Source organism: Canis lupus, chromosome 21 (assembly GCF_003254725.2).
Source record: "Canis lupus dingo isolate Sandy chromosome 21, ASM325472v2, whole genome shotgun sequence".
Classification (NCBI taxonomy): domain Eukaryota; kingdom Metazoa; phylum Chordata; class Mammalia; order Carnivora; family Canidae; genus Canis; species Canis lupus.
In genome coordinates, this window is record NC_064263.1 from 29,928,253 (window position 1) to 29,998,091 (window position 69,839).

Below are 69,839 nucleotides of genomic sequence, written 5' to 3' on the forward strand. Positions count from 1 at the left end.
ATGTGAGAATGAGGAGAACCAAGTATTTAAAGGACCAAAAATGAGACATTGTTAAAATACTTAAACTGTATAAATGTGTGTGATAAATGCCTATTGCTTTAAATCTACACCACAGAAAAACTCTGGAAGAGGTGGGAAGTCTGATGGTAATTTCTCTCCTTATATCTTCTATTAATAAAATTAATTATTTTAAAATATAGTTTTATGTATGTCTTTAACATTACTTTCATAACTAGAAGAGGAAACAAATTATATGATTTGATGCCAGAAATTAAAATTTTGCTGAATCTTTCTCATTTATTAGTGTTTTCAATATATAATTCTTATGTAGACAAATCCTTCAACCTCTGTATCCTTATATGTAAATAACTCCTGGTGGATGAAGATTAAATGACATGAATTTTGCCAGAAATCATTCGTCAACTACAGGCACTGTGTAAAAGAAAAATGTGATCAGGGTTCTTCCTGTGGCTGCTTGGTCTCCTCCAGAAGATTCCAACAATGGAGAAAACACCTCTGCCCTCTTAACTTTGAGTTCTTTATAATGTACAAATCTTCTGCTTTGTGTCTGTATCCCCTCCAACCCCCTCCCTGCCCCCCCCCCCACACACACAAATCTACCCAGAATTTACAGAAAACAAAGCCAGTAAATCATCACTTTTATTCTGCTAAAATCTTTATCTTAGAATCTATTTTGGCTCTTCTATTATTGCTCTTATCCAAACTTTTTTCAACAGTCCAGACGAGTTGAGGATACATTATGTTTAAAAGGACTTATTGAGTTATTATTGATGAATTTTCTACCTCTACACAAATTTTGAGCCTCTTCTGAGCTTACCACAGCCTATTCTTATTTCTCTTTAATTCACAGGTAGATCCGAGAAGAAGACATCCCTGAGTATGATGATATGGATATCACCCTGGGTATAACCAATAGCTCCAGGCTTCAAGTACCTGAATTCATCCTCCTGGGGCTCCCAGGCATTCATGAGTGGCAGCACTGGCTCTCTCTGCCCCTGGCTCTGCTCTACATCTTAGCTCTTTGTGCCAACATCCTCATCTTAATCACCATCCAACATGAGCCTTCCCTGCACCAGCCCATGTATTGGTTCCTTGGTGTCTTGGCTATAGTGGACATTGGCCTGGCTACCACTATCATACCCAAGATCCTGGCCATTCTCTGGTTTGATGCCAAGGCCATCAGCCTCCCTGAGTGCTTTGCTCAGATCTATGCCATCCACTCTTTTATGGGCATGGAGTCAGGCATCTTCCTCTGCATGGCTATCGATAGATATGTAGCCATTTCCTACCCCCTTCGGTACCCCTCCATACTCACTGAGGCTTTTGTGATCAAAGTCACACTGTCCATGGTGCTCAGGAATGGCCTGTTGACCCTCCCAGTGCCTGTATTGGCTGCCCAGAGACACTATTGCTCCAGGAACGAAATTGACCACTGTCTATGCTCTAATTTGGGGGTCACTAGTCTGGCCTGTGATGACATCACTATTAACAGATTTTACCAGTTGGCCTTGGCATGGGTTATGTTTGGGGGTGACATGGGTCTGGTCTTTGCTTCCTATGCTTTGATTATTCGCTCAGTGCTGAGGCTGAACTCTGCTAAAGCAACATCAAAGGCCCTGAGTACCTGCAGCTCCCATCTCATCCTCATTCTCTTTTTCTACACGGCTGTTATTGTGGTGTCTGTCACCCAGCTAGCAGGAAGAAAGTTCCCCCTTATCCCTGCTCTCTTCAATGTGCTGCACAGTATCATGCCCCCAGCCTTTAACCCCATGGTTTATGCCCTCCGGACCCAGGAGCTGAGAGTGGGCTTCCAGAGGGTGCTTGGTTTGGATGACAATGTGTCCAGGAAGTGAGCCAGCTTTAAATGGCTGGCTTTTATAACTGGTATTACAGAAAGAGCACAGGCTTTGGAGGGCAACAGCCCTGAGTTAAAATTCCATGTCTCCCAATTGCTAGGAACATCAATTCAAATTACTTTACTTGTTTTATACAGCATATACTATATGCCAGGTACTGTAAACATTTCACAAATATTAACTCACATAATTGCATAACAACGCTATGAAGCAAGTACAATTGCTATTTATATATTTTGCAGATGAGGCAAGAAAGTTGAGAAACTTGCCCAAGGTCAAATGGGAAGGAAATTGCAGAGTGAGATTTAAACAGTCAGGTTCCAGAGTCCCTGTTCTTAACACTTTCTCTCTATTCAACCTTGCTACTAACATTTAAAACAGGAATTAAGATGACCAAAAATAAAGGAATGATATCTAAATTAAATGAAATTATATTATCACTTCTCAATTAATAAAAGAAAATTCCATTTAAAAGTTGGCAGCAATTTTCCTGTCTGATAGAAAATACAGAACATTTTAAATGCTCTAGAATCACTCTAGAGAACCCCACTAATTCTATATAAGTCAAGAATTTGACAGGAATCATTTTGCCACTTCATAAACTCTTTGACAGTGCTTGAGTTCATTTGATTAAGCACTAAGAAGACTATCCCACCCACCCTCCCAATGCTGCAATTTAGTGGCAGTATAAAGGTCAGCAAAGTTCTCTAAAGTAGAACTTGCCCTATAAGGGAAATGATACAAGTTTCTGGAGAGAGAAAAGAAAAATAATTTGGTAAAATTATTTTTTAGTTATTTTAATGTCAGAATATAGACCAGCAAGGGTGGGTTTTGGGCTCCAAAGTGACATATGACTAAGTTTAGGAAATTCCCCTGACCTAATTACATGGCATAATGGCAGACTTTCACCCAGCAGCATGTCTGAGAATTCAACTCAATTCTAACAGGATCTACTGGGAAACAGCGTCAGATTCCACAGGTTAAGGGTTTAGTCCTACAAGACTGTCCTCCATCCCCTGCTTCAGTGCCAGCACTTCTTTCTCTGGTTCCATTAATTTGCTAGAGCAGCTCACAGAACTCAGAGAAACATTTTACTTACTAGATTATCAGTTTATTATAAAAAAGATATGTCAGGAACAGCCAGATGGATGAGATGCAGAGGGCAAGGTATGCATTAAGTGATATGGAGAACAAAGGCAAAAGAATAAAAAAATTAAACATCCTTATAACTTACAACCCATTGGCAAGTATTTGGGACGGGCAGGGTGACCTTACTCCAGGAACTTAGCTGCCTCCATATTAACACTTGGCTAGAAGTAAAAGGCAACCTTAGCTTGACATTAGCTAGACTTCCAGAATCCTGTAAGTCTTATTTAACACACAAAAATCCCTTTGGAAACTTCCTTTATCTCTACCCACCAAGATGTATGTTAGCAATCATCCTCCAAGCATATGGCCCACTGATATAATCTGAAGGGGTTCATGACTAAATTTTATTAGACAGTAGTAAATGATCTTTTCCTAACAATAGCTAGCTCCTCAAGGTCCTGGAAACCTTACTTCCAAATTCCTTATGCAATCCCCAAACCCGTTCCAACTCAAAAGTATATAATCAGCCACTCCTCACAACTCCAATGCAGCTCTTTCTGCTCACAGGTCCTGTCCTTGTGCTTTAATAAAACTACCCTTTTCGCACCAAAGACCTCTCAATAATTTATTCTTGATCTTTCATTCCTGAAACTCAACATTTCACATCATTAAGGGCACAGAGCTTCCATGCCCTCTCCAGGTACAACATCCCCACATCTCTATCTGTTCATCAACTGGAAAGAGATCTGAATCCAGTCCTTTTTTATGGGGATTTCATTATATTGTCATGTTTGACTAAGTCATTGGCCATTTGTTGACTCAGCCTCCAGGCACTCTTCCCTCCCCAGAAGTAGGGGAGCAAGGGCTGAAAGTTCCAACCCTCTAATCACAAGGTTCCTTCTCCAGGGAAACAGCCCCCACCCTTAAATTACAGAAGAGCTTTCCCAAAATTGCCTAATTAACATAAAAAAGAGGCCTTTATCTCCCTTATCACAGGAAATTCCAAGGGTTTTAGGAGCTAAGAGCCAGGAACTAAGGCTGAAGGTCAAATACATAGGAAAATATATTACTAATCACAAAATCACAGAGCCCAAGACTGAGAAACTTAAGCCATTAAAACTCAAGGAACTGGAGCACCTGGGTGGCTCCATCAGCAAAGTGTCTGCCTTTGGCTCGGGTCATGGTCCCAGGGTCCTGGGATCTAGCCCCCAACCCCAACCCCTACCATCCCCCCAACCCCCAACTCTGCCAGCCCCAGCTAGCAAACCCCCAACCACCCTCCCACCTCCCCACCCCCCCCCCACATTGGGTTCTCTGCTCAGCAGGGAGTCTGCCTTTCTCTCCCCATCTGCCTCTCCCCCAGCTCATTCTCTCTCTCTGCCTGTCTCTCTCTCTCTCTCTCTCTCTCCCTCTCAAATAAAAAATCTAAAAAGAAAAAACTCAAGGAATTATCTTTCTTTTAACAAAGTGAATTAGATAGCAGGGACTTTACTATATCCATAAACAAGACAGAATTGGACCATGTGCTTTTACCCGTTTTTAACAGTGATCTTTGGGGTGCCTGGGTGGCTCAGTCAGTTAAGCCTCTGCCTTGAGCTCAGGTCATGGGATGGAGCCCTGGATCAGGCTCTCTGTTCAGCAGGGAGTCTACTTCTCCCTCTACCTCTGTGCATGCACACTCTATCTTTCTCTCTCTCTCTCTCTCTCTTTCTCTCTCTCTCTCTCTCTCTCTGGTGCTCAATTTCTCAAATAAATCTTAAAAAAAAAAAAAACAAAAAACAGTGATCTTTGTAGAGGCTGCTCTTAGGCAGTGTTGAGCTATGGAATGCAGAAAGGGCTACAGTGACCACCTGGCTGAATGCACACAGGCCCATCCGGTGACCCACCTCAAAATACCCAGACCCTTAACTGACCAATGGGCTATTTACAACCAAGCACAGTTACCTAAAAGGGGAGAATTCCTTTTGTCACCATACCTCCTCATCTAACCCCTTTATTTATGTTTTGATTTTTATTTTCCGTTTTATTTTTTTTATTTAAATTCAATTTATTTGAATTCAATTCAACATATAGTATAACACCCAGTGCTCATCTCATCATGTGCCCTCCTTAATGCCCATCACCCAGTTACCCTTTCCCCCCACCAACCTCCCCTTCAGCAACCCTTTGTTTGCTTCCCAGAGTTAGGAGTCTCTCATGGTTTGTCTTCCTCTTTACTTTTTCTCTACTTGTCCCCCCCCCCCCCCCCCCCGCCATATAACCCCTTTAAAAATAGCTCCCATCCACTGCCTCCTTACAAACAGCTCTTTTTCTGCTGTCTTGTCCACTGCTCCCTTGCAGTGTATTCAGTAAACTTTGATCTACTTTGATCAGCCTCAGGTGAATTTTTTAACCACCATGCCACAGGCTTCCTCCCAATTGTCACCTGACATTTGGGGGCCCCCTTTCAATAGGGATAATCACCTCATTTAGACACCACAATCTTGATGAGAGATGGAAGTAGAAAAATGTTCACCTTTAGACTCGAAGTCTGGATAGTCCTTATAGGGATTAAATACGTGCTATTTGCTGCATTCTTAATGGGTCTCATGACTGCCTATACATTAACTGATAGTAATAACCAACTGAGTGATAAGCACCAGAGAAATCTTGTGGAAGTAGTTTTAAAGTAGAAATTCAAAGAAACATTTGTAATCTAATATACCTTACATGTTCCCTCCCTCTTGAGCTAAGCATATAACTACCAGCTTTATACAGCAGAAAGTGCAGCTCTTCTGCCCAAAGGACTTGTCCCCATACTACTCAGATAAACTGATTTATTTGCACCATACAAAGTCTTAAGAATTTTTTCTTGACCTTTGCAGTTGACTTCCCCACAACAATCCCATATATCAACAGAAGCACTGACTGCTGATAAATAGTGGTGCACTAGTAGATGGGTTAAATTGCCTGTTACTCTTTCTGCATAGTGTTTGGACTAACTCCCTGAGATCCTTTGACATTTCAAGGAGATAAAAATAAGTCCCAATAGAATTTCTTCTATTCTGGCCTTCCGAAAGATTGGATTTCCACTTCCACTAATGGGTGATAGGACAATTCAGACAAAGACTCATTGTGAGAACAAGTAGAAATGATGGACAAAACATCTTTAAATGGGTATAGGGAGATTGGAAAACTAACGAGTTAGTAAAAATTGTGTGAGACTTCCTTTCAGCTCCAATTTATTAAAAAAAAAAAAAAAAAGTTTAGAAGTGTCACTCCCATTCTTACATCAAGAAAAAGCTGGAAAACCAACCACTTTTCCCAGATCCATCAGAGAACCAAGGTCACAAGGCTAACTGACTTCCTGGAGCTAGAGGAATACCTTTCCTCTAGGTAGGATATGGCTCTAATAATATCTCTTCTCCTGGGGATGAGACCTTTATCATGGAGAATACTCTGGGATTATTTTACAATGTTAATTTTTCCCTTCCCCCTGCCAGAGCCAGGGAACCACTCTTGGATCTTTATTGTGAGAATCTGCCAGCATTGCTGGATATAAAGTGTGCCCCCCCCAAGACTGCAACCCCCATAATCATGCTTTAGACCACACTCATACTCCAGGATATGTCAAAGTTACCTTTGAAGTACCTACCAGTCTATGTCTTCAGCACTTTGGGCTTCAACTAGCCAGATTCTTTGTATTCACCTGTCTCTTCAAATTTGGGGGTGGCAGTTGCCCTGTAATGTCACTTCTTTGATGGGTCTATGAAAAGTCATTGAATTTCCTTTTTTTCAGCCTTTTTCATTTTAAGGACAGGTGTGATGGTTCAAAGATCTTTACATGTCAGAAGCTCTCATATTAGTTATAACTGAGGCACAAAATAAGTATCCCTGAGTCCATACTCATATAAATAAATGATCTAATAATTAAGTATATAGGGGAGAATAAGCAAGTCTCTTATGCAGAAAATTTGCAAATAATCTATGTAGCTACACCACCCTCAAGTAGGTAAAGCATAAGTCCTCACTTCTTTTTTTTTTTTAATTAAAAAAAAAATTTTTTTTATTTATTTATGACAGTAACACACACACACACAGAGAGAGAGAGAGAGGCAGAGACACAGGCAGAGGGAGAAGCAGGCTCCATGCACTGGGAACCTGACGTGGGATTTGATCCCGGGTCTCCAGGATCATGCCCTGGGCCAAAGGCAGGTGCCAAACCGCTGAGCCACCCAGGGATCCCAAGTCCTCACTTCTTAAGCACATAGTGACTTCTTTCCAAAAACCTGTATTGGCTTTAAGTAGGAAAAGGGGGAAAAATTTTTTTTAACCACCAAAACATGTATTTTTAATGCCCACGTTATAGATTTGTATACCTTCTTCCTCAGTATGCTCTTTCAATTACTAACTGTTAACAATTTCTTATTACAAATAAGATTTTTTTTTCTTTTTCACATTAACTGCTCAGATTAAGACAGTGCATACTGTGGAGAGTGAGTAAAAAGTAAACAGAGAGCAGGAGTCATGACCATGGACTAGCCAGCCCGCACAATGGCACAAAACATCAGAAATGGAAAACATGCTTCCTTACTCTTAGTACAAAAGCTGTCAATTAGGATTGTGTTTAACTGTATATAATGGACAGCAGAGTATAGTGAGTAGGCAAAAAGAGTTTATCTCATGACATATATGTGCACATGCATGCAAACACACACACACAAGGAATCAGGCAGTTTGGAGGTATTAATATGGTTCTACTGTGCCATCAAGTGACCAGCCTCTTTCTACTTTCTGCTCTGACATTCTAAACTATGCTACTATACTCCACATTCAACTCCATATTTCAGAAAAGAAGAAAGAAATTTAAAAGGAAGTCTCAATAGACTTTTACTCACATCTGATTGATCAGAAATGAGATTGATGTTCATTTCTAGTTCCAAGAAAGACTCAAAAATCAAGTCTTTTAGATTTCCAGCCTCTATGATAGTGGAAAGTTATACAAAGGTAGGTTTGAATGGGTACTGGGTATACTAACTCCCAGTAAAAACATAATATACATTACATTCTTTCATGCAATATTTTCAAAAATTGATAAAACATTGGACCACAAAAAAAGTTTCAAAACTTCCAAAGAGTGAATAAGTTCTAGAGATCTCTGAATCAACGTGACAAACTCAACACACCACAGGTTCCTACTCCCACTATAAAACCTAGCAATCACTAAGAATATGCAATAACATATCAATAAATAACATCAACTAATAACACAAAACAAATGGAGAGCTACTGATGAAAGACACACACACACACACACACACACACACACACACACACACAAATAGGAAAACTCCAAAGATGAAAGGCAATTATGATGGAATTGTCGAAAAATGAAAGCCCAAACAGTGCATGGTAGATTCAGACTGAGAAATGTCTAAGAAAAGCAGGGGACCATGAGAAAATCAACCCAGTGATAAATGAGTAGCACAGTAGAAGTAGCCAGACAAGTCTCTCCTGCTGCACTCCTGAACCAAGAAATAGACCAAAATTCAAGAAACAGTGGTGGATGTTCCAGAACATTAGACATTGGGTCATAAAACATAGCAGTGACCCACATAGTTATAAAGGACCATACCCCATGAAGCATGGGGATAACCTGAAGAATAAATCAAGATATTAGCAAACCTCATATCTCTCTTAAAACAGGTTCCATGAAACAAAGATAGCAACATCCCAAGATTGCCTACTAGAGAGAAAACCAACCAACCAGAATCAAAAATGGCTTGGTACAAACTTGACAAAGGTTTCTTCCTGAATGTAAGCCCCTTGTCTCCCTTTTCTTAGGGCATTTGCTTCAGAAAACTTGTAATTGTAAATTCTTTCTTTGCCCCTTTGCAGTGTACATGTCTACTCCTAACCTCTTGCCAATTTTGCAACCTAGGAAATGTCTTTCTCAAGAACATGTGAACTATCTCCTGAGATGTAAACATTGAAAGAGATAGCACCCCATCGCCCAGTCTCTGTAGAGGGTACCAGCCTAATTTCTAATGGTGCCAATTAGCAAACACAGATGGCCTAATTACAGACAAAATCATTGGCAACCTCAGGAATAATTCAATGTACTTGACACATCCCATTGATCAACCTCCCACTGAAGTCCTCCAGTACATTTCCAAGTGCTCATTCCAGGGCTTAAACTCATTCCACCTGACACATTATCCCAGCTCAACCCTATCTTTTTATTAACAGAACTGGGTATTCAGATTTGATCTGTGCTCTCTTCCCCATTGTTGGCAATAGTATAAGAATAATATCAATTTCCACTTGCTCATCATATTCAGTGCAATTTTATTGAACATTAAATACAACCAGATATTTGAGCAAAATCAACGTGAAATAAAAGTCAATAAGCAAAACTCACACCTAAAGAGAGAGGAAATTAAGAATCAGAAAAGCTCCTCTCAAGGTAAATTTCTCTGTGCCAACTCTCTACTTCAGGATTCTAAGGACCCATGCCTTCACATCTAGGGATGATCACAAGCACTGTTACTAGCCCTAGGTAACTACACTACCACTTAGGATCACTAAGTGATCCTAAGTAGTAGTGTCACTACTAGTGACATCCTTATACTAGTCTCTTTATAAGTAAAGCCTTCTCAAATTATTCCAATTCAATGAATTTGAATTATTATATTCAAATTGTTCTAATTTGAGAAATAATTAGCATTGGCAAGAATGTGGAGAAAGAGAAACACTTGTGCACTGCTGGTGGGAATGTAAATTGGTACAGCCACTAATGAAAACAGTATGGAGGTTCCTCAAAAAATTAAAAATAGAACTACTATATAATTCATCAATTCCATTTCTTGGTATTTACCCAAAGAAAATGAAAACACTATTTTAAAAACATGTATGCACCAACATGTTCATCTCAGCATTATTTGCAATAGCAAAGATATAGAAACAAGTTAAATGTCCATCAGTGGATGCATGGATAAAGAAGATACAACACACACACACACACACACACACACACACAAATACTATTCAGCCAAAAAAACTGAAATCTTGCAATTTACAACATGATGGACATTAAGGGCATTATGCTAAGTGAAATTAAGTCAGATAGAGAAAGACAAATACAGTGTGATCTCACTTATACATAGAAATTTTTAAAAAAAAGTTTATTGATACAGTTAACAGGCAGAGGAAGTGGTTACCAGAGGCAGGGATGGGGTGGCAAAATGTGAGAAGGGAGTCAAAATTACAAACTTGTAGGTATAAAATAAGTAAGTCCTGGGAATGTGATGGACAGCATGGTAACTATAGTTAATAATACTGTACTGCATATTTGAAAGTTCCTAAGAGAGAATAATTTTTGAAAGCCCTCCTCACAAGAAAAAAAAAGTCTGTAGCTATATATAGTGATGGATGGTAACTAGATTTATTTTGGAGATCATTTCCTAATATATACACATGCCGAATCATTATGCTGTACACCTGAAAGTAATATAATGTTATACGTCAATTATACTTCAATTAAAAAGTTTTTTAAATTATTCTAATTTGAGTGGGCCATCTGTTCCCTATTAGTACTCTATCCACTGCAATGCTCATTCAATTAGGCAATATGGAAGTCATTAGCAAAAGCAGTTTCAATATACCAATAGGACAGATTTTTATGGTCATAGATTATAAAGGTGAGGAAGTGAGAGCAATATACAAAGATGATTCTTACAAGAGGCTGAATCAGTGAAAGAAAGACCCTGGTGATGCAGGGTATGACTGGGAAGTGCCATGGAAACACTTAGGCATAAGTGTGTGCAATACAGATTTTTTTTTTTAATTTTCAGTCTTTGGAATCTTCAACTATTGAGTTGAAAGATTCAGGAAAGTAGAAGACAATTGACACAGGAAAAAAGGACAGTCCTTGCTGCTGTATCACTTGGTTTGAATATACAAACGTGCTCTGACACCAGTGATAAGCTATGAAACAATTTGAAGATAACTGAATTTCACCTTTGCCTTTGTGAAATCCAAACAGAAAACTGCCTCAAGCTGAGAATAAGTGTCCTAAGATACACACACACACACACACACACACTCCTAACAGTTATCAGCTACCTTCCTTCATTTCACAACTTTGAGTTTAGACAAAACTTTTTATCACTTCACCATAGCTCACAAGCTGTAACCCTTCCTCCTACTTCCACAAGCAAACCTCATGTCCTTTTCAAAGTGTTGTATTCATTGCAGTATTTGTATTTCTTTAACCATTTAGCATGTCAAACTCTGCTAAGTTTTGTCCTAGTTTTCTTTTTTATGTGTCACTGATATTTTTTTTAAGATTTATTCACTTATTTTGAGAGAGTATGGATAGGAGAGGGGCAGCAGGAAAAAAGAGAGAATCTCAAGCAGACTCCCCACTGAGCATGGAGCCCAAGGTGAGGCTCTATTTTTCATGACCCAGGAAATCATGACCCGAGCCAAAATTGGTCAGACACTCAACTAACTGAACCACGCAGGCATCCCACTAATGTTTTGAGTACTATGCTCCTAATTCCATTTTTTCCATAAATTCTGTGATTTCTCATGGGGCTTTGCATAGCCCAGTGATTCTGAAGACCTCCTCTATCCCATTACAACAGAATGGACTATTTGCTAGAGTCAGTGGAGAGGAAACCAAGCCTAGACAAGAAAGGCAAACACACAATTTAACCTGGCAGAGCTGGCCATCTGCTGGGCCCATGCCCTGGGACTAGGTTTGTTCTCAGAGTGGCTGAGGCAGGCATCCAAAATCACTTGGGCCCTTCCTGCTGGAGTGAGACAACCTGCTCCAGGAGCAGTTGGGTGACACTGAGGAGTGCTATGTTGCAGGCATGGGGCAGGGCGGGAGGGGGCAGTCACATCAAGACCAGGTGATTTCAGAGCTGTGATTTACATCCAAAACCCCAGGAGTGGTAGGAGAGGGACACATCTGCTCTGAGCAACAAAAGGCCCAGAATAGGCAGCAACAGCCAGGAGAGGGGAAGCAGCCCAGAAGTTAAGAACCAGCCCAGGGGCATCTTTATGGAATCTCTTGCAGGAGTAAGTAAATCAGCCACCATCACAGACACTGGGATGGGACTCAATGGAGGTAGTTCCCCTCTGAGGATTCTGTCCCTGTCTATGAATCTGGCTCACTGTCCTTGGATTTCTCAACTTGCCTTTCCTTACCTTCCATCAGTCTCTTCACCTGGGCAGGGGTTAAGAACTGTATGTGGGGATGAGGGCAAAGAGTTGCTGCTGAGCTCTGATGTGACCATATTGCAGACAATGGGGCTCTTGAGCCAGGGGAATGTGCAAAGAAAACCCCTTGGCTGCCATAGTATCAGGCACACAGGGGGCATTTAGTAAAACTTTGGTGAGTAAATGACCAAGCTAAGTAATTTTTGAATAATAAATTATAAAGCAAAGATTCTCAAAATAAAAGGATTTTATGAATCATGAGTCTCAAATCTTCAATGACTTGGAAATTTTGCAGTATATAAAATGCATTCTTAACTGGTTTTATTTGTAAAAGAAAAAAGCCAACACCACTATCAATGTAAAATATTTTGTTAAATCAGCCAAAAGGGGAAAGTGAGATTGGCTGCTATCACTATTGTTTTATGTTGTTCTGATTAAAATAAAGCAAAAAAATATAAATGAGAGCTATATTTGGAAAGGAGAGCTCCAAATTATCATTTTTATACCACTAATGAGGTCTTACTAGAAAATCAAAGAGAAAAAAACTGAACTAGAAAGTATTTATGGTGGACAATAAAATAGTGAAGTTAATCTAAAGCAAAATAACAGAAATTGACAAATTTCCTATATACTAGCAACAGTTAATTTGAAAATAAACTCTAGAGGGGCAACTGGGTGGCTCAGTCAGTTGAGAGTCTGACTCTAGATTTCAGCTCAGGTCATGATCTCAGGGTCTTCAGATTAAGCCCCATGTGGAGTTCACAGTCAGTGCAGACTGTGCTTGAGATTCTCTCTCTCCCTCTCCCTCTGCCCATCTTGCTGCTCACTTTCTCTCTCTCTCTCTCTCGTCTCAAATAAATAAATAAATTCTTAAAAAAAAGAAAAGAAACTCTAGAAAAAATTCCATTAAAAACACTTCAAATACAGTATTTTATAAAGTTTGAAATGTTGAGGTATATAAATAATACCTTTTAGTGAAAGATGTAAAAGAAAATTTAAGTAAAATAAGCGATAAATCAAATTGCTGAATAAAAAGGAAAAAGAATTTAAATTAAAAATAGTCCTACCATATGATTCATCAATTCCATTTTGGATACTTATCCAAGAAAATGAAAACACTAACTCAAAAACATATATGTACCCCTATATTTATTTCAGCATTATTTACAATAGCCAAGTTATGGAATGTGTTAATTTTTATAAATTAGTTTTCATATTTCATAGGATCCAAATTAAATTTGGACATTCTTGAAATCAACAAAAGAATTTAAGGTGCTGCTGGCAGTCTAAACATAAGAGTTTTAAATTTTCAATGTAAAATATTAAGTGGAAAAGAAATCTATATGTCAGATTGATGTGGGGAGCAAAAGCAAAAAAAAAAAATTTTAATTTCCTTACAACTTATAGGTCATTGACAAGTCCTTGAGATAGAGTGATGTCTAGGAACTAACCACCTTGATGTTAACACTTTGCTACGGGCAAAAGAGAATCTTAGCTTAACATCATCCCAACAACCAGGATCCTTTAAGTCTACTATTACATATTAAAATTCCCTTGGACTTGTGTCTTTTGGCTTGGAGAAGGTGAAGGTACAATTGTCTTTGGTCCTCTCAAATCCAAGTTTATCAGACACCATCCACCTCCACCATGCCACCCTAGGTTTGACCCCAATGAGATTAAAGTCATATACCTGGAGTGCAATAGTGGCAAAGTTGGTGCCACATCTGCCCTGGCCCTCAAGATTGGCCTTCTGGGTCTGTCTTCAAAAACGGTTGGTGATGACATTGCCAAGGCAACTGAGGATTAGAAGGGTTTGAGGATTACAGTGAAACTGACCATTCAGAATAGAGAGGCCCAAATAAGAGTGATGCCTTCTGCCTCTGTCCTGATTATCACAGCCCTCAAGGAGTCACCAACAGACAGAATGAAGTGGAAAAACATTTAGCACTGTGGAAATATAACTGTTGATGAGTTTGTCAATATTGCCCAACAGATGTGGCACTGATTTTTAGCCACAGAATTTTCTGGAACCATTAAAGAAATCTTAGAGACTGCCCAGTCTGTGGGCTCTAATGTTGATGGCTACCACCTTGTAACATCATAGATCACATCAATAGTGGTACAGTGGAATGCCCAGCTAGTTAAGAATTATAAAGGAAAATATTTCAATAAAAGATCACTTGACAATTAAAAAAAAATTCCTTTGGAAACATATTTTCTCTCTACCCGCCCCCCCCATATGTGTTAGCAATCATCTTCCAAGCATATGGCCCACAAATATACAACTGAAGGGTCTCATGACTAAGGTTTGATTAGACAGTCATAAATGACCTTTTCCTAACAACAGCTAGCCCCTCAAAGTCCTGGAAACCTGGATTCTAAAATTTGGAGACGTATGCTATCCCTAACCTCCTCTAAGTATATAATCTGCCACCCCTCATAACCCTAATGCAGCTCTTCCTGCCCGCAGGTCCTGTCTCTGTGCTTTAATAAAACCACCTTTTGCACCAAAGATGTCTCAAGAATTCTTTCATGATGGTTCGTTCCAAACCCCAGCATTTCCACATAAAAATCTCTTCTAAATCTAGAGAAGTTTTGCTCACTATAGTAATCTCATCACAATTCACAAATAGAAAAATGGAACAGAATAAATAGACCTAGTACATATAAAAACTTACTGCACAGAAAAGGAGGCATCAGTAGCTAATGGGAAAAGAAACTAAAACTACTGTTTTGATATCTGGAGAAAAATAAAACAATACAAATATATTCTTCCTCCTGTAGTTCAAAATCTATTCATAATAAACGAATTATTTTTTTGTAATGAACCATTAAAAACAGTTTTAAAAAAGGTAATGAAAATAATAATCAAAATTCTGAATTGAAGATGATTTTCTAATTCACTCAAGATATACTGCCTATTTTCCCTTGCTATTAAAATAACTTGAAAATGTTCTATAGTCATGCAATAAAGACCTCACAAATGAGGAGGTATTGTTAGGAAAAGTTATATGGTGTTATATGGTGTTTTATGGTTCACCATAAAACTTATATGGTGAAACCAATGTTTCACTTAAGTATAAATATCCAAATATTTAAATGTCAAAATAACTATGGTAATTATAGTAATTAAATCTAGTATATGTTAAAATTCATTTAAGGAAATATATGGTATTATGTATTTTAAAAATAATACTCTAGCCTACTAAAACCTGAAAGTTGGAGGAAAGTTGTTAGTGGTTTAATTATCTTACATATCTCAGTATTTAAAAACAATAAATTGAAAAATATAGGTTTCAATATGTTTTCAATTTAACTTTTGTAATCAAAAAGGAAAAAAAGGTTATACTTTAAAAGAACCATTTTTGTCTATGCTATCCAGAGGAATCTACACATTCAACCCCTATCAAAATACCATTGACATTTTTCACAGAGCTGGAACAAATAATCCTAAAATTTGTATGGAACCAGAAAAGACCCCAAATAGCCAGAGGAATGTTGAATAATCCTAAAATTTGTATGGAACCAGAAAAGACCCCAAATAGCCAGAGGAATGTTGATAAAGAAAACCAAAGCTGCAGGCATCAAAATGCCAGACTTCAAGCTATATTACAAAGCTGTGAGCATCAAGACAGTGTGGTACTGGCACAAAAACAGACAGATCAAGAAAACAAACTAGAGAACCCAGAAATGGACCCTTAACTCTATTGTCAACTAATCTTCAACAAAACAGGAAAGAATATCCAATGGAAGAAGGACAGTCTCTTCAATAAATGGTGCTGGGAAAATTGGACATCCACATGCAGAAGAATGAAACGAGACCATTCTCTTACACCATACACAAAGATAAGCTCAAAGTGGATGAAAGACTTAAATGTGAGACAGGAATCCATCAAAATCCTAGAGGAGAACACAGGCAGCAACGTCTTCGACCTCAGCCACAGCAATTCTTGCAAGACATGACTCCAAAGGCAAAGGAAACAAAGGCAAAAATGAACTTTAAAAAAGCTTAAAAGCTTCTGCACAACAAAGGAAACAGTCAACAAAACTTAAAGGCAACCTATGGAATGGGAGAAGATATTTCCAAAAGACATATCAAGTTCAAAAAGAGTGTTGCCTGTGTTCTCCTCCAGGATTTTGATGGAATCTTGTCTCACATTAAGATCTCTCATCCATTTTGAGTTTATCTTTGTGTATGGTGCAAGAGAGTGGTCTAGTTTCATTCTTCTGCATGTGGATGTACAATTTTCCCAGCACCATTTATTGAAGAGACTGTCTTTTTTCCAGTGGATAGTCTTTCCTGCTTTGTCGAATATTAGTTGACCATAGAATTGAGTGCCCATTTCTGGGTTCTCTATTCTGTTCCATTGATCTATGTGTCTGTTTTTGTGCCAATACCACACTGTCTTGATGACCACAGCTTTGTAGTACAACGTGAAATCTGGCATTGTGATGCCCCCAGCTATGGTTTTCTTTTTTAACATTCCCCTGGCTATTTGGGGTCTTTTCTGATTCCACACAAATCTTAAGATGATTTGTTCCAACTCTCTGAAGAAAGTCCATGGTATTTTGATAGGGATTGCATTAAACGTATAAATTGCCCTGGGTAACATTGACATTTTCACAATATTAATTCTTCCAATCCATGAGCATGGAATATTTTTCCATCTCTTTGTGTCTTCCTCAATTTCTTTCAGAAGTGTTCTGTAGTTTTTAGGGTATAGATCCTTTACTTCTTTGGTTAGGTTTATTCCTAGGTATCTTATGCTTTTGGGTGCAATTGTAAATGGGATTGACTTCTTAATTTCTCTTTTTGAACTTGGCCACAGTAACTTCTTGCAAGATACATCCATGAGTCGGAGGGGCTCGGGCAGAGGAAGAGGCTCCGTGCGGAGGGGGCTGCGCGGTTCCAGGAGCAGCTCGGAGGGGCTCGGGCGGCGGCTCCACGGAGGGGGCTGCGCGGCCCGGGAGCGCGAATCCACCAGCGCAGGCTCCGGAGCACAGGGCGCCGGGACACAGCCCAGGATCCCGCCTCCCCCGGGACAGGCAGAGGCCGGGAGGGCCCAGGACAGCAAGGACGCTCCTGCCCCAGCTGAGCACATCAGCGGCCCCGCCCGGAGCCTCCAGGCCCTGCAGACGGAGTTCCTGCCGGAGCTGAATCCAGGTTTCCAGAGCTGCCCCGCCACTGGGGCTGTTCCTCCTGCGGCCTCACGGGGTAAACAACCCCCACCGAGCCCTGCACCAGGCAGGGGCACAGCAGCTCCCCCAACTGCTAACACCTGAAAATCAGCACAACAGGCCCCTCCCCCAGAACACCAGCTAGACGGACAACTTCCAGGAGAAGCCAAGGGACTTAAAGTACACAGAATCAGAAGATACTCCCCGGTGGTTCTTTTTTTGTTTGTTTGTTTTTGTTTTTGTTTTTGTTTTGTTTTGCTTTTTGATTTGTTTCCTTCCCCCACCCCCTTTTTTTCTCCTTTCTTTTTCTTTCTCTTTTTCTTCTTTTTTTTTTTTTCGTTTTTTTTTTCTTTTTCTTCCCTTTTTTTTTCTCTTTCTCTTTTCTTTCCTTCTTTCTCTCCTCTCTTTTTCTCTTTTTCCCAATACAACTTGCTTTTGGCCACTCTGCACTGAGCAAAATGACTAGAAGGAAAACCTCACCTCAAAAGAAAGAATCAGAAACAGTCCTCTCTCCCACAGAGTTACAAAATCTGGATTACAATTCAATGTCAGAAAGCCAATTCAGAAGCACTATTATACAGCTACTGGTGGCTCTACAAAAAAACATAAAGGACTCAAGAGACTTCATGACTGCAGAATTTAGATCCAATCAGGCAGAAATTAAAAATCAATTGAATGAGATGCAATCCAAACTAGAAGTCCTAACGACGAGGGTTAACGAGGTGGAAGAACGAGTCAGTGACCTAGAAGACAGGTTGATAGCAAAGAGGGAAACTGAGGAAAAAAGAGACAAACAATTAAAAGACCATGAAGATAGATTAAGGGAAATAAACGACAGCCTGAGGAAGAAAAACCTACGTTTAATTGGGGTTCCCGAGGGCGCCGAAAGGGCCAGAGGGCCAGAATATGTATTTGAACAAATCCTAGCTGAAAACTTTCCTAATCTGGGAAGGGAAACAGGCATTCAGATCCAGGAAATAGAGAGATCCCCCCCTAAAATCAATAAAAACCGTTCAACACCTCGACATTTAATTGTGAAGCTTGCAAATTCCAAAGATAAGGAGAAGATCCTTAAAGCAGCAAGAGACAAGAAATCCCTGACTTTTATGGGGAGGAGTATTAGGGTAACAGCAGACCTCTCCACAGAGACCTGGCAGGCCAGAAAGGGCTGGCAGGATATATTCAGGGTCCTAAATGAGAAGAACATGCAACCAAGAATACTTTATCCAGCAAGGCTCTCATTCAAAATGGAAGGAGAGATAAAGAGCTTCCAAGACAGGCAGCAACTAAAAGAATATGTGACCTCCAAACCAGCTCTGCAAGAAATTTTAAGGGGGCCTCTTAAAATTCCCCTTTAAGAAGAAGTTCAGTGGAACAGTCCACAAAAACAAAGACTGAATAGATATCATGATGACACTAAACTCATATCTCTCAATAGTAACTCTGAATGTGAACGGGCTTAATGACCCCATCAAAAGGCGCAGGGTTTCAGACTGGATAAAAAAGCAGGACCCATCTATTTGCTGTCTACAAGAGACTCATTTTAGACAGAAGGACACCTACAGCCTGAAAATAAAAGGTTGGAGAACCATTTACCATTCGAATGGTCCTCAAAAGAAAGCAGGGGTAGCCATCCTTATATCAGATAAACTAAAATTTACCCCAAAGACTGTAGTGAGAGATGAAGAGGGACACTATATCATACTTAAAGGATCTATTCAACAAGAGGACTTAACAATCCTCAATATATATGCTCCGAATGTGGGAGCTGCCAAATATATAAATCAATTATTAACCAAAGTGAAGAAATACTTAGATAATAATACACTTATACTTGGTGACTTCAATCTAGCTCTTTCTATACTCGATAGGTCTTCTAAGCAAAACATCTCCAAAGAAACGAGAGCTTTAAATGATACACTGGACCAGATGGATTTCACAGATATCTACAGAACTTTACATCCAAACTCAACTGAATACACATTCTTCTCAAGCGCACATGGAACTTTCTCCAGAATAGACCACATATTGGGTCACAAATCGGGTCTGAACCGATACCAAAAGATTGGGATTGTCCCCTGCATATTCTCGGACCATAATGCCTTGAAATTAGAACTAAATCACAACAAGAAGTTTGGAAGGACCTCAAACACGTGGAGGTTAAGGACCATCCTGCTAAAAGATAAAAGGGTCAACCAGGAAATTAAGGAAGAATTAAAAAGATTCATGGAAACTAATGAGAATGAAGATACAACCGTTCAAAATCTTTGGGATGCAGCAAAAGCAGTCCTAAGGGGGAAATACATCGCAATACAAGCATCCATTCAAAAACTGGAAAGAACTCAAATACAAAAGCTAACCTTACACATAAAGGAGCTAGAGAAAAAACAGCAAATAGATCCTACACCCAAGAGAAGAAGGGAGTTAATTAAGATTCGAGCAGAACTCAACGAAATCGAGACCAGAAGAACTGTGGAACAGATCAACAGAACCAGGAGTTGGTTCTTTGAAAGAATTAATAAGATAGATAAACCATTAGCCAGCCTTATTAAAAAGAAGAGAGAGAAGACTCAAATTAATAAAATCATGAATGAGAAAGGAGAGATCACTACCAACACCAAGGAAATACAAACGATTTTAAAAACATATTATGAACAGCTATACGCCAATAAATTAGGCAATCTAGAAGAAATGGACGCATTCCTGGAAAGCCACAAACTACCAAAACTGGAACAGGAAGAAATAGAAAACCTGAACAGGCCAATAACCAGGGAGGAAATTGAAGCAGTCATCAAAAACCTCCCAAGACACAAGAGTCCAGGGCCAGATGGCTTCCCAGGAGAATTTTATCAAACGTTTAAAGAAGAAATCATACCTATTCTCCTAAAGCTGTTTGGAAAGATAGAAAGAGATGGAGTACTTCCAAATTCGTTCTATGAAGCCAGCATCACCTTAATTCCAAAGCCAGACAAAGACCCCGCCAAAAAGGAGAATTACAGACCAATATCCCTGATGAACATGGATGCAAAAATTCTCAACAAGATACTGGCCAATAGGATCCAACAGTACATTAAGAAAATTATTCACCATGACCAAGTAGGATTTATCCCCGGGACACAAGGCTGGTTCAACACCCGTAAAACAATCAATGTGATTCATCATATCAGCAAGAGAAAAACCAAGAACCATATGATCTCATTGGATGCAGAGAAAGCATTTGACAAAATACAGCATCCATTCTTGATTAAAACTCTTCAGAGTGTAGGGATAGAGGGAACATTCCTCGACATCTTAAAAGCCATCTACGAAAAGCCCACAGCAAATATCATTCTCAATGGGGAAGCACTGGGAGCCTTTCCCCTAAGATCAGGAACAAGACAGGGATGTCCACTCTCACCACTGCTATTCAACATAGTACTGGAAGTCCTAGCCTCAGCAATCAGACAACAAAAAGACATTAAAGGCATTCAAATTGGCAAAGAAGAAGTCAAACTCTCTCTCTTCGCTGATGACATGATACTCTACATAGAAAACCCAAAAGTCTCCACCCCAAGATTGCTAGAACTCATACAGCAATTCGGTAGCGTGGCAGGATACAAAATCAATGCCCAGAAATCAGTGGCATTTCTATACACTAACAATGAGACTGAAGAAAGAGAAATTAAGGAGTCAATCCCATTTACAATTGCACCCAAAAGCATAAGATACCTAGGAATAAACCTCACCAAAGATGTAAAGGATCTATACCCTCAAAACTATAGAACACTTCTGAAAGAAATTGAGGAAGACACAAAGAGATGGAAAAATATTCCATGCTCATGGATTGGCAGAATTAATATTGTGAAAATGTCAATGTTACCCAGGGCAATATACACGTTTAATGCAATCCCTATCAAAATACCATGGACTTTCTTCAGAGAGTTAGAACAAATTATTTTAAGATTTGTGTGGAATCAGAAAAGACCCCGAATAGCCAGGGGAATTTTAAAAAAGAAAACCATATCTGGGGGCATCACAATGCCAGATTTCAGGTTGTACTACAAAGCTGTGTTCATCAAGACAGTGTGGTACTGGCACAAAAACAGACACATAGATCAGTGGAACAGAATAGAGAATCCAGAAGTGGACCCTGAACTTTATGGGCAACTAATATTCGATAAAGGAGGAAAGACTATCCATTGGAAGAAAGACAGTCTCTTCAATAAATGGTGCTGGGAAAATTGGACATCCACATGCAGAAGAATGAAACTAGACCACTCTCTTTCACCATACACAAAGATAAACTCAAAATGGATGAAAGATCTAAATGTGAGACAAGATTCCATCAAAATCCTAGAGAAGAACACAGGCAACACCCTTTTTGAACTCGGCCATAGTAACTTCTTGCAAGATACATCCACAAAGGCAAAAGAAACAAAAGCAAAAATGAACTATTGGGACTTCATCAAGATAAGAAGCTTTTGCACAGCAAAGGATACAGTCAACAAAACTCAAAGACAACCTACAGAATGGGAGAAGATATTTGCAAATGACATATCAGATAAAGGGCTAGTTTCCAAGATCTATAAAGAACTTATTAAACTCAACAGCAAAGAAACAAACAATCCAATCATGAAATGGGCAAAAGACATGAACAGAAATCTCACAGAGGAAGACATAGACATGGCCAACATGCATATGAGAAAATGCTCTGCATCACTTGCCATCAGGGAAATACAAATCAAAACTACAATGAGATACCACCTCACACCAGTGAGAATGGGGAAAATTAACAAGGCAGGAAACAACAAATGTTGGAGAGGATGCGGAGAAAAGGGAACCCTCTTACACTGTTGGTGGGAATGTGAACTGGTGCAGCCACTCTGGAAAACTGTGTGGAGGTTCCTCAAACAGTTAAAAATATACCTGCCCTACGACCCAGCAATTGCACTGTTGGGGATTTACCCCAAAGATACAAATGCAATGAAACGCCGGGACACCTGCACCCCGATGTTTCTAGCAGCAATGGCCACTATAGCCAAACTGTGGAAGGAGCCTCGGTGTCCAACGAAAGATGAATGGATAAAGAAGATGTGGTTTATGTATACAATGGAATATTACTCAGCTATTAGAAATGACAAATACCCACCATTTGCTTTGACGTGGATGGAACTGGAGGGTATTATGCTGAGTGAAGTAAGTCAGTCGGAGAAGGACAAACATTATATGTTCTCATTCATTTGGGGAATATAAATAATAGTGAAAGGGAAAATAAGGGAAGGGAGAAGAAATGTGTGGGAAATATCAGAAAGGGAGACAGAACGTAAAGACTGCTAACTCTGGGAAACGAACTAGGGGTGGTAGAAGGGGAGGAGGGCGGGGGGTGGGAGTGAATGGGTGACGGGCACTGGGTGTTATTCTGTATGTTAGTAAATTGAACACCAATAAAAAAAAAAAAAAAGATACATCCATGAAGGCAAGAGAAACAAAAGCAAAAATGAACTATTGGGACTTCATCAAGATAAGAAGGTTTTGCACAGCAAAAGAAACAGTCAACAAAACTAAAAGACAACCTGCAGAATGCGAGAAGATATTTGCAAATGACATATCAGATAAAGGGCTAGTTTCCAAGATCTATAAAGAACTTATTAAACTCAACAGCAAAAAAACAAACAATCCAATCATGAAATGGGCAAAAGACATGAAGAGAAATCTCACAGAGGAAGACATAGACCTGGCCAACAAGCACATGAGAAAATGCTCTGCATCACTGGCCATCAGGGAAATACAAATCAAAAAACAATGAGATACCACCTCACACCAATGAGAATGGGGGAAATTAACAAGGCAGGAAGCAACAAATGTTGGAGAGGATGTGGAGAAAGAGGAACCCTCTTGCACTGTTGGTAAAAATGTGAACTGTACAGCCACTCTGGAAAACTGTGTGGAGGTTCCTCAGAGCATTAAAAATAGACCTGCCCTATGACCCAGCAATTGCACTGTTGGGGATTTACCCCAAAGATACAGATGATGTGAAACGCTGGGACACCTGCACCCCGATGTTTGTAGCAGTAATGTCCACAATAGTCAAACTGTGGAAGGAGCCTCAGTGTCCATGAAAGATGAATGGATAAAGAAGATGTGGTATACTTATACAATGGAATATTACTCAGCCATTAGAAATGACAAATACCCACCATTTGTTTCGAGTGGATAGTATTGGAGGGTACTATGCTGAGTGAAATAAGTCAATCAGAGAAGGACAAACATTATATGGTCTCATTCATTTGGGGAATATAAAAAATAATGAAAGGGAATATAGGGGAAAGGAGACAAAATGAGTGGGAAATATCAGAAAGGGAGACAGAACACGAGAGACTCCTAACTCTGGGAAATGAACAAGGGGTGGTAGAAAGGGAGGTGGGTGGGGGGGTTGGGGTGACTGGGTGATGGGCACTGAGGGGGCACTTGATGGGATGAGCACTGGGTGTTATGCTATATGTTGGCAAATTGAACACCAATAAAAAATAAATTAATTAAAAAAAAAGACATATCAGATAAAAGGCAAGTATCCAAGATCTACAAAGAACTTATCGAGCCCAACACCCAAAAAACAAATAATCCAGTCAAGAAATGGGCAGAAGACATGAACAGACATTTCTCCAAAGAAGACATACAAATGGCCAATAGACAAAAAAAAAAAAAAATTGGCCAACAGACATATGAAAAAATGCTCAACATCACTTGTCATCAGGAAAATGCAAATCAAAACCACAATAAGATATTACTTTACACCAGTTAGAATGGCTAAAATTAACTAGATGGGAAAAAACAAATGTTGGCAAGGATGTGGAGAAAGGGGGACCCTCTTACACTCTTGGTAGGAATGATACATTCTACTGATACAAAGCTGATACATTCCATACTCTGGAAAACAGCATGGAGGTTCCTTGAGAGGTTAAAAATAGAGGTACTCTATGACCCAGCAATTTCACTACTAGGTATTTACCTCAAAGATACAGATGTATTGAAATGAACGGGCACCTGCACCCCACTGTTCATAGAAGCAATATCCACAATAGCCAAACTGTGGAAGGAGCCAAGATGTCCTTTGACAGATAAATGGAAAAAGAAGATGTGATATAAATCAATTGGAGAAAGACAATTATATGGTTTCACTCATATGCAGAATATAAGAGATAGTGTAGAGGATCATAAGGGAAATAGAGGACACTGAATGGGGAAAAAAATAGACAGGGAGATAAACCATGAGACACTCTTAACTCTGGGAAACAAACAGGGTTGCTGAAGAGGAAGTGGGGAAGGAGGTGAGGTAACTGGGTGATGGGCATTATGGAGAGCACATGACGTGGTGAACACTGGATGTTAAACACAATTGATGAATTATTGAAAACTACATCTGAAACTAATGATGTACTATATATATTGGCTAATTGAATTTAAAAATTAAAATAACCATTTTTATTAAGCCATCAGCAATAGTTTAACAAAATGTGCATGGCAGCTAAATACAGAATGCTAAGATTTTAGCTCCAGTGTGTTTATCATTTAAAACTGGAGCAGCCCCAGTAGCTCAGCTGTTTAGCACTGCCTTTGGCCCAGGGCATGATCCTGGAGACCCAGGATTGAGTCCCACGTCGGGCTCCCTGCATGGAACCTGCTTCTCCCCCTGCCTGTGTCTCTGCCTCTCTCTCTCTCTCTCTCTCTTTGTGTCTCTCTCTCTCTCTCTCTCTCAAATCACTTAATTTCTATGAACTTCAATTTCCTCAAATTTGGAAAAGGCCTCTTTCAAAGGAGTTTTTGTACAAACATCTAAAACCTATCCAAAACAAAACCATTATGGTAATTTCTGTTTTGATTTCTTCTTCTTCCTTGGAAGACCTCTATTCTAGCCTTAATTTTTACCTCCTGAGAAATCAGAATATTCAGGACTGAATACTCTCCTACTTTGTCTACATCAAAAATACCTACAAAAATACCACCGAGTGACCTGAAGCTGGTAACTAATTTTGTTTCTTCTGTAATCTTCCTTTTAGGACTATTTTGGCCATCTCAGTTACTCTTTTCTGAACATTTTCCAGAGACAAGAGACATGGTGTAATATCATGATGAAAGGGATTATGAGTGAATCTTATATCTTTAAATTAAATCTGAATCACAGCTGAACACTTAACCAAGTTTCCTTCTTATTTCCATCTACAGACAGACGCTACAGTTTCAGATGTCTCAAGATCGGGATATCTCCCAGAATGCACCCAACAGCTCAAGATTTCAAATGTCTAACTTCATCCTGATGGGGCTTCCATGCATTCATGAATGGCAGCTCTGGCTTTCCCTGCCCCTGGCTGTGAGATGTCTTAGCTCTTGGTGCCAACATTCTTATTGTGATCACTGTTCACCATAAGTATAACCTCTAGAGCCCATGTATCAATTCCTTAGTGTCTTGGTTATAGTGGACATTGGCTTGTCAAAAATCATCATGCCCAAGATTTTGGCCATATTCTGGTTTGATGTCAAGGCCATTAGCTTCCCTGAGTGCTTTACTCAAATTTATGCTGTTCATTGTTTTATTAGCATAGAGTCAGTCATCTTCTTCTGCATGGCTGTGGATAGATATGTAGCCATCTGCCACCCCACTTCAATACTCCTCCATAGTTACTGAAGCTTTTGTGGTAAAAGCACAGTGTTCATGGTGCTTAGGAATGTACTGTTGACCATCCCAGTGCCTATAGTGCCCAGAGACACTATTGCTCCCGGAATGAAATTGAGCACTGCATGTGCTCCAACCCAGGGGTTACTGGCTTGGCCCATCATGATATTACCATTAAAATGTTCTATCAATTGGCTTTGGCATGGGTCCTGGGTAGAAGTAGCAAGGTTCTAGTCTTTATTTCCTATGCTCTAATCTTTCAATCTGTGCTGGTGCTGCACTCTACTGAGGCAAATAATCAAGGCTCTGAGCACCTGCCGTTCCCATCTCATCTTCATCTTCTTTTTCTACACAGCCATTGTGATGGTATCTATAGCTCATCTGGCTGGAAAAGCAGTTCCCATCTTCCCTGTTCTTCTAAATGTGCTCAACATTGTCATTTCCCCAGCCCTCAACCCCATGGTATATGCTCTTAGGGCTCAGGGGTTCAGAGTAGGCTTCTGGAGGGTATTTGAGTTAGAAAAGAACGTGTCCCCAAAATGACACAAACTTAAAGAATGTGATATGCCATGTTACAAAAGAGCACAGGTTTTGAAAACCCAGGCTGCAGTCCAATTTCCATCTTTCATTAGGAAATACAATTTGCTAGCCAACAAAAATTCACACTGTCTAGAAATAAAAATGTTGTAAATTAAATAGATATGAGAGGCAGTTCCTGACTAAATGGAACTATATACTTGTTTTTAATGGAATCAATTTACATTTAAAACCTACAAACTTAGGGAAGGGCAAGATGGCTGAAGAGTAGGGTCCCCAAATCACCTGTCCCCACCAAATTACCTAGATAACCTTCAAGTCATCCTGAAAATCTAGGAATTTGGCCTGAGATTTAAAGAGAGACCAGCTGGAATGCTACAGTGAGAAGAGTTCGTGCTTCTATCAAGGTAGGAAGATGGGAGAAAAAGAAATAAAGGAACAAAAGGCCTCCAAGGGGGAGGGGCCCCGCGAGGAGCCGGGCTAAGGCTGGGGCGAGTGTCCCCAGGACAGGAGAGCCCCGTCCCAGAGAAGCAGGAGCTGCACCAACCTTCCTGGGTGGAAAGGCGCCCGCAGGGAGTTAGAGCAGGACCCCAGGAGGGCGGGGATGCCCTCAGGCTCCCGGGGACACTAACAGACACCTGCGCACCCAGGAGAGTGCGCCATACCTCGTGGCCGAGCTCCCTAAAAGACTGAAGCACGCTCCGCTGGACCTGGAGCTGCTCGGAGGGGCTCGGGCGGCGGCTCCGCGGAGGGGGCTGCCCAGCCGGAGCCCAAATCCAACAGCGCAGGCCCCAGAGCACAGGGCGCCGGGACACAGCCCAGGATCCGGCCTCCCCCCCGGGACAGGCAGAGGCCGGGAGGGCCCAGGACCCCAAGGACGCTCCTGCCCCGAGCTGAGCAGATCAGCGGCCCTGCCCCCGAGCATCCAGGCCCCTATAGACAGAGAGCTCCGGAGTTACTGCGGGAGCTGACTCCAGGGCTCCAGAGCTGGCCGTAGCCACTGCGGTTCTTCCTCCTGGGGCCTAACAGGGTAAACAGCCCCCACTGAGCCCTGCACCAGGCAGGGGGCAGAGCAGCTCCCCCAAGTGCTAACACCTGAAAATCAGCACATCAGGCCCCTCCCTGAGAAGACCAGCTAGACGGACAAGTTCCAGGGGAAGTCAAGGGACTTAAAGTATACAGAATCAGAAGATACTCCCCCGTGGTTTTTTAATTTTTTATTATTTTTTATTTTTTTAATTTTTTTTATTTTTTGCTTCTTGATTTGTTTGCTTCCCCCACCCTTTTTTTCCTTTCTTTTTTTTCTTTCTCTTTTTCTTCTCTTTTTTTTCTTTTTTCTTCCTTTTTTCTTTACCTTTTTCACTTTTCTCTCCTTCTTTCTCCTCTTTTTCTCCTTTTCCCAATACAACCTGTTTTCGGCCACTCTGCACTGAGCAAAATGAGTAGAAGGAAAACCTCACCTCAAAAAAAAGAATCAGAAACAGTCCTCTCTCTCACAGAGTTACAAAATCTGGATTATGATTCAATGTCAGAAAGCCAATTCAGAAGCACTATTATACAGCTACTGGTGGCTCTACAAAAAAACATAAAGGACTCAAGAGACTTCATGACTGCAGAATTTAGATCCAATCAGGCAGAAATTAAAAATCAATTGAATGAGATGCAATCCAAACTAGAAGTCCTAACGACGAGGGTTAACGAGGTGGAAGAATGAGTGAGTGACATAGAAGACAAGTTGATGGCAAAGAGGGAAACTGAGGAAAAAAGAGACAATTAAAAGACCATGAGGATAGATTAAGGGAAATAAACGACAGCCTGAGGAAGAAAAACCTACGTTTAATTGGGGTTCCCAAGGGCGCCGAAAGGGCCAGAGGGCCAGAATATGTATTTGAACAAATCCTAGCTGAAAACTTTCCTAATCTGGGAAGGGAAACAGGCATTCAGATCCAGGAAATAGAGAGATCCCCCCCTAAAATCAATAAAAACCAACACCTCGACATCTAATAGTTAAGCTTGCAAATTCCAAAGATAAAGAGAATATCCTTAAAGCAGCAAGAGACAAGAAATCCCTGACTTTTATGGGGAGGAGTATTAGGGTAATAGCAGACCTCTCCACAGAGACCTGGCAGGCCAGAAAGGGCTGGCAGGATATATTCAGGGTCCTAAATGAGAAGAACATGCAACCAAGAATACTTTATCCAGCAAGGCTCTCATTCAAAATGGAAGGAGAGATAAAGAGCTTCCAAGACAGGCAGCAACTAAAAGAATATGTGACCTCCAAACCAGCTCTGCAAGAAATTTTAAGGGGGCCTCTTAAAATTCCCCTTTAAGAAGAAGTTCAGTGGAACAGTCCACAAAAACAAAGACTGAATAGATATCATGATGACACTAAACTCATATCTCTCAATAGTAACTCTGAATGTGAACGGGCTTAATGACCCCATCAAAAGGCGCAGGGTTTCAGACTGGATAAAAAAGCAGGACCCATCTATTTGCTGTCTACAAGAGACTCATTTTAGACAGAAGGACACCTACAGCCTGAAAATAAAAGGTTGGAGAACCATTTACCATTCGAATGGTCCTCAAAAGAAAGCAGGGGTAGCCATCCTTATATCAGATAAACTAAAATTTACCCCAAAGACTGTAGTGAGAGATGAAGAGGGACACTATATCATACTTAAAGGATCTATTCAACAAGAGGACTTAACAATCCTCAATATATATGCTCCGAATGTGGGAGCTGCCAAATATATAAATCAATTATTAACCAAAGTGAAGAAATACTTAGATAATAATACACTTATACTTGGTGACTTCAATCTAGCTCTTTCTATACTCGATAGGTCTTCTAAGCAAAACATCTCCAAAGAAACGAGAGCTTTAAATGATACACTGGACCAGATGGATTTCACAGATATCTACAGAACTTTACATCCAAACTCAACTGAATACACATTCTTCTCAAGCGCACATGGAACTTTCTCCAGAATAGACCACATATTGGGTCACAAATCGGGTCTGAACCGATACCAAAAGATTGGGATTGTCCCCTGCATATTCTCGGACCATAATGCCTTGAAATTAGAACTAAATCACAACAAGAAGTTTGGAAGGACCTCAAACACGTGGAGGTTAAGGACCATCCTGCTAAAAGATAAAAGGGTCAACCAGGAAATTAAGGAAGAATTAAAAAGATTCATGGAAACTAATGAGAATGAAGATACAACCGTTCAAAATCTTTGGGATGCAGCAAAAGCAGTCCTAAGGGGGAAATACATCGCAATACAAGCATCCATTCAAAAACTGGAAAGAACTCAAATACAAAAGCTAACCTTACACATAAAGGAGCTAGAGAAAAAACAGCAAATAGATCCTACACCCAAGAGAAGAAGGGAGTTAATTAAGATTCGAGCAGAACTCAACGAAATCGAGACCAGAAGAACTGTGGAACAGATCAACAGAACCAGGAGTTGGTTCTTTGAAAGAATTAATAAGATAGATAAACCATTAGCCAGCCTTATTAAAAAGAAGAGAGAGAAGACTCAAATTAATAAAATCATGAATGAGAAAGGAGAGATCACTACCAACACCAAGGAAATACAAACGATTTTAAAAACATATTATGAACAGCTATACGCCAATAAATTAGGCAATCTAGAAGAAATGGACGCATTCCTGGAAAGCCACAAACTACCAAAACTGGAACAGGAAGAAATAGAAAACCTGAACAGGCCAATAACCAGGGAGGAAATTGAAGCAGTCATCAAAAACCTCCCAAGACACAAGAGTCCAGGGCCAGATGGCTTCCCAGGAGAATTTTATCAAACGTTTAAAGAAGAAATCATACCTATTCTCCTAAAGCTGTTTGGAAAGATAGAAAGAGATGGAGTACTTCCAAATTCGTTCTATGAAGCCAGCATCACCTTAATTCCAAAGCCAGACAAAGACCCCGCCAAAAAGGAGAATTACAGACCAATATCCCTGATGAACATGGATGCAAAAATTCTCAACAAGATACTGGCCAATAGGATCCAACAGTACATTAAGAAAATTATTCACCATGACCAAGTAGGATTTATCCCCGGGACACAAGGCTGGTTCAACACCCGTAAAACAATCAATGTGATTCATCATATCAGCAAGAGAAAAACCAAGAACCATATGATCTCATTGGATGCAGAGAAAGCATTTGACAAAATACAGCATCCATTCTTGATTAAAACTCTTCAGAGTGTAGGGATAGAGGGAACATTCCTCGACATCTTAAAAGCCATCTACGAAAAGCCCACAGCAAATATCATTCTCAATGGGGAAGCACTGGGAGCCTTTCCCCTAAGATCAGGAACAAGACAGGGATGTCCACTCTCACCACTGCTATTCAACATAGTACTGGAAGTCCTAGCCTCAGCAATCAGACAACAAAAAGACATTAAAGGCATTCAAATTGGCAAAGAAGAAGTCAAACTCTCTCTCTTCGCTGATGACATGATACTCTACATAGAAAACCCAAAAGTCTCCACCCCAAGATTGCTAGAACTCATACAGCAATTCGGTAGCGTGGCAGGATACAAAATCAATGCCCAGAAATCAGTGGCATTTCTATACACTAACAATGAGACTGAAGAAAGAGAAATTAAGGAGTCAATCCCATTTACAATTGCACCCAAAAGCATAAGATACCTAGGAATAAACCTCACCAAAGATGTAAAGGATCTATACCCTCAAAACTATAGAACACTTCTGAAAGAAATTGAGGAAGACACAAAGAGATGGAAAAATATTCCATGCTCATGGATTGGCAGAATTAATATTGTGAAAATGTCAATGTTACCCAGGGCAATATACACGTTTAATGCAATCCCTATCAAAATACCATGGACTTTCTTCAGAGAGTTAGAACAAATTATTTTAAGATTTGTGTGGAATCAGAAAAGACCCCGAATAGCCAGGGGAATTTTAAAAAAGAAAACCATATCTGGGGGCATCACAATGCCAGATTTCAGGTTGTACTACAAAGCTGTGTTCATCAAGACAGTGTGGTACTGGCACAAAAACAGACACATAGATCAGTGGAACAGAATAGAGAATCCAGAAGTGGACCCTGAACTTTATGGGCAACTAATATTCGATAAAGGAGGAAAGACTATCCATTGGAAGAAAGACAGTCTCTTCAATAAATGGTGCTGGGAAAATTGGACATCCACATGCAGAAGAATGAAACTAGACCACTCTCTTTCACCATACACAAAGATAAACTCAAAATGGATGAAAGATCTAAATGTGAGACAAGATTCCATCAAAATCCTAGAGAAGAACACAGGCAACACCCTTTTTGAACTCGGCCATAGTAACTTCTTGCAAGATACATCCACAAAGGCAAAAGAAACAAAAGCAAAAATGAACTATTGGGACTTCATCAAGATAAGAAGCTTTTGCACAGCAAAGGATACAGTCAACAAAACTCAAAGACAACCTACAGAATGGGAGAAGATATTTGCAAATGACATATCAGATAAAGGGCTAGTTTCCAAGATCTATAAAGAACTTCTTAAACTCAACACCAAAGAAACAAACAATCCAATCATGAAATGGGCAAAAGACATGAAGAGAAATCTCACAGAGGAAGACGTAGACATGGCCAACATGCACATGAGAAAATGCTCTGCATCACTGGCCATCAGGGAAATACAAATCCAAACCACAATGAGATACCACCTCACCCCAGTAAGAGTGGGGCAAATTAACAAGGCAGGAAACCACAAATGTTGGAGAGGATGTGGAGAAAAGGGAACCCTCTTACACTGTTGGTGGGAATGTGAACTGGTGCAGCCACTCTGGAAATCTGTGTGGAGATTCCTCAAAGAGTTAAAAATAGACCTGCCCTCAGACCCAGCAATTGCACTGTTGGGGATTTACCCCAAAGATTCAGATGCAGTGAAACTCCGGGACACCTGCACCCCGATGTTTATAGCAGCAATGTCCACAATAGCCCAACTGTGGAAGGAGCCTCAGTGTCCATCCAAAGATGAATGGATAAAGAAGATGTGGTTTATGTATACAGTGGAATATTACTCAGCCATTAGTAATGACAAATACCCACCATTTGCTTTGACGTGGATGGAACTGGAGGGTATTATGCTGAGTGAAGTAAGTCAATCGGAGAAGGACAAACATTGTATGTTCTCATTCATTTGGGGAATATAAATAATAGTGAAAGGGAATATAAGGGAAAGGAGAAGAAATGTGTGGGAAATATCAGAAAGGGAGACAGAACATAAAGACTCCTAACTCTGGGAAACGAACTAGGGGTGATGGAAGGGGAGGAGGGCGGGGGGTGAGGGTGAGTGGGTGACGGGCACTGAGGGGGGCACTTGACGGGATGAGCACTGGGTGTTATTCTGTATATTGGTAAATTGAACACCAATAAAAAATAAATTTATTATTAAAAAAAACCTACAAATTAGAAATAATTCAAACATGCATCAGCTGATGGATGGATAAATAAAATGAGGTATAGCCACCTTTTGGTATATTATCCAACAATAAAAATGAATGAAGTGTTGATACTGCTACAATATGGATGAACCTTTAAAACATCATGTTAATTGAAAGAAGCCAGACATAATATGTCATATATTGTATAATTTTATTTTTGGGAATTGTGTTTAATAAGCAAATCTATAGAGATAGAAGTTGATTGGTGTTTGTCAGGGACTGAGAATGTTGGTTGTAGGAGAAGAGTGATCAATGCTCTTAGATAACATTTCTTTTTGTGGTGATGAAGTTGTTCTGGAATTCTATAATGGTGATAGTTGCACAATTCTATGAATATATTAAAAACCATTGAATTATACACTTCAAAGTGTAAAACAATAGTATGTGCAATACAATTTTATTTTTTAAATTTTGCCAGAAGCTTGTCTAACATTGCAGGCAGCAGACTTTCTTCTAGAGATCAGTATAATAAAAATTAATTATATGTGGCAAGCATATAACATACATTATTTTGTGACTTGACAAAGGCTGATCTTTCTCACTATATACAGAGCCAATTTTTATTTGATCCAAGAAAGCTTTCTGGAAGAGAAGTAATGAGACCACCTGCCCCTATAATCTCTTCATTTTAGATTTTAATATATGCCTTTTCTCAAAGAGTGGATGATGATCCCAACAGAGTCTAGACCTATCTGCATCAAAGATCATAGAAAATTTCTCAAGGGGAAATCTCACCATCAGTTAAGAGAGAGAGTATGTGTTGGGAGGAAGTAGAACTGATGTCCTGGGACCAGTATCAAAATCCAGATGGACAAGGGAGGGTTGCCAGATTTAGCAAATAAAAATACAGAACATAAGTTAAATTTTAATTTCAGAAAAATAGCAAATGTTTTTTAGTAATAGTACATGCCATGCAACATTTGGTATCTACTCATACTTAAAAAAATTATTTATTGTTTATCTAAAATTCAAACTTAACTTGGTGACCTAAATTTTATCTGGACTGCCACCAGGTAGTAGATTGCTCAGAGTCCCCACATGGCTGAGGGTGTGAGACTCTCTCTGACTTAGTCTCTCCAACTCTATAGGAAGACTTTGGGAAGAGTATTTTTCATAAGATGAAGCATGTAAGTACAAGGTAAAGGGCTGTCAACTTGGGAGTCTCAGCATGGAGCATGCTTGGCCAAACATACTGAGGAAATGTATTCATCCTACCACAAAGAAATTTTTAGGAAATAGAAAGTGGTATGACAGTGTGGAGAAGTCATAAATCTTCTTCCTAGGAAACTATAATATTAGAAATAATTATCAGAAATACTCACATCATGGTTCTGGATACCACCCAGTGGAAAAACTACATATTGAGAGACATTTATTGAACAGCTGCCAAATGTTGGGTAGAAGACACAGGACTCTTTTGTTCTTGCATGGAGTGACTCCCATGTAACCTCTTCCAATCCCAGTTGGTCAGTATGACAATTTCACCAGCGAAAGACTGGGTGTAAAATTAGCAGCTTCATTGTCAGAGAGGCTGATTATTTGGAATGAAGAGTGTAAAACCCTTTTCCAGGGTGAAGGGGAAAGCCCTGCAGTCATCCTAGCCAGAGAATGATGCCCTGACTGGGGTTAGCAGCAGACTAGAAGACTGGCCAGATGTTCACAAGGAGATATTAGCAATGAGAGAAGCTTAGAGGCTTTGATTAGCTCTTCACACATGCCCCACTGACTAGAATTTTGTACAGACATTCAAGGGAGAACAAAGAGACCCCAAATTCTCCACACATCCTAAGCTGCCCAGAGGCTAAGTGCAGAAAACACTTGAGAAGACTGATGGAAAATTAAAGCCAGGGCAGACTTAAAAATTGCCTAAACTTTGAATATAAGCACATTCCAAGCTGAACACAAATCCACAGCAGAGGAGACAACTATTACTAAGGTATTTAGACACATCTGATAAATCACTGGTAGCCTACTAAGCTATGCAGACACAAGGAAAGTCATTAAATTCTAGGCTTAATAATAAAATTTTAAATTTAAAACTTTCAAGCAGAGAAGTCAGGTGAGCACTGTGGGAGAGACAGGTTTCACAGATGCCAGGAAAAGTTACTTTAAAAAAACAAAACAGCAACAACACTTGCAGGGGGGTAAAATCAGGAAAAAAATATTTAAAATGCATAGTTTTAAAAAGCTGTTTATTTAAATAAAGTAGGAGACATGTAGAGAAAGAAGATAATAAGACCTATGGTGGGGGGGTGGGGGATGGAGGAGTCATCAAAATGGACTCTCAGTGGACCCAGATATTGCTTTTATCAAAGACAGATTTCAGAGAAGATATTATAAATATGTTAAAAGAATTAAAGGGAACCATACTTAAAGAATTAAAAAAGATAGGAAGACAGTGACTACAAGCAGAGAATCTTGATAAAGAGATAAAAACTATATATATATATATAAATATATATATATATTAATCAAATGGAATTTCTGGAATTGAAAAGTAGGATAACTGAGGGGGAAAAAAACAACAGTGAATTTGCAAGTAAATCGAGAAAAAGAATACAATCTGAAGGACAAAGAGAAAAAAATAGTTAAAGAAAAAGGAACAGAGACTCAGAGATCTGAGATACAACAAAATACCAACATATGTGAAATGCAATTCTCAGAAGGATAAGAGAGACCAAGAATGGGGCTGAAGAAAATACTGAAGAATCAAAAACACTTAATAAAAAAACATTAATCTACATATTGAAGAACATCAGAGTCCCAGCTATGATAAAAACAAAGAAATCTACATCTACACACTGAGAGTCAACCTACTAAAGACTAAGACAAAACAATCTTAAAGGCAACAAGAGAAAAATAATGCATCATAAACACACATTACAATTGATAATGACACTTGGAGGCCAGAAGGCAGTAGAATGACACATCCCAAGTTCTGAAAGTTCTTAGTGTCAACCAAGAATTCTATATCCAGCAAATTATCCCTCAAAAATAAAGGCAAAATAAAACAATCACAAACAGAAAAAAAAAAAAAAGGCTGAGGAAATTCACTGCCAACAGACTTTCCTTATAGGAAATACTACAGAAAATCTTGGAGGAAAGCAAGTAACACCAGACAGTATGTTGAATCCATAGGAAGAAATGAAGAAACTAAAAATGGTAAATATGTGGCAAATATAATGACTGTATAAATAAATATATATATTTTTTTCTCTCAAAACTTCTTTAAAAGACATAAGACTATATAGAGCAATAATAACAAAACTGTGTTGGTGGGTTTGTAACACATAAAGATATAATATTTATGCAACAGTGAGAACAAAGAAGGAGGAGGTAATCTAGATATTCTGGAACAAAGTTCTTATATTTTATCAGAATCAAGTTTTTATTCATGTAAATTGTGATAAAAAGAGGTGCATTCATAAAGCAATATCTAAGAAAATAACCAAAGCACAGTTTAAGAATTAAAGGATTAAAATGGTACAATAAAATTTTTATTTCATACAAAATAAGTAAAATGGTAGTAAAAGCAATAGATGAGCAAAACCTGGAGGAACCTGAGACATACAGAAACAAAAAGCAAAATAGCATATACAAATCCAAACATATAAACAATAACATCAAATATGCAGGGATTAAACACTACCATCAAAAGTACTCAAGGGACGCCTGCGTGGCTCAGTGGTTGAGCATCTGCCTTCAACTCAGGGTGTGATCCTGGAGTCCCTGGATTGAGTCCCACATCAGGTTCCCTGCATGGAGCTGGCTTCTCTCTCTTCCTGGGTCTCTGCCTCTCTCTCTGTGTCTCTTGTGAATAAATAAATAAAATAAAATCAGAAAGAAAGAAAGAAGAAAGAAAGAAAGAAAGAAAGAAAGAAAGAAAGAAAGAAAGAAGAAAGAAGAAAGAAAGAAAAGAAAAACACTCTGAAAGTACAAATAGTTTAAAATTTAAAAAGTAAAAATATAAGCTATACAGATAAAAATCGTAAGTGCTGGACTGACTATATAAATGTCAGATAAAATAGACCTTAAAACAAATATTTCTAGAGTCATTTAATACTGCTAGAACAAATACCTTAAAAAGATATATCATCTATAAATGTGGGCACCTATCAATACAGCCCCAAAATGTTTAAAGCAAATCTTACATAATTTAGAGAAAAAAACAGCTCAACAACAATAGTTAGGGATTTCAATATGCCACCCTCAATAATTAATAGAATAACTAAACAGAATATCAGCAAGAATACAGAACACTTGAACAACATTATTGACCAACTTGATATAGTTGATATTTATATAACACTCCATCCAATGACAGCAGAATACACATCTTTCAGGTACATTTAAATATTCCAGGATAAATCAAATACCACATGATAAAACCAGTCTCAACAAATGTTAAAAAAAGTTTAAAGATTGATACCATATAAAATATTTTCTGATCCCAACAGAACTAAATTAGAAATTCAAAACGAGGGCACCTGGGTGGCTCAGTGGTTGAATGTCTGCTTTTGGCTCAGAGTGTGATCCTGGAGTCCCAGGATTGAGTCCCACATCGGGCTCCCCGCATGGAGCCTACTTTTCCCTCTGCCTGTGTCTCTGCCTCTCTCTCTGTGTCTGTCATGAATAAATAAATAAAATCTTTATAAAAAAAGAAATTCAAAACAAAAATTTCAAAGAATCTCCAGATGCTTAGAAATAAAATTACACACTTCTAAATAAACCATAGGTTAAAAAAATTATAATGGGAATTATAAAATATTTTAAATTACATGAAAATTAAAATGCAACATATGAAAATGTATGGAATGCATCTGAAGCAGACATAAATGGAAAACTATAGCTTTATTCTTTTTTTGAAAACTGTAGCTTTAAATATCTGTATTTAAAAAGAAGAAAAATTTCAAATCTGTAATCTAAGCTTCTGTTTTAAGATATTAGAAGAATTAAAACCAAAGCAAGTAGATGAAATAATAAAAAGAGAACAGAAATCAATGAAATAGAAAATTTAAAAAGAATAAAGAAAATAAATAAAACCATTAATCCATCCTAAATATTTATTTAAAGAAAATAATCTGTAAAAAGGTGTGAATTTTATTAAGAAAAATGTTCATTGTATCATTACTCAAAAAATAAAATGCAGTCCATAAAAAGCATATCTACAAGACTTTATAATTTTAGGGGCACCTGGGTGACTCAGTTGGTTGAGCATCTGACTCTCGGTTTTGGCTCAGGTCCTGATCTCATGGATGGTGACATTGAGCCCTAAGGCGGTCTCCATGCTCAGTAGGAGTCTGCCTGGATATTTTCTCCCTGTCCTTCCTCCTACTCATTCTCACTTTGTCTCTGTCTCCTTCTCTCTCTCGCATAAGTAAATAAATAAATCTTTTTTTTTTTAGTCTTTATAATTACAATGGGAAACTATGAAATAATATTAATTTAAAAAGAAAACTATAAACTATCTTCAATAAGATATCTCTCTCTCTCTTTCCTTCTCTCCCCCTCACCCCCAACATTTACTATTTGATATGCTTTGGTGAAAGAATGATAAAGTTTTTGGAGTGCCTGGCCTGATCTGCCACATAATGGTGGTTGACACCTAGCTTTCAGTATCTACTTTTCTAAGAAATGTCCTCCCTAATCATATGATTGACAAGAAGGCACGCTCCTTCCTCACAATATTTTGGAGGAGGAGTAGGCATTTGACTTCAACTGAGCCTAAAAGACCATTCTCTAAAATTATTAGGCAGTCACTCGCCAGTGAACAAAATTTTTAAATGTAACACTCGGAAACTATATTTCCAGGCTATGGAGAAAACCAACCTATAGTATGATATATAACTACTACACACAGGAAATAGAGATGATAGTTGGACAGGGCTAGTTCCAGCCCTTCCTAAAGTCTAATATCTTTGCCTTTCCTACAGTATAGTTTTTAAATCTTCAAGCTCATAGGTTCCAATTTTGTTTGCAACCTGTGTTCTATTTTGGTTAGCAGCAACCCAAAAGACAGAACAGTGTCCTTCATGACTTACTTAACTTCCCTATTTTTTTCTCATTTGTACTTTGGGAATAGTCCCTGTTTACCTACGTAACTATGATATTGATAAAATTAAAAGATAGGAGAGGACGATGTGCTTTTTTTTTTTTTTTTTGATGTGCCTTGAATGTGCAATCCACATAGAGATATTTAGTTACTTTGCAATAAAATTCAAAACCTGGACAAATGATCCCACATACTCTTTGGGTGGAGACTAGATGATTGTTTTCTGTTTTTGCCTCTCTAGTGAAACTATAAACAAAACAGTATACCTAGCACAGGACTAGCACCCCACAGCTGCCTAACAAAATCTGTGTGTCACAGGTCTATAGTAAATGTAGTCTTTCCCAGTGTATTTTTTTTTTAAATGTTCTGGACCATTCACTGAAGGGAGCCTTCAGGAAGCTTATGGATGAATCCACACTTGGGCATCAGCTGCTTGGAAAACAGATTCTGGATGGATGTGGAGCAATGGTAGGAACCATGAGGTGACCAGCCAGACTGGTCCAATGCAGGGCAGGATATGGAGGCTGAAAACCCACAGCAGAGCCACGAGTAATCAGCCCTTAAACTGGGATGGGTGAACAGGAGAGGCAGCAGTAAGGAGAAAAGCTGCATCCTTTTCCAGCAGGTCAGAGTGATTCTTCCACCAATGAAGTCTTGAGATTAACCCAATATCTTTCATTTGTCCACCTGGCAGGAGCATAAGAATAATAGCAATGCCCTATATAGAGTATCTGGCAGCTAAAAAATTACCATAAAGTCTCATTTAATCTTCATAAAATTATTAGTTAGTTATGCTCCTCGACATTCAAAAACTCCAAGAATCAGACTAATTCAGTGGCTGTATTAATAATACAACTTCAAATTTTCACATATTTGACACAATAAAGCATTATTTGCTATTCATACAGAAAGGAAAAAATGATAATATAGCTAGCAGGTTGAATAGGACTACTAGTGGGTTTCCTCCAAATGTCATTTTCCCCAGCTTTATTCAGATATAATTGACATACAACGTTTTATAAGTTTGAAGTGTACAATGTTTTGATTTGATATACTTATATATTGCAGAATGATTGCCACCATAGAGTTAGCTAACATTTCCATCACATCACATAATTACTATTTCTTTTTAGTGGCAAGAACATTTAAGTTCTACTCTATTAGCAACTTCCAAGTATATAATACAGTATTATTGCCATGTTGTGCATTAGATCCACAGAATTTACTTTTTTTAAAACTAGAAATTTGTACTCTTAGACCAACATCTCTTAACCACCACCATGCATGGTAACCACTATTCTACTGTTTCTATGACTTTGGTTTTTTTAGATTACACATATAAATTATGTCATACAGTATTTGTTTTTCTCTTTCTGACTTGTTTCACTGGTACTTTCCCTTCTGTCTGCCTTTTTTATTTATGAGGGCCCTTATGATTACATTGGCTCCACCCACATAACTCAGAATAATACCTGCTGATTAGCAACCTTAATCCCTCTTTGCCATATATCCTAATATTATTGCTTCCAAACAGTAAGAAATTACTTTTTAAAGCTTCAAGCAAAATTTCTCAGTAAATTAAATTGCCAAAAGATAAAAATCATGTTATGAGCGTACTCTCCAATAAACATCTCAGATGGATAACAACTGAGAGCAAAGGTCAAATTAAAGGTGGTACCTTCCCACTAAGGCATCAGAGTCCCAAAGTAGCCTCCATTTAGTTCAGAGATATACATGGAAGTGATAAAGGGAAAAATAGAAAAATTTGGAGAATTATGTCTTTAAAAGATTTGGAATGTGTTTATTGGCACATAAGTGGAACCAAGTACATAAGAAACATACTAGGTTTTTAACCAACTTATGTTGCCAAAAAAAAAAAAAAAATCAAGAGCTCAGCTAAGAAATCCCTTGACTGTGATCCCTGGGTGGCTCAGTGGTTTAGTGCCTGCCTTTGGCCCAGGGCATGATTCTGGAGTCCCAGATCGAGTTCCACATCAGGCTCCCGGCATGGAGCCTGCTTTTCTCTCGGCCTGTGTCTCTGCCTCTCTCTCTCTCTGGTCTTTCATGAATAAATAAATAAAATCTTAAAAAAAAAAAAAAAAAAGAAATCCCTTGACTACTTAAGAGTTAATCTAACTCTTGAGATAAAACATTTCAACACCAGAAAATGGACTGAGAAACCTCTGCTGTCCCCAGAAAGGACATATTCCCCCATCTCCCATTTTAGATATGACCTAAGAAGATAAGAGAAAGAAAAAAGATTCCAGAGAGATGCTTTCATGAGTCACAGTAAGGAATGGACAAGAGAGTTTCTGCTAGAGAATCTATCAAGAAACTTCTTCCACCCACCACCTCCCCCCAAAAAGAGAAACTTCCCCCAAATCCAGGGCACAGAGAGTATTCCCAGTGTCTGCCCAATGGGGACTTCAAAATTGCTATGAATTAATGACCATTGTATGCCTCATATTCATCATCTTTCCAAATGGAAGAAGTTGTTGTTAAATGTTCCTGTCACTCTATCATATAATTAATTAGGGGGTGAGGAGTCAGCAGATAAATTTCCTTTTAAATCATAGGTCTCAGGGCACATGGATGGTTCAGTGGCTGAGTGTCTGCCTTTGGCTCAGATTGTGATCCTGGAGTCCTGGGGTGGAGTCCCACATCAGCTCCCCGTAGGGAGCCTGCTTCTTCTGATTATGTCTCTGCTTCTATCTGTGTGTCTCTCATGAATAAATAAATAAATATTTAAAAATACTAAAAAATAAAATATTTCTTAAAATAAATAAATCAGGTCTCTAGGCCAAGAAAAGCCTGAAACAAATCTGATGGAGAAATTCTTGTGTATCAGCTGAAGATCCTACACTTAGAGCTGGGTGAAGTGCCTGGATAGGACTTTGGGGTTTCTACAGTGGAGATGATTTGAATGTGTTCTAATATGGGAAGAAGACAGAACACAGAAATATTAAGTGATCAAAAGCATGGGTGGATCATGGATACACACTCAGACAGCATTCACTGCAAACCCATGAGCTTCCCTACATTTCCAACCTTCCCTTGCAGTTGAGTTATGGCCTTGTTAAGACAATGTGCTCATCAAGGAAAACGTGAGCAAAAATAACAAATCACTTCAAGACCAGGGCAGCCTGGGGGGCTCAGCGGTTTAGCGCTGCCTTCAGCCCAGGGCGTGATCCTAGAGACCCATGATTGAGTCCCACGTCGGGCTCCCTGCGTGGAGCCTGCTTCTCTCTCTGCCTGTGTCTCTGCCTCTCTCTGTGTCTCTGTGTCTCTCATGAATAAATAAATAAAAATATTTTTTTAAAAATCACTTCGGGCAGCCTGGGTGGCTCAGCGGTTTAGCGCAGCCTTCGGTCCAGGACGTGATCCTGGAGACCCCGGATTGAGTCCCACATACGGCTCCCTGCGTGGAGCCTGCTTCTCCCTCTGCCTGTGACTCTGCCTCTCTCTCTCTCTCTCTCTCTCTCTCTCTCTCTCTCTCTCCCTCTCTCTGTCTCTCATGAATAAATAAATAAAATCTTTTTTAAAAAATCACTCCAAGACCAAAAAAGGAAATAATTTCTCTTCCCTGCTTTCACAACTTAGAGAAACGCATGTTGATATGCCGACACTTCACAAGACAGAGGGATCCATAATTTCAGGTTACTTAATGGAGAATAGATTCTGTTGATATACACTATACTTTAAATGAGAGAGAAATGAACTTTATAAATTCACTGAAATAAAGTATAGCTTAAACTATCCTAATACAGACATGTTTATTTTGAGATGCCATAAGACTTATAACTAGAGATGTCAAGAAACAGTTGAATATATGATTTTAAAGAAAAATTCAAGGCTGGAGATACCAATTTGGAGGTCATTCTATTTTAGAAATGGAATTTAAAGCCATACAACTGTCTCTGATTAGGGGAGAGAGTATGGATATAGAAAAAGACACAGAATCACAGGATATTACCTTATTTCCTCTTTTTAACATCTGAGTATTTGTGTGTTGTACCATATTCTCTATTATCACTGTGGACTCATAACTTGTTCTTGGTTCATGCATCCAACTCAGACAACTAACTCTGAGGGCAATGCCTATGTCTATGTCACTCAACCATTTTCTGCATAAGTTAAAAAATTTATTTTTTAAAGCTAGTTTTTTGTCTTTTAAGATTTTATTTATTCATTCATGAGAGACAGAGAGAGAGAGAGAGAGAGAGAGAGATTGGCAGAGACATAGGCAGAGGGAGAAGCAGGCTCTGTGCGGGAGCCTGATGTGGGACTAGATCCTGAGTCTCCAGGATCATGCCCTGGGCTGAAGGTGGCACTAAACTGCTAGGCCACCGGGGCTGGCTAAGAAATTTATTTAATATAATAATAGTGATAGTTCCTTGCATATAAAATGTAATCATTTTTCAATGATTTCAATCCTTAGTCTTTTTCAACAGCTTACTTTAAAAAAAAAAAAAGCATTTTTAATGCCTTTTACCTAAATTGATTTATACAGCATTTGTGGTTATGATGGCAATAATGTTGGAGATGATGATGATGGCTATCACACAGTCTTGGATGGTAAGCAGAAGGCAGAACAGCCTCTGAAAATATCGGAAATCTCACATACATCAAATCTAAAGCATCTTGCTTGGGTAACGAACTTCAAGTTAGAATGAGAGCTAATATTGAACACCCCCAGTGCTGAGCAATGTACCAAGTAGTTTCCAGATTTTAATCTTTACAAAACCCTTACAGCATAGGTACAATTGGTTCTCCTTATTGGTTAGGACTAAATTTCCAAAAGGTGGGAATCTAACTATGGTCAAAAATCAGGAAGTAAGGGAGTTAGGATTTGACTCCAAGTATATTTTATTCTAAAGCCTATTTGAAGCCTTTGTGCTTCAAAACACTAAAGTACCAAAACTGGGGTCTTGATTGATAAGTTCTTTTTTTTCTCCTGCTAGTAAGAGAAAACTGTGAAAGAAACATAAACTTTCTCAAGACTTCCCCACAACAGATAACATGAGCCATACTGTCCCTGATTTGCTTGGTTTTTGCTCCATAGATGATGGGATTAAGCATGGGGGAAATTAATGCTTAGAGATTTGCCAGAAGGATGTGGATATGGTGGGGGATATTCTTGCCAAATCAATGGGTCAAGAAAGTAAAAAAGGATGTGATGAAAAAGAGAATGATTTCAATGTGGGAACCACAGGTATTGAGAGCTTTGTGCCAGGAATCCTGGGAAGGAAGTCTAAACACAGCTCGGATAATCAAAGTGTAATATCTACCAAAACTGGTGCCATTGGCACTGAGAAGCCATACAAGATATTGACAGTGATGTCAGCACAGGCCAATCTGGCCACCCAGATATGCTCACATTATAAGTGGGGGATGATATTTATTTGACAGTATGGCAGTCTCTTCAACAGGAATATGATCAGGAACATGTCCCAGTGCTTCATTCCCAGATTGCCAGAGTCATTTTTCCAATTGCCATAGGAGTTAAGATGGTTATGTATCTCAAGGGAGTACAAATGGCCACATAGTGGTCAAATGCCATGGCCATCAGGATACCTGACTCAGCCACAAAGGCAACATGTATGAAAAACACCTGAGTGATGCAGGCATCAAGGGCAATCTCCCCAGCATGAAACCAAAAGATAGCCAGGGCCTTGGGAACAGTGGTGGTGGACAGCAGGATATTAGTGCCAGCCAACATGGATAGGAAGACATACATGGGTTCATGGAGGGTGCATTCACTGAAGACAACAAGGATGAGGGCTTCATTTCCCAATACTGCAGTGATGGACATGTGGCAGAAGGGGATAGAAAGCCTGGCATGGTAGTTTCCCAGTCCCAGGATGCCAAGTAGGATGAACACAGTGGGATGGAAGGTGTGAAGTTAGCACCAAACATACCTACTTTAGGAGTCTCTCTATGAAGACTACAGAAAGGAAGAATCAGTGGGCAGAACCAACAATAACTTTCACTAAAAGTTGAACATTAGATAATTAAATCAATCACTAATGCCTTGACTTAGAGTATATAATGCTATGCTTTTATTTCCTACATTATCATTATAAACACAAATATAAATATAAGTTCCTGCTCACACCTCAGCAATGTCTAGAAGCCATACATAGCTCCTCATTCTCACTTACGTGTTCCATCTCTGGCTTTAAGCATCCTTCACTTGTTCTGGTGCAACAGCATCTTAAATAACTGAGTTCTCTATCTCCCAGTTTCCCATCCTCAACCCCTCCATGTCCATGAGCTAGCTATGTTACAGCCTGGCTGCTATGCACAAAACAAACTGAAATCTTATCAGATTTCCTCTTATAATCTTTATATAATGATTTATTCATCACAAGATAAAGCCCAAACTTCTCAAGCATACAAAGCTTCACAATCCTCCTGATACTCTCTTCTCTAGCTTTTGTTCCATTTAGGCATTCTGATATTAAATTACATGAAAGTTAAATAGATCATGATCTATTCTCCACATAAACTCTGAGTTCTCCACCTTTCATGATTTTTCTCAAGCTTTTCTCTTAAGCTGTAACATACTTTTCTACCTTTGATGTTTGTTAAACCCCTGAGCTCCCAATTCACAGCTTAAATATTTATCATCTGAGAAGTCTTCTCCGGGTTGAAATTCTGGGCTTCCAACTTTCTGATATTGACAAAAAGCAAGTTTTTTACACCTCAGAAATTTAGCCTAACCTGTGAAAATGAACTATTCATATTTACCTTGCAACGATTAAACCAAATACTTTCTTTAAACTGCCTACTATAATGCCTAGAATAAAAATGCTACATAAATGCCAGTTATTAATAGTCAGCAGATCAGTACAACTACATAGAGAGCCCAGAAACTAATATATTTGAAATTTTAAATGTAATAAAATACCATTTCAATTTAGTGAGTAAAGGAAGGCCTGGCCAATTAATGTCATTGGGATATTGAGCAATGATATTTTTGTAAAAGAATAAAGCCAGTTCCCACCTTACTCACTAAACAAAGAGAAATCTTAGATAAATTAAAGATGTATATATATTTTTAAATATGTATATTTTTAAAATAAAACCAAAAAATATTAAAAATTAAGGTGAAGGTCTTAGGGGAAAACAAAAGAAAATTTTTAATTTTGGAAAGATTTAAGTTAAGAACATGGTATTTCATGGACAATAATAATTGAATGATATAACTATGCAAAAATGTAGACAAGAATAAATTCTAGGAGAACAAATAAAAGTTCTAATAGAAAAGTTATAACACATATAATAGACAAAAGACTAATATCCTTATTTACTAAAAGTTAGTATAAATGAATGAGCAAAAAACAAAAAATATGCAAAGAATCAAAATAGGCAATTCACACAAGAAAAGTGGCCATTATACACATGAATAGATACCCAAAATTTAAAGAAACGAAAATCTGTCATTTTGAAGTATCATAATTTTACTGTCAAATTGGAAAACATAAGGAAAAAATTAGCCTCCAGTGCTGGTGACACAGCATGAGAACATATAGATATTTCTACAAGGATATTCATTGTTATACTGTTGCTTAATAAAAGAAATTATGACAACATCTATATCTGTTAATAGAGGAAAAATAAATTATGGCATATACAGTACAATAATATGTTTTGTTTCCATTTTTAACAAAAAAAGTATCAGCCAAGGCATACAATTAAGTGAAAAAGCAAATTGAAAATTAAAATGAATACAATAATTCTTTTCTTCTTTCTTGTATCAGTTATAGCACTTTACAAGTACAGAAAAATCCAATCTTACTTTGACTTGAAAACAGAAGGAAATGTCTTTCTTCTGAAACTGAAAGGTATGTTTCTATCAAGTTTATAAACAAATTTAAGCAAGGGCCATATTTTTTTCTGACTCAGATCTGCCTCCAGGTGTTGAGTCTCCTAAGGCCAAGACTAAGGTGAGATGAATGAGAACTTACCTCCGTACAAAATGTTAAGTGTGCAAAAACTCAGTAAATAGGATAAGTAATATTTTAATACAATTTTCAAATCAAAATTATTGCAAAATATCCATGATGAGGAAGATAACAAAATTTTAAATAAATAAATTCTAGGAGAACAAATAAAAGTTCTAATAGAAAAGTTATAACACATATAATAGACATGATTAACCATGCTGTACTTAGCCATATCAGAGCCCAAAGTAAAAGGGAAAATGGGAACACTTCTATATATATGTTTTTATGTGCTTTTATTTTTTTTTAAGATTTATTTATTTATTTTTATTTATGATAGACACAGAGAGAGAGAGAAAGAGGCAGAGACACAGGAGGAGGGAAAAGCAGGCTCTATGCTGGGAGCTCGACGTGGGACTCGATCCCGGGACTCCAGGATCGCGCCCCGGGCCAAAGGCAGGTGCCAAACCACTGAGCCACCCAGGGATCCCATTTTATGTGCTTTTAATGGTTAATTTTTTTCCCTAATTTTATTTTCAGACCATTATTTATGAGTTTCTCCCATTAAAGCCACTAAAATTATAATAAATTCTAATTTGTATATAAATAGTATATTTAAACTTAATGTCGTGAGTTTTAGTATACTTACTTTTTAATTGTGTTCAATTTTTTTCAACAGTGTGGACAGTGTTCCATTTTTATAATTTTTTAAAGATTTATTTCTTTCTTTGACAGTGTGTGTGCGTGTGTGTGTGCGCCCATGTGAGTCAGGGGAAGGGCAGAAGAAGAGAATCCTCAAGCAGACTCCCCACTGTGGAGCTTAACATGTGTGGAGCTTAACATGGAGCTTGATCTCAAGACCTATGAGATGATCTGGGCCAAAACCAAGTGCCAGACACTTAACCAACTGAACCATCCAAGAGCCCCCAGTATTCAATATTTTTTTAAACCACTGTTAATTCTGGAAAAATATTTGTTATACCCCCCAATCCTGCATAGTAAAAAACATATGTAGCAGTTCAAGATGTCAAGATGTATGTACTTACACTACATTATCCAGAGGAATCAAGATCTGATCTGAATCAATAGTTTATTAAGTTTATGCCAGAAAAACCTACAATTCCTAGGAATGAAATATTTATCCCCTTCCTAGAAACTTGCCCCAGTTCAAGAGAAAGTTCTTCCTCGACATATGAAAGAAGCTGACAGATAGACTCTGGAGTGAAATAGGACAGTATTTGAACCTCATCCATAGGAATCTCTGCAAGGAGAGAGCTTCTATTCCACTCTTTAGGGAGCATCTGCTTTAATCAGACAGAAGCAGACCCCAGCAGGACCAATCTCCAGAGATCACTCATCAGGAACCAGAGTGGGCAATCTAACTATGCCCTACCTATAGCAGTCAATACATACTGCATCTGTTAAAGACCCCATGTCTCTGGCGAAAATATGGGCAGAGTGGATTTGAGTTGCTGCTAGTCAATACATAGAACGTTGAAACCTTGCCTACACCAGGTAGACCTCAATGTACATACAAACCTGTGAAGATGTAGAAATAAATCAAAAGGAACTAAGTGGGGTATGTGTGTGTGTGTGTGCATGCATGTGTGTTCAAATGATTTTCAGTCATAAAATTAGATAATATTTAACAGTGAAGGGTCCAGAAGTCAACCACTTTATAACATTTAATATTAATCAATCCATAAATATACATAATTAATCCTGTGCTAGATGTTGGAACTATGACGATGGGTAAGACTTATTCTTTGCCCTCACAGAACACAAGCTCTGATGGTTTCATAGAGTAATTAATATTCAGTTGAAACATAAATGTTATTACTATGAGAGCCAAAGGACAAAGTAATCACCTCTGACTTGGGGGGATTGACAAAGACTTCTAAAGGGAACTGACATCAATACTCTACCATTTCTCAGCTGAGTGGCCTTCGTTATTCATCCTCTCTGACACTTGGGTGCCCCTGTGTATATAACTGATAGCAAAGATACTATCTCATAAGGCTATGTAAGTATTAAATAAGTTAATACATCAAAGCATTTAACATGGCTCCCAGCATTGATTAATCCCTTAATAAATATTAGCTATTGTCTTAATTATAATTATTAATATTATTATACACTAATGCATTACTATATAGTGGTATGTTTTGAGATAGAAGTGGAAAGGTAATTTAGGACTACTTACTTTAAGTTAATGCTTGGCTTAGGAATTACCTTGTAGTCCTATGATTTCTAAACTGTGGTTAATGGAACACTACGTTATTTTAGAGGTGTAAATTGATGGGCTATCAGAAAAATGAAAAACAACAAAGATATGGACACAAATATCTATGTTCACATTACTATGGGATATGATGCAAACTCTAGCTTTCCCTTGGACAGCCATGTGAATAACCCATGGAGTGTCAGTACATTTCACTTATTTGACCATGGAACTTTTTTATAAAGCATCTATTATGATATCTGCTATTTCTGCAGAATATTCTATGGAAAACATTTCTGTAAATAATGAAGATTGCTTGAAAGTATTTGACAGAAGCTCTGCCTTTTCAAATGTTTAACTTCAAGTCAATTTATAGTTTACCTATATAATATACCTATATAATTTATAGGTTACAGTGTAAATGACTGAAAACATGAAATCATTAAGAAGCTAATGTTTTATCTGAGGTGAAAGATGATAACAGACATAAGTAATTGGTACAAACAATGTGAAAAAGAAAACTAACAATACTAAAACCTTAGCATTAATGAAATATTTCTCAGATACTTACTATGAGCCAAGGATTAAGTACTAGCTATGTGGTTTATTTCATTTCAACCCTATGAGGTATTATTGCTATCCCCATGACAGATGGAAGAAATGAGAACTAAAAATATTAAATATGTTTCACACATTCACACAGCTAGAAAATAATAGGGACATGACTTTAATCCTGACAAGACTCCAAATATTATCCACATAACTATTTAGTGGTATAATAATCAATATTGGTAACAATCATTAACTTCTTGAGGAACAGGACAAAGAAGAAGAGGTTGAGTAACTCCCCAGGGTTTCCAGCTCAGCGACGTTGATGCAATCAGCATAATCTAGTTCCTAAGAAAAGGAATTGAACAGGAAGAAAAGCTAGCCTCAATGGGAGCTCCATTTCCTGGAGGAGATATCCAGTTGATAGATATATTTATCAAAAAAGAGTTCTAGGATGAAGAGAGGGATGTTGAATTCATTTGTGTAGTTGAAGAAATGAGTATATAGGCTCTCTTCTGAAAAAGCATGAAAGAATGACAGGCAAGACTAAACTCCAAGAGATTATTACTTTAATGTTGCTAAACTGGCCAGGAATAATGTGCTATAATTCCTAATACTGAGAAGGGTCAGAGACCAGTTTAGAAAAGAAAATCAAAAGTGCCCTGTTTCCTCTTACCCTAGTCTATTCCCTGGTCTCTGTGTTACAACAAAGGTGTAAGTAAGATGCTCCACAACCCGCAGCTTATTTGCCTCCCTGACACCAACTGCCTTTGTGAGGAACTGATTTACTCACCACTGGTTTGTGGACTAATTCAGCTGATCATTTGAGTGCATAATAGAAATGCATGTTCTAACATCAGGAGGTAATTGTGCTCTCATTCATTTTTCAAAATTTATCATGTGCCAGGCATTTTATAATGCACTGAAGTACAAATATGAAGGATACTCACTCTTCTGATTTCAAGGAGTTAATAGTCAACTAGGGGTACAAATAAACAACTCGTTATAATTCACTATATACATTTTGGGATTTGTATAAGGTGCAATCAGTATACAAAGATACTAACCTTGGATTGCTTGGAAAAATCACAAAAAGAGTTTTCAGGGAAGCTAGTTCTTTAATTTAAAATTTGAAGAATGAACAGTTTTTCAGAGGGCTGAAGGGCATGCATGACTGTTTTTCAAAAACACTTGCTATTGTAAAAGTGAGGAGAGAGCTACTTGAGTCTGTATAAAAAATCAATGTACATTTAAAGATTTTTTTAAAATAACTGGAACCCCTTCAAATGTTAAATATAAAATTATTCTCATCCTTGTATTTATAACCTGCTTTCTGGTGTGTTTAGTTCTCTGTGTTTCTGGAGTATGTCTGGTCTACTGAAGGTATCAATATTCACATCAGAGGCATGTATACTTAGTTATTATTTCTGGGTTATAGAGGAGGGATATGAGAAAAGAAGATACAGAAAACAAACAAACAGGAGAAGGAGGCAAAGATGTAGAGTCAGAAGGGGAAAAAAAGAAAAGTTGGAGGAGGATGACAACAAAGAAGGAAAAGAAAAAGGAAGAGAACTAAAAAGCCCTCTCTGTCCAAAAAATTTCTATATTCCATGCCTTGTTTCCTTGATAAAGCTTGGAGTGCAGATTCGTGGAGAGCCATTAGCCCAGAGGGGAAGCACAGCACCAAGTCTTGATGTCAAGAAACCGGTGGGCTACACCCTCCCGGATCTGCTTAGTCTTCACACCATAGACGATGGGGTTGAGCATGGGTGGTACCACCACATAAAGATTGGCCAGCAGGATATGGACATGTCGAGGAATGTTACGTCCAAAGCGGTGGGTCAATAGTGTAAAGAAGGATGGAACATAAAACATGAGGATGACACAGAGGTGGGAGCCACAAGTGCTGAGGGCCTTGTGCCGGGCATCCTGGGAGGGCAAACGAAACACTGCTCGGAGGATCAGTGAGTAAGACACAGCAATGAGGATCACATCCAAGATGACCATGACAATGGGCACTGAGAAGCCATACCAGATGTTAATGGTGATGTCAGCACAGGCCAACCGGGCCACTCCAATATGCTCACAATAGGAATGGGGGACGATGTTGGTCCGGCAGAAGGGCAGCCGCTTCAATAAGAAGATCACTGGGAAGATGATGCAAAAGCTTCGGGTGACAATGGCCAGAGCAATCCTTCCCACAACTCGCCATGTTAGCACTGTTGTATAATGCAAGGGAGCACAGATGGCCACAAAGCGGTCAAAGGCCATAGCTAATAGGATGGCTGACTCCCCTACAAACATCACATGGACAAAGAAAACTTGGGTGACACAAGCATCAAAAGCAATATTATGGGCATGGAGCCAAAAGATGGCTAGAGCTTTGGGTACAGTAGTGGTAGACAGCAGGATGTCCGTGATGGCCAGCATAGAGAGGAAGAAGTACATGGGCTCATGAAGATTACGATCTGTGATGATGACCACTATCAGGATGGTGTTCCCCAGGACAGCAGTGATATACATGAGGCAGAGGGGTACTGATAGCCAAATGTGGTAAGCCTCCCACCCAGGGATGCCCAGTAAGACAAAAACTGCAGGGTGGAAGATGGTAAAGTTGGTGTGAGTCATGATGCAATTTAGGGTTCTTTATAATGACTCAGAAGCTGAAGAGTCTGCTGAAAGTGACAGAAACAGAAAAGACCTCTGAGTGTATGCAGAGATCATAAAAGATACGATCTCTAAACTGTGGGACTCTCCAGGCAAGTTCTCCTGAGAATGCTCAGTTGGGCGTAGGAATGACTTCTGACCCATGGTGCCTCATTACCATGTAGAGCTTCTGTGCCAATCATTCTTCAAGAACTAACAGAGGCTTCACCCTGCCTCTAGCTACTCTACTTCCAAAGTTTGGCCCCATTAGACTTTTCTGATCTCATTCCACCATTTCCACCCAAATGACATATGCTCCCTTGATTGTTTTATACTTTTCCCTCCCCCAAGATCTTGCTCCTTCTCTATTTACTTGGATTTCCCCTTCTCTTCCACTTCTACTTACTCAAATTTTAACCTTAAAATACCTTCTTATATTCATTTGGGGATTATAAAAAATAGTGAAAGGGAATAAAGGGGAAAGAGAGAAAATGAGTGGGAAATATCAGTGAGGGTGACAGAACATGAGAGACTCCTAACTCTGGGAAACGAACAAGGGGTGGTGGAAGGGGAGGTGGGCAGGGGGTTGGAGTGACTGCGTGACGGACACGAGGGGGCACTTGACGGGATGAGCACTGGGTGTAATGCTATATGTTGGCAAATCGAACTCCAATAAAAATATATGCAAAAAATAATAAAATTATAAGATATTTAAAGTAAAAGAAAAAAAAACCTCCTTAAAATATACCACTTTGCAGTGGCCTATGTTTATAACAATGTACCTCAACAGTGAGACAGCACAGGCAGGGTGGAAAGAAGGGCAGCAATGCCTGAATGACTGTTATTGAGCTTCCAGAAAGGAGGTTGCTGTGTATGAATAAGGACTTTCATTTCATTCAATGGCTTCTGAGGGCCCCATCTCAGCCTTGCTAAGGGTTCTCAGCAGGAGGGTTGTTGGCTCATTTAGGAAGAGGGATGAGAAAAGAGGAAAGTCACAGGCACCAAGAAGCACAGCCAAAGTCTCATAGAAAGTACTTCCCAGAACCCTCAGAGAATATCTACATGAGCAAGAAATAAAGATCCATAATGGTGGAAAAGGGGCAGGGAGCCATACTGAATGGGAAGGAGCAGGTATAGTAGGTGAGGACACCAAGTTCTGGAGCCAGACTTCCTGGGCTAATATTCCAGTTCTTTCCTGACTAACTGTATGATCTTGGGCAGTTACTTTACTCCCTGTTTTTTCATTTGTAACATGTGAGTGACAATGAACTGCATGTGGTAATCAGTAAGATTAAATGAGTTAGTTCAGATAAAGTGTTCCAAAGGTTATTATTCTTGTTATTATTATCTATAAATCTCTTTGGCTATCATCCCATTATTTTTTCAAAAGGCAAAACACTTCAATGAATATTCAACAACATTAAAATCTTATTATTCACCTAAATATGACCAAAGGAAATTCCTTTCCAAGGATAAAGAAGAGTCAAAGGAGAAAAGTGTCCAAGGAGAGAAAAACAGCCTCAGAACAGATCTCTCAGAAAGACCCAGTGTCTCAGAACCAAGACCCGAGGGCTGGGTGGTACACCAAGCAGGTCCACCACTGACAGAGTTTGGTTGGGTCATAACTAGCTGGCAGGTTTCCCTTAAGTGCTTTGAAAAACACCCATATATCTAAGCAGAAACAGAGACTGTCTCCATCACTTATAGAATGCTGGGGGCAGGGCAGAGTGATGGGAGTTGGAGTTTCAGCTCTAGAACCAAGGAGACCCAGAAGTGAGCATCAGTGAGCATTCAGTCCAGGCTAAGGAGAAATGAAGCCATTTCTTCCCTGTAACCCCTGAGCAGATTTTGCTGTCTCCTTTCCTCCTGGTATCTTCCTTTCTTCCTGCGAGTCCCAACCAATTCTATTTTTTGGTTATGCCCCTTCTCTCTTTAGGGGGCTATGTAAAAGCCTTTTATATCTTCATGCAGTCTTAATTTTGGAAGACTCTCCTGACACAAGAACATTAAAATGCACTCACAAACTTCATTAGGGATAATTGTTAGACAACTATATAGAAGTTGAGTCCATTACTTTTCTGCCTAGTTGTATTATGTAGATATTTATTTAAACAAATAGTAATTTATTTTGCCATTTTCTTTGTACATATGCTTCAGATCTCAAATGTTTTTCACCATTCTTGGGTTTTTTAAAAGGTACAGGCTCTACACACTGAAGTCATGTCCCTAATGGATAAAACAGCCTGCCCCTGGCTCCACATTACAAGGGTGGCCTCTGTTTGCACCACAATATATTGGAAAGATTAGTTATGAGATCTGTCACAAGAAATTCCTTTCAATACATAAGGTACAAAAACTTGTGAATGTTTATCTTTTCAATAAATTGGAATAAAAGCAAATTTATCTCTCTAATAACCTCACTCCTGCTCACCTCCACTTAAACCCAGAATGTAAAATGTTTTCATAATCTAAAGCCAGTGTTAGCTATACTGCAGAGGTACTGATATACCCTTAATTCACTGACATAGTAACTTGTGTTTTTTAATAAACATCTCAAGGAAAATTTCCACCTACCCATTGTTTCACTTCAAATGAGCATTTTAAAGATTTTGTAAAAAAAAAAAAAAAAAAATCTGTGTAAACATATAGTGGTGTAACATGTGTAAATATCATCCACCATATTCTTATGTTGTGATGGCGAAAATATGGAGAACACTGCTCCAAGGCACAATCTCTTGTTTCAATCTCTATACCTATTCTACAAAGTACAGGATGGGAAACAGAATAAGAAGGACTTTCCTGGCTTATACACACCTGACACCCAAATTACCAAGAAAAGTTTCCTCAAGAGTCCTCCTCACTTTGGGACTGGGAGTTCACAGGACTAAGCACAGAGTCTGGCACATCATAAGTACTTAAGAAATATCTGAACAAATGAACCCTGGAACTGGTGAATTAATCTTTAAACACTAACTTTGTCTGTTTCACCAGAAGTATTGACCAAAATCTGAGGCATTTTCATGAATAGCTTCCATTGATAAATTCTGTCTTGATATGGCCTGATGCTGACTGCTCTGTGAAGTACCATCAAACATTTACCATGGGTGTCCGGCTGGCTCAGTGGGTAGAACATATGACCTGACCTCAGGGTTGTGAGTTCAAGCCCAAATTGGGTGTGAAGCCACTTTAATTTTTTTATTATTATTTTTTTAATCAAGAAAAGTCTCTTCCTTCACATTCCCCAGTGCTTTTCCTCCCCCATTCTGCATTACCCTTCCTAACTAGTGCAACCTCCTGGTCCAACTGACATCTCCCCCTGTGCCCACCTTCCTCACCCTGTACTCTGCCATGCTGCATTCCCTCTCTCATCCTTTGTCTCATTCCCACATCTCTACTTCCTCTCTCTCAGCTCTAGTCTCTGGCCTTCACAGATACTCCTAAATACACACATGCTCACACTCACAGTTCTGTCCACCCCTCCCCTGCCACCTTCAATGCTCTTAAACTCACCACCAAATCATAGTATCAGCTGAAGGACTGAGAAGGTGGTAGAGCAAAGCTCAAAGCATTGCTTGTTCTGAAAGAAGAGGAATGAGAAGAAAAGAGAAAGCTGGAGATTGATCATGTTGGCACGAGGGGATATCACTATTCCTGCTCTGTTCAGGGTGCTTATATTTAGACTAAGAAGACACATGCTTTCTTCTTCTGGAGGCAGGTGTCAGAGTCACCCCTGGGATCATTAAGCATGGAGCCAATGAACCAAAGGAGAAAAGAAAACTCTTCCCCTAATGCCAACAGGGAACACTAACTCTAGGGAAAATTAGTAACTCCAGACAAAATGCACAGAAAATATATGAAGACATAGCATAAGAGCAGTGACAAAAATCCCAGTGATAAAATAATAACATAATGACAGTTAACATCTAATGAGTCCTTATTACATCCTTGTCCTTATTACATCCTTGTCACTGTGTTAGAGCTAAACATAAATTATCTCATTTAATTCTCACAGCAATCCAATGAGATAAGGACTATTATTATATTCATTTGGCAGATAAAAAGATAAAGGTTTAGAGAGATCAAGTAGCTGATAAGAAAAAAAGACAAACATCCTCAGATGAGCATGTCAAAGTGTTCAGACCCAGTCTAGAAACTCTGATTAAAAGAACTAAGAGGAATAATCTGGAAGCAACCTTGGAAGATCAATCACTTATGGTAAGTTTAAGAAAAAAGAAACAGTAAATTAAAGATTGATTAAAATATTTATCCAATAAAAGCAAAATTTATTTTGTGTGAGCACTTAATTACAGTACTCTAAAATTTTTGGGAAGAGAGTACTTCTTCCCAACTCATCATGTAACTTTTGGAGCAAAAAGTTGCTAGGAACCCAAAAAGGAGAAAAGAAAATGACATCAACTGAACAATCCCATTTTCATGTATTTACCCAAGAGAAATAAATCATAAACCCACAAAAGCCTTGTACACAAGTGTTCACAGCAGCTTTATTCTTCTTTTTTTAAGATTTTATTTATTTATTCATGAGAGACACAGAGAGAGAGGTAGAGACACAGGCAGAGAGAGAGGCAGGCTCCATGCAGGGAGTCCTATACGGGATTCGATCCCAGGACTCCAGGATCACACCCTGGGCAACGCTGAGCCACCCAGGGATCCCCAGCAGCTTTATTCATAGTAGCCAAAAACAGAAACAACTCAAATGCCTATCAACAGAAGGATGGATAAAAAAAAATTGTGATATATTTATACAATGGATCCTGTTCAGTAATTAAAATGAAAAAACTACTAAAACATGCATCAACACAATTTAAACTCAAGATCATTATGTTGAGTGAAAGAAGTTAGATACAAAGGCTACATACTGGGATCCCCGGGTGGCGCAGCGGTTTGGCGCCTGCCTTTGGCCCGGGGCGCGATCCTGGAGACTGGGGATCGAATCCCCACGTCGGGCTCCCGGTGCATGGAGCCTGCTTCTCCCTCTGCCTGTGTCTCTGCCTCTCTCTCTCTCTGTGACTATCATAAATAAACAAAAATTAAAAAAAAAAAAAAGGCTACATACTGTATGATTCCATTTGTAGGAACTTCAACAACAGACAATTAATCTGTGGTGACATAAATCAGAGTGCTTGCCTCCAGGATGGAAGGAAGCAGGGGGAGTTTCTTCGGTAAAAATATTCTACATATGGAGATGTGTGAGTTTCATGTGTGTCTGAATTTGTCAAAAGAAGGATTTAAAAAAAAAAGAAGGATTTTTTTGAGCATCAGAAACAAAGATCCCATTTAGAATTGCACCAAAAACCATTAGAAACCTAGGAATAAACCTAACCAAAGAGGTAAAGGATATGTACTCTAGAAACTACAGAGTCTGGCACATCACAGGTACTTAGGAAATATCTGAACAAATGAACCCCTGGAACTCATGAATTAATCTTTCACCATTAACTTTGCCTGTTTCACCAAAAGTATGATCAAAATCTGAGGCATTTTCATGAGTAGCTTCCATTGATAAACTCTGTCTTGATACAGCCTGATTCTGACTGCTCTATGAACTGTCATCAAACATTTACCACAAGTAACTTATAAAAGTTACTGGCTAACTTATAGAAGAAATTGAGAAGGACACAAATAAATGAAAAAACATTCCATGCTCATGGATTGGAAGAACAAATATTGTTAAAACATCTATGCTACCCAGAGCAGTCTACACATTCAATGCAATCCTTATCAAAATACCATTGACATTTTTCACAGAGCTGGAACAAATAATCCTAAAATTTGTATGGAACCAGAAAAGACCCCAACTAGCCAGAAGAATGTTGATAAAGAAAACCAAAGCTGGAGACATCACAATGCCAGACTTCAAGCTATATTACAAAGCTGTGAGCATCAAGGCAGTGTGGTACTGGCACAAAAACAGACACGTAGATCAACAAAACAAACTAGAGAACCCAGAAATGGACCCTCAACTCTGTGGTCAACTAATCCTCAACAAGCAGGAAAGAATAACCAATGGAAAAAAGAAGTCTCTTCAATAAATGATGCTGACAAAATTGGACAGCCACGTGCAGAAAAATGAAATGGGACCATTCTCTTACACCATACACAAAGATAAGCTCAAAGTGGATGAAAGACTTAAATGTGAGACAGAGTCCATCAAAATCCTTGAGGAGAACACAGGCAGCAACCTCTTTGACCTCAGCCACAGCAACTTCTTGCAAGACATGACTCCAAAAGCAAAGGAAGTGAAAGCAAAAATGAACTTTAAAAAAGCTTAAAAGCTTCTGCACAACAAAGGAAACAATCAACAAAACTTAAAGTCAACTTATGGAATGGGAGAAGATATTTCCAAAAGACATATCAGATAAAGGGCTAGTATCCAAGATCTACAAAGAACTTATCAAGCCCAACACCCAAAAAAACAAATAATCCAGTCAAGAAATGGGCAGAAGACATGAACAGACATTTCTCCAAAGAAGACATACAAATGGCCAATAGACACATGAAAAAATGCTCAACATCACTTGTTATCAGGGAAATACAAATCAAAACCACAATAAGATATCACTTTACACCAGTTAGAATGGCTAAAATTAACAAGACAAGAAACAACAAATGTTGGTGAAGATGTGGAGGAAGGGGAATCTTCTCACACTCTTGGTAGGAATGCAAGCTGATACATTCCATACTCTGGAAAACAGCATGGAGGTTCCTCAAGAGGTTAAAAATAGAGGTATGCTATGACCCAGCAATTGCCCTACTGGGTATTTACCCCAAAGATATAGATGTATTGAAATGAAGGAACACCTGCACTTCAATGTTCATAGGAGCAATGTCCTCAATAGCCAAACTGTGGAAGGAGCTGAGATGTCCTTCAACAGATGAATGCATAAAGAAGATGTGAGATATACAGAGATAGATAGAGATAGAGATGATAGATAGATAGATAGATAGATAGATAGATAGATAGATATAGATATAGATAATGGAATATTACTCAGCCATCAGAAAGGACGAATACTTACCATTTACATCGATGTAGATGGAACTCAAGGGTATTAGACTGAATGAAATAAGTCAATTGAAGGAAGACAATTATCATATATGATTTCACTCATATGTGGGATATAAGAAACAGTGCAGAGGTCATAGGGTAAGGGAGGCAAAACTGAATGAGAAGTCATCAGAGAGGAAGAAAAACCATGAGAAACTCTTAACTATAGGAAAAAAACAGGATTACTGGAGGGGAGGTTGGGGGGGAACTGGGTAATGGGCATTAAGGAGGGCATGTGATGTGATGAGCACTGGGTGTTATATGCAACTGATAAATCATTGTACACTACATCTGAAACTAAATATGTACTTTATGTTGGCTAATTGAATTTAAATTTAAAAAAATTTTAATTAGAGGATCCCTGGGTGGCTCAGTGGTTTGGCGCCTGCCTTTGGCCCAGGGCACGATCCTGGGGTCCCGGGATCAAGTCCCGTGTCTCTCTCTCTCTCTCTCTCTCTATCATAAATAAATAAATAAAACCTTTAAAAAAATAATAAATAAATAATTTTAATTAAAGAAAAGAAAGAGCAATGACAGGAACAGAAATATGGGTAAACTTTTCTTCTCATGAGTTTTTCATTTTGCATGCAGTGTTTAAAACAAATATTATAATACCATCTGATATGCAAGATAATGATATTTAAAAGTGGCAAGAGCAAAGGGACATCTAAATGGAACTATGGTTTTCACACTTCACTAAAAGTGGTAAGAAGTTGATACAATACCACTGGACTATGAGTCACATATATAAACATTGTAATAAAACCACCACAAAGAAAACTATACAAAACCATACACTCAAAACCTATAAATAAATCAAGAAAGAATCCTAAAAATGTTAAAGTAACCCACAGGAAGGTGAGGAAAGAGACACAGAAGAAACAAACAGAAAACAAATAATTAGATGGCAGACTTAAGCCATAGCATATTAACAATTATCTTAACTGTAAATTATCTCAATGTACCAATTGAAAAACAGAGACTGAATTTAAACACACACACACACAACTCAACTACATGCTATTTACAAAAAATTCACTTCAAATTCATGCTGAGATAGGTTGAAAATAAAAGGATGGGAAAATACATATCATGCAAACATCACAAAAAAAAGTAGCTTTATTAATAGCAGATAAAGTAGACTTCAAAGCAAATTACTAGTAACAAAGAGACACATTACATAGCAATAAAAGATCAATTCACCAGGAAGATACGATGATCCTAAATATGTTTTGCTTCAAAACACATGAAGCAAAAACAAAAAGAACTGAATAGAAAAATAGACAACTCATCATTGTATTTTAGAATTTGAACAACCGGGCAGCCCCGGTGGTGCAGCGGTTTAGCGCCGCCTGCAGCCAGGGGTGTGATCCTGGAGACCTGGGATCAAGTCCCGCATTGGGCTCTCTGCATGGAGCCTGCTTCTCCCTCTGCCTGTCTGTCTGTCTAAATAAATAAATAAATAAATAAATAAATAAATAAATAAATAAATGAATCTTTAAAAAAAAGAATTTCAACAACCTCTCAGTGTCGAAGTCCTATCTCAGCAACTGATAGAACTACTAGATGGAATATCAACAAGGAGAAAGGAAACAGGATCTGATTGAAATATATAGAACAGTTTACTCAACAATAGAACACACTTTTTTTCCAAGCACCCCTAGACATTTATCAAGGTAGATCTTATTCTGAGCCATAAGACAAACCTTAGCAAAATTTTTTGAGTCAGACATCATTTGAGTCAAATGTCTAATATATAACATTTCAGATATGTATACAATTATACATATATAGTTAGGACAAATGCTTGAAAAAAGTGTATAGTTTGGTCTTTATATATATATATATAAATATATAAATATACATATATATACATATATATAGCTAACATATAGTAGAAGCATGGAAATAGGCATACTAAAATATCCACAGTAAGTTCTTTTTTTTAAAGATTTTATTTATTTATTCATGAAAGACCCAGAGAGAGAGAGGCAGAGACACAGGCAGAGGGAGAAGCAGACTTCATCCAGGGAGCCCCATGCAGAACTCAATCCCAGGTCTCCAGGATCAGGCCCTGGGCTAAAGGCGGCGCTAAACCGCTGAGCCACCCAGGCTGCCCAAGTTCTTTAAAAGATTATATTAGGAGTGCTGTTTATTTTTCTTTTTTGCTTATTCTTACATTCTAATTTTTCTACAAGAGTACAAGAGTTGCATTATAAAAATTTTGAAGTTTATCTTTTAGAAGCATATGTATATTCAACTGAATTTTAGTGTTAATCCAGGCTATTTTTTAAAATTTCTCTTTAATGTGTGTGGTGAGCCATTTGTTAAATCAAAGGATGTGTGATAGCATAATAATATTGACTACTGACTTGTTCACATTATTTGAGCTGCTTTCATCAGTTTAAAAAACAATGCCATTGAAATGCGTACTTTACTCACTTAATATTGTTATATATTGTGGAAACTAGAAAATGTTCCCTGGGTCACAAACATGAAAAATATTAAGGATAAAATTTTAAAATATGCTATATTTTGAAGGACTCCATTTTATTTTTAAGGAAAATGGAACTTTTTGCTGTGCCACTAATTTTTAATTAACTACCACATAACAGCAACATTATCACATTCAAGTACCAAAAAGAAGCATTATTACATCATTGGAATATATTGGTCTACAAAAGAAAAAGTGGGGAAGATAAAACATCGTATATTAGTAATCGTTGTGTTTTCTTTTGTTGAGATCATGGCAGCTCTACTTTTACCTAATTAAATTTTTGTAAGCATTCCCTAAAAAACATAATATACACATTTCTAAAATTATGTGGAAAAATATTAAAAACTGTGATGGTTAGGTGCACCTGGGTGGCTCCATCAGTTAAGCACCTGACTCTTTGTTTTGGCTCAGATCATGATCTTGGGGTCCTGAGATGGAACCTCATGTTGGACTCCATGCTCAGTAGGGAGTCTGCTTGGGATTCTATCTCCCTCTCTCTCTGCCCCTCCCACTCATGCTCTCTCTTTCTCTTAAATAAATAAATAAATCTTTTTTTTTTAAGAGTGATGTTTAATTTTATATGTCAATGTGACTGAGCTAAGGGATGCCCAGATAGTTTGTAAAACATTATTTCTGGAATGCCTGGTTGGCTCAGTCAGTTAAGTGGCTGACTCTTGATTTCAGCTCTGGTCATGATCTCATGGGTCATGAGATCAAGTCATGCATAGAGCTCTGAGCTCAGTGTGAAGTCTGCTTGTACCTCTCCCTCTGCTCCTCCCCCTGCTCGCATCCTCTTTCCCTCTCTCTCTCCAAAATAAATAAATAAATAAAATCTTAAAAAAAAAACATAATTTCTTGTGTGTCCATGAGGGTAAGCCTGGAAGACATTAAAATTTAAATCAGGAGACCAAATAAAAGAGATTGCCCTCAGCAGTGTGTGTGGGCATCATCCAATCTACACAAGAGGCCAGAGTAGAACAAAAAGGCAAAGGAAGGGCAAATTCACTCTTTCCACCTTAAGCTGAGACATCCATATTCCCCTGCCCTCAGACATCTGTGGTCCTGGTTCACAGGCTTTTGGATTCAGGTTGGGACTTTACACCATCGGCTACCCAATTCTCAGGCTTTCAGACTCACTACTAGCTTTCCTAATTCTTCAGCGTGCAGATGGCAGATCACGAAACTTCTCAGCCTCCATAACCATCTGAGTCTGCCCAATAATAAATCCTCTCTTAGAGGTAGATGATAGATAGATGATAGATGATAGATAGATAGATAGATAGATAGATAGATAGATAATAGAGATAGAGATATATCCTACTGGTCCTTTTTCCCTGGAGAACCCTAATTAATATATGACTCATTTAGGGATGCCTGGGTGGCTCAGCGGTTAAAGCATCTGCCTTCAGCTCAGGGTGTGATCCTGGGGTCCCAGGATTGAGTCCCACATCGGGCTTCCTTCAAGAAACATGTTTCTGGGGCAACCCCGGTGGCACAGCGGTTTAGCGCTGCCTGCAGCCCAGGGCATGATCCTGGAGTCCTGGAATCGAGTCCCATGTCAGGCTCTCTGCATGGAGCCTGCTTCTCCCTCTGCCTGTGTCTCTGCCTCTCTCTCTCTCTCTCTCTCTCTCTCTCTCTGCATCTCTATGAATAAATAAATAAAATCTTTTAAAAAATTTATAAAAAAAAGAAACATGTTTCTGTCTCTGCCTCTCTCTGTGTGTCTCTCATGAATAAATAAATAAAATCTTTGAAAAATATATACATATATGACTCATTTATTTACTCATTCAACCAAACAACACACACGTGCACACACACACACACACACACACATAGACACACACACTTGAAGTGCCACCATGGATTGAGGAGGGGGTTGATACAGAATCTGGATAATATGTAGTCCTTGTTCTGCAATATCACAAAACTCACAAGCAAAGATGATAAAAATATGATAAATCCTTAATGAAGAAGTACACAAAATTCTATGGTAAAATTGGGCAGGAAACACCCATTGCTTCCCATGGTGTTAGGGAATAACATATCACAAGAAGAGGTATTTGAATTGAGTACCTAAATCCTTGAAAGGAGTATAGGAGTTCAAGATAAATATCAGACATAGGAAGAAAAATGTGCAAGAGAAGCACTAAAGAATATGACATACTCCCTGAATAAGGAGATATTCATCATAACCAAGGAATATTGTAAGCTTCAGTAGAAAAGCAGAAAATCAATCCAGATTAAATTAGACAAATTGGGGCTACACCTCTGTCAAATTAAAAGAATTGAAATCACATAGATTATGTTCTCTTACCATAATGGGATCAACCTGAAAGGCAAAAACAAAGAGAACAGAAAAATCTCTAAGCACTTAAAATTAACACCCTTTAAGTAAACCATGTTCAAGGAGGAAGTCATCAAAGAAATTTTTTAAAAACATAGAACTGAATGGAAATGAAAATATAAAATATCAAAATTTATGGAATATTACTAAAGCAGGGTTGAGAGGGGCTTTTTTTGCATTTTTATTCAGACATAATTAACATATGTCTTGTCTCTTAGCAACATTCAAATATACAATACAGTAGTGTAAACTATAGTCATCATGCTGTACTTTACGTCCCGTCCCTAAGACTTATTTATTTTAGAACTGGAAGTTTGTAACTTTTAACCACCTTCATCCATTTCACCCAGCCCCTACTCCCCCCACCTCTGACAACCACCAATCTGTTCTCTGTTATCTATGAGTTCAGTTTATCGCTTTGTTTTGTTTTCAGATTCCACATATCAGTGAGCTCATGAAGTATTTATCTTTCTCTGATTTATTTCACTTAGCATAATGTCTTCCAGATCCATCCATGTTGTCACAAATGGCAGGATCTTTCTTTTTTATGCTTAACATTATCCCAATGTGTGTGTATCACATTTTTAATCTACTCATCCACCAATGGATGAGACTTCTATAGCACCAAATGCATATATTAAAAAAAAAAGAAACATCTCAAATCAAGAATCTAAGTTTCTATCTCAAGAAACTAAAGGAAAGAGAAAAATAAACCCAAAGCAAATAGAATGAAGAAAATTACTAAGTTTAGAGCAGAAATTAATTAAATGGAAAATGAGAAAAATAGAAAAAAAACAATGACCTAGAAAGCTGGTTCTTCAAAAACAATCCATAGAATTAATAAATCTCTAGCAAAATTGACAAACATAAAAACTAACAAGATTAAAATCAGTATCAGGAATGAAATGGAGATTATATCACTATACATTTTTTATTACTACAGATAATAAGGAAATATTATGAACAACTTTATGCCCATAAATTTGACTATTTAGAAGAAACCAATCCCTCCATAAATCTTTTCAAAATTTAATTTTTTGGAAATTTTATTTAAATTTTAGTTAGCTAACATACAGTGCTAGATTGGTTTCAGGAGTAGAATTCAGTGATTCATCACTTACATACAACACTCAGTGCTCAACATGACAAGTGCTCTCCTTAATACCCATCACTCATCTAACCCAGAAGGTGGAAAAAGGAGAGAGGGAAACAAGCCATAAGAGACTCTTCATGAAAGAGAATACTGAATTTTTAATTAAAAATCTTTTGAAAAAGAAATCTTCAGGCCCAGATGGTTTCACTGCAAAGTTCTATCAACTTTAAAGAAGAATTAAAACAAATGTTTACACAATCCCTCTCAGAAAAAAAAAGAAGAAGACACTTCCCAATTCATTTTATAAGGCCCATTTTACCCTGAATCAAAAATAGATGAAGACAGTGGAGAAAAGACTACAGATCAGTATCTCTTAAAATTGCTCAACAAAATATTAGCAAATCAAATCTAATAAAATATTTTTAAAATTTTACACCACAATCAAGTGACATTTTTTTTCCAGGTATACAAAACTAATTCAACATTCAATGATCATTCAGTGTAATTCATCAAATCAATAGCCTAAAGAAGAAAAATCAAATAATCTTATCGACTGAAGCAGGAAAAAGTGTCTGGCAAAATTCAATATCCATTCATGATAAAAATTCTCAACAATTTAGGAATCAAGGAGAACAGCCTCAATTTAATAAAAGATATCTACAAAGAACTGACAACTAACATCATATCAATATGCTAAAGGACTGAATGATTTAGCATTCAGTAGGTAGGTCAGGAATGTAGCAAAGATACCCACTCTCACCAATTTTATTCACATCATACTTGAAGTTCCAGCCACTGTAATAAGACCAAAATAACAACGACAACATTAATAATAATAATAATGCAAATGAGAAAGGAAGAAATAAAACTGTCCTTATATACAAATGGCATTATTGTATACACACAAAATCCCAAGGAATCTTCAAAAATATGTATATTCCTAGAATGAATAAGTGAATTCAACAAAGTTTTAAATCAACACACAAAAATCAGTCACATTTCCACTTGCTAACAAAAAGCATATGAAAACCAAAATTAAAGATACAATACCAGTGAATGATGGCAAGAAATCTACTATTTCAACCCTTAAACCCCCATAGAAACATCAATTATAACAGCCACTCATAGACAAAAATACCTTTGTGGGAGCCCAGGAATCCGGCTGAAATGTTCCATTACCCTATTGGAGCAAAAGAAAAAGATAAAGAATAAAGACATTAAAGAGGGTACAATATTAGAATAGTTTCACTTTAACTACATCACTCCTTCCCCAAAACAGTAAAGCTCAGTGACAAGAGAGACTCGCTCAGTTTACAACCTCTCCCACAAGAAAAGAGAGAGTGAAGTCAGCACCCAATTTCCCCCGCCTCGTAGGACACTGCCCAAGAGGCCACTTCTGCCTTGTCCCACTCAGAGCATAAGGAGATCAGCTTGGATGAATAGTCTGGGGACAGCTATGACCAGGGGAAAGGGAGAGGGGCTCTTAACCACCAATGCAATTATCTCAGCTAAAATTCCTACTAACTGGCTTGCAGTCTCCACCAATAGCCCATCCATGAATCCTGAAGAACACCTCACCTGTGGAAAACCCCCACAATAGCCAGTGTGTGCCCCCATATTCATGAGTGCCCCTATAGCCGGCACCCTGCATTCCTCTACACATAGTGTGTGTGAGCATCCATAGATGGCACACAGATATCAGCAGTCAACCAGATTCAACTGGCATGGAAGGGAGTACACAATACTTAGGGTACCACCCTAAGAAAAATAAATGGGAGACTCTCAGCACCCAGCCTGGCTTGGTAGGATCAAAAGAAGACACACAATCCTAAGAATTTCTCCTCAAGAGAGAACAGGAAAAGGGAGTAGACGTATCCTTAGAAAAGGTCTTAGAGATCCTTAGAATCTCTGACCAGGTGGACGGGTGAAGATCTTTCTCTCCTGAAGCCAGTCAGCAAAGACTGGAGGAGGTGAGTGCTTGTACAAATGCGAAGAGAGCAACTCAAAGCTTAGGACAAATTAAATGAAAATACAACATAGCAAAATTTATGGTATGCAACAAAAACAGGTCTAGGAGGGAATTTTATAGCAATAAACACCTACATCAAGAAAAAAATTCTCAACCTAAATTTATAGAACTAGAAAAAGTACTAAGTCCAAAGTTAGCAGAAATAATAAAGACTGGAGCAAAAATAATGAAATAAAGACCAGAAAAACTATTTTAAAAAGGTCAACAGGGGATCCCTGGGTGGCTCAGCAGTTTAGCTCCTGCCTTTGGCCCAGGGCCTGATCCTGGAGACCTGGGATCGAGTCCCACGTCAGGCTCCCTGCATGGAGCCTGCTTCTCCCTCTGCTTGTGTCTCTACCTCTCTCTCTCTCTCTCTCTCTCTCTCTGTGTCTCATGAATAAATAAATAAAATCTTTAAAAAAAAAAGTTTAAAAAAAAATTCAAGAAACTAAGAGTTTATATTTTAAAAGATGAACAAAATTGACAAACCCTTGGGTACATTAAGAAAAAAAGAGAGAAAACTCAATAATAAAATCAGTAATGAAAGAGGTGATGAATAATTATGTGCCAACAAATCGGATAACCTACAAGAAATGGATAAATTTCTAGAAACATGCAACCTACCAAGACTAAGTCATGAAGAAACAGAAAATTTGAACAGACCAATGATGAGTAAGGAGGTTGAATCAGTAATCAAAAATTTCCCAACAAAGAAAAGCCCAGGATCAGATAGCTTCATTGGTGAATTCTCCCAAACATTTATAGAAGAATTAATATCAATCTTTCTCAAACTCTTTCAAAGAATTGAGGATAAGGGAACACTTCCAAACTCATTTACAAGCCCAACGTTACCCTGATACCAAAACCACACAAAGACATTATAAGAAAGAAGTAGTACAGGCCAATAACGCTGATGAAGATAGATGCCAAAACTCCTCATTAAGTTACTAGCAAACTGAATTCAACAGCACATTAAAAGAATAATACACTATGATGAAGTGGGACCTATTCCTGGGATGCAAGGATGTTTCAACATATCCAAATCAAAAAATGTGATACATCACCTGAACAGAATGAAAGGAAAAAATCATGATCATCTCAATAGATGCAGAAAAAGCATTTGATGAAATTCAATATCTACTCGTGATTTTTTTAAAATTCTCAATAAATTACATATAGATGGGATGTATCTCAACATAATGACAGCCATATATGCTAGGTACAGCTAACATCATACTCCACAGTGAAAAGCTGAAAGCTTTCTAAGATCAGGAAAAAGACAAGGTTCATACTCTGAACACTTCTAACCAACATAGTACTGGAAATCTTCACTAGAGCAATGAGGCAAGAAAAAGAAATAAAAGGCATCCAAATCAGAAAGGAAGAAGTAAAATGGTCTCTGTTTGTAGATGACATGATGTTATAGATAGAAAATTCTAAAAGCTCCACACAAAATACCCTGATAAAGAATAATAAAAAAGTTCAGTAAAGTTTCAGGATACAAAATCAACATATAAAAATCAGCTGCATTTCTACATGCTAACAGTGAACTATCCTGAAAAGAAATTAAGAAAAAAATACTATAAACTTGCATCAAAAAGAATTAACTACTTAGTAATACATTTAACTAAGGAGGTAAAAAAATCTATACACTAAAAACCATTAAACACTGATTTAAAAACTTGAAGGAGACACAAATAAATGGAAAGATAACCCATCTCCATGGATGGGAAAAATCAATATTTTTAAATATTGATCCATACTACTGAAAGCAATCTCCAGAGTCAGTGCAATCCCAATCAATTCCAATGCATTTTTCACAGAAATAGAAAAAAAATAATTCTAAAATTCATATGGAACCATAAAACACTAATAAGAGCCAAAGCAGTCTTGAGCAAGAACAACGCTGGAGGCATTGCAATTATTTCAAATTATATTATAAAGCTAATGTGATCAAACAGTATAGTACTGACATAAAAACAGACATATATACCAACGGAACAGAATAGAGACCCTAGAAAGAAACCCATACATATACAATCAACTAATCTTCCACAAAGATGCCAAGAATCCAAATTGAGAAAAAAAAACTTCAATGACTAGTATTGGGAAAACTGGATATCCAGATGCAAAAGAATCAACTTGGACCTTTATCTTACATATTACAAAATCAACTCAATATAGATTAAAGATTTAAATGTAAGGCTTGAAACCACAAACTCCTAGAAGAAAACATAGGGAAAAATTTCCTTGATATTAGTCTTAACAATGATTTTTTGGATATGACACCAAAAACACAGTCAACAAATGCAAAAATTAATAAATTGGATTACACCAAACTAAAAAGCTTCTTACAGCAAAGGAAACAATCAATACAATGA

General features: G+C 38.2%; 3 protein-coding genes and 2 pseudogenes across 3 annotated transcripts; 3 read left to right on the plus strand and 2 right to left on the minus strand.

The window, feature by feature from the left end:
• Window positions 1-908: 908 nt before the first annotated feature.
• Window positions 909-1,874, plus strand: LOC112667540 (olfactory receptor 688-like). Its single transcript, XM_025459293.3, has one exon. The coding sequence runs from the start codon at window positions 909-911 to the stop codon at window positions 1,872-1,874; it is 966 nt and encodes a 321-aa protein (XP_025315078.3).
• Window positions 1,875-10,575: 8,701 nt separating this feature from the next.
• Window positions 10,576-14,318, plus strand: LOC112667389 (60S ribosomal protein L12-like; annotated as a pseudogene).
• Window positions 14,319-25,572: 11,254 nt separating this feature from the next.
• LOC112667390 (olfactory receptor 688) lies at window positions 25,573-26,544 on the plus strand. The gene is given in 7 exon segments (XM_049098962.1): window positions 25,573-25,703; window positions 25,705-25,763; window positions 25,766-25,983; window positions 25,985-26,027; window positions 26,030-26,080; window positions 26,083-26,300; window positions 26,302-26,544. Coding segments are annotated over 7 exon segments (963 nt in total).
• A 17,419-nt stretch (window positions 26,545-43,963) lies between these two features.
• On the minus strand, window positions 43,964-44,972 carry LOC112667538 (olfactory receptor 52B2-like; annotated as a pseudogene).
• Window positions 44,973-51,460: 6,488 nt separating this feature from the next.
• Window positions 51,461-52,948, minus strand: LOC112667539 (olfactory receptor 52B2). Its single transcript, XM_025459292.3, has one exon. The coding sequence runs from the start codon at window positions 52,427-52,429 to the stop codon at window positions 51,461-51,463; it is 969 nt and encodes a 322-aa protein (XP_025315077.3). The 5' UTR covers window positions 52,430-52,948.
• Between the last annotated feature and the right edge of the window lie 16,891 nt (window positions 52,949-69,839).

What these genes read in the sequence shown, in the direction of transcription:
- LOC112667540 (XM_025459293.3), top strand. Translation starts at nt 909, where the DNA reads ATGGATATCACCCTGGGTATAACCAATAGCTCCAGGCTTCAAGTACCT.
- LOC112667539 (XM_025459292.3), bottom strand. Translation starts at nt 52,429, where the DNA reads ATGACTCACACCAACTTTACCATCTTCCACCCTGCAGTTTTTGTCTTA.